Source organism: Topomyia yanbarensis, chromosome 3 (genome assembly GCF_030247195.1).
Source record: "Topomyia yanbarensis strain Yona2022 chromosome 3, ASM3024719v1, whole genome shotgun sequence".
Classification (NCBI taxonomy): domain Eukaryota; kingdom Metazoa; phylum Arthropoda; class Insecta; order Diptera; family Culicidae; genus Topomyia; species Topomyia yanbarensis.
In genome coordinates this window covers 3,484,842-3,556,930 of record NC_080672.1, presented here as the reverse complement: position 1 = coordinate 3,556,930, position 72,089 = coordinate 3,484,842, and the positions used below count along the sequence as shown (strand labels likewise).

At 39.0% G+C, this 72,089-nt stretch overlaps 3 protein-coding genes across 3 annotated transcripts; all 3 read right to left on the bottom strand.

The window, feature by feature from the left end:
- Positions 1-30,389: 30,389 nt before the first annotated feature.
- Positions 30,390-32,186, bottom strand: LOC131690012 (uncharacterized). The gene is made up of 5 exons (XM_058975452.1): positions 31,591-32,186; positions 31,202-31,531; positions 31,000-31,114; positions 30,803-30,927; positions 30,390-30,746 (listed from the first exon to the last, which is right to left on the bottom strand). Exons 1-5 carry the CDS (start codon positions 31,696-31,698, stop codon positions 30,420-30,422), a joined length of 1,005 nt encoding a protein of 334 aa, XP_058831435.1. The 5' UTR covers positions 31,699-32,186; the 3' UTR covers positions 30,390-30,419.
- An 8,968-nt stretch (positions 32,187-41,154) lies between these two features.
- On the bottom strand, positions 41,155-56,480 carry LOC131693120 (uncharacterized). The gene is made up of 4 exons (XM_058980682.1): positions 55,124-56,480; positions 41,791-41,933; positions 41,672-41,718; positions 41,155-41,221 (listed from the first exon to the last, which is right to left on the bottom strand). The coding sequence occupies exons 1-4, from the start codon at positions 56,478-56,480 to the stop codon at positions 41,155-41,157; spliced, it is 1,614 nt and encodes a 537-aa protein (XP_058836665.1).
- Positions 56,481-68,353: 11,873 nt separating this feature from the next.
- Positions 68,354-70,104, bottom strand: LOC131690011 (uncharacterized). Its single transcript, XM_058975450.1, has one exon. The coding sequence runs from the start codon at positions 70,076-70,078 to the stop codon at positions 68,492-68,494; it is 1,587 nt and encodes a 528-aa protein (XP_058831433.1). The 5' UTR covers positions 70,079-70,104; the 3' UTR covers positions 68,354-68,491.
- Between the last annotated feature and the right edge of the window lie 1,985 nt (positions 70,105-72,089).

Genomic DNA, 72,089 nt, shown 5'->3' with positions numbered 1-72,089 from the left:
CATGCCTGAAGGCCCACTTGCAAATAAATATCTTGGACGGCATTTGTAAAGAGGAACTAGTGTTCTTTCTTTTTTTCGTTAAAGAGGATTTAACGTTAGGCCGATTCGCCTTTTTATTCGAAATTAGAAAAATCTCTATTCCTATGTGCGGGGTTGGGAATCGAACCCAGGTGAGCTGCGTACAAGGCAATCGATTTACCAACTACGCTTTCTCCGTTCCTGAACTAGTGTTCTGATAACATTAACGGATCCATATTTTTGCAGGAATTTCCTCATAGTCTATTTGTCTATACCTAAACCGCTTGTATCTCCTAATCCTCGCCCTCCTGAGGCCACCGTTATGTATTACATCGGGAAGAGTTGTGCTCTTGCACTCCTTTTTTCTGTAGATGCTTAAAGATGTAAATCGATCAGGATATACCGAAAAAACTGACTCGCATCCCTGTACAGGCATACTCGCAGAATATTTAAGCGAATTGAAACTACTCGTTCATATCCTGCTATTTAGCGCTGCTAACTTACTGCTCGTTTCTCCATTTTCGCCGGATTTCCCATAAAATTAGTGTGATTGCTCTGCTGAAGGCATTCATTCCATGTACCCTTATCTCGACACCGATCAAATGGTGAACACTTTAGGACTGTGTTATAAGCAGGATATGCAGTTTCCCCAGCAAGTGAGGTTGCTGGCGACAAGTCTTGCATGAAAAACTACTGTATCTGTATGCCCGCACATAAAGTTGAGATCGACGGTGTGGTCATCGATTCGAGTTTCTCTTGCGTAGATCTACTGAAACACGACGTTGGCTATTTCAAGGACCACCCGCTTCAATGAGCGACGATTTTGATTTACAATCATACTGGACGGGATTATATTGTATGTCGCTTCACACTCTCTACGGGTGACCTTTGGAAGGGCTGCTTTGCGATTAATTACGTCTTCTTCGACAAGGATCGCCTGCCTGTTCGCCTGCCTGTTCGGCTGCTGGTACCACGCGTCATGCATTGCCTCATACCACTAAACACAAGCAAATGATCCTTTGTAACATTAAGGCTCGGAGTGACAATTGCGCAGAGAATCATGAGTATGACTCTTCGGCATACTGAAAAGAAGGTCTATAGTATGGAGAGTCCACATGATCAATTGCCAAGTCTCGCATACAAACAAGGCCCGAGAAAACTGAAGTGTTCCCTTACAAGACGCTCTAAGCACTCATTTGCGGAAACTGGTTTAGAAAGAGAGCGACCCTCATGTAGGGACATCTTTTCTTGCTCCTAAATACTACAATGCAGATTAGGAAGCTCTGACACAAAGCCGAAAGAGACTACTCCTGGTCTTAGCAATTTGACATCAATCATGGAGTTTCCAGCTCTTCCAGAAACACCAAAAGTCTAATATGACATTTCAACCAGAGCTTCAACTTAGTGCAAGACTGATGGGGACTAGGTACGGTACCGGAAACTTTGTAGTGTTTGTAGTATCGGCATCGAGGAAGCTTCAATTCTCACTTTACGGCATGGGGTTGTCTTCTCGATGATTATTGAACTAGCTTGCTCCACGATCTTTGCTACAGCTTTAAGGCCTACGTTACCGCCCATTGCAACATATCTGTCCACTTGTGTTTCTATAAACTGCGAAAACGAACGGGTGTTCAATAAAAATTAGAATGATTTTAATACCTTTCTGTAATTAAAGTAAAGAGCGTAATTTTTTTTTCTCTCCAAGAGAATTGCTCTCTCGACTCCCTAGAAATGAGTGGCATGTTTCTTTTCGCTCGGGTGCTGTCAGTTCAATCGAAGACGGTGTCGAAACAGCAAGCACTCCGCGAGCGTTTTGTACGGTTTTACGAAACGTATGGTCATCGTGGAAAAAAGTTTACGGTAGACCACTTTCGAGACGAAAACGTGCCCGTGAGTACGGTTTACCGGATCCTGGCATCCCTGAGCGTGGAGCGAAAGGTCGGCAGCGATTAAAGACAAGGAAGAAGAAGGAAGCGTTGAAAAAGCGACAACAAGGGCGGAACGATTTGGCGTAACGCCGGCCGAAAATATCGCTTTTTTGTTGGGTACATATTCCACTGCGACCAGTGTTTTGATTTATTGTGACAGGCCCCTTTTTGTTGTATGCCACATCAGGGTGGAAACTGCTCTAGCATAGCTCCTTTTTCTCGCCAACCAAAATCTACCTACATAAACATGTTGTCAGATGCCTCAGTGATAAAATAACGCAACGCGTCTATTCGAAAACTGAAACCTGAGTGTCAATTGGCTCATCCCCCACTATCCGCCGAAAACTTGTATCAACCCAACGCACACACAAGTGGAAAAATAAATTGATTTATCTCAACGCAAAAAACGCACGTCACGTGATATGGTATTGAACTCAATCCAAAAGAACATTGCAAATCAAAAGCACACACAGTCCACCTGTGTACGTATCAGTGTCACCACTGCCGAAACCCCATAATTGAGGTAAACGCTATGTATTTTCGACAGTTAACCTGTGTAAAACTTGCACCCGTTTCCCTGCTGTGTGCAGTCAATCGAGAGCTCCCCATCCCACTGTGCGAACCGAAACCCTGTATGTAAACGAATGATTGTACCGTACGGACGATATAACCATGACGTTGCTGGTTTAATATTCGAGCGACGAATGATTAAGCCGGACACACGGCACCTCTATTTGTAAACTGCCCAATATTTGATTGAGTCACTTAGGTGTGAGTATGTGCAAATGCCAACGTTCCTGAAAAGCTATAGCGTCTACCACTTATTGTACCGTCTGGACAATACAGTCAACATGTTGCTCGTTTGGCAAGTGAGCATCGACTGATACTAAATGACCACGTGAGACGTGTATGAATAACTTTTCGCATTTTCCCTGTCATTTTCGAAGGATTTTCTAAAAATACGTTTTAAATTTATAGTATTTCATTTTGCGCAATTGAATACAAAACATGTGCACATATTTCTGTTCATATAGTGCAAAAATGTGGCAATTTCTTTCATTCGCATTTAAAACTGGAAAAAAATGCACAGCAGAAATTTTTGAAACGAAACCCTAGTATTAACGCGCTAGAAGTATTCTACTTCAAAATTTGAGACCAAACCAGGAGTTTCCATCAATTCTAGGAACACAGAAAATCCCAACTGACGGAACATTTTAACCATAAATGTAACTTAGTGTAGGTTGGGTGGCTCTTGGTTGAGTATCGGAAGCTTTGTGATATTGATGATGTCCTCTCAGCACCAAATAAACAACTATTCTCACGGTACGGCATGAGGTTGTTTTCTCGATGATAATCAATCTAATTTACACCACGATCTTTGTACAACTTTAAGGAGGTGGTGCGCTCTATTGCCCATGACCACATTTCTGTACTATTAGTGTAGCTATGAAACAGTGAAAACGAGCGATAAAGTTAGCCATAATGTTCGCTATTACTTAAGATTGAAAAAAAATTAGTACAACTCAAACAGGTTTGTTATTTATTCTTCTATTCACTTTAGATTTGAGAACAACGCTATTTATTGTGAATATATTCGAATAGGATTGTAAGCTTGGTGTTTTCATTGGCTTTCTTTCTCAGTTCGACTTTCGAACTGTAATTTAGTGAGTGCCTGGAAATAGCACACCTATTCGGACTTCTTCGATAAAGCAAATTAAGATTTCTGTGCCCCTCTGCGATTGGCGCCCTTGGCGGGGCAAACCCAACCAGCCGCTCGCTACGACTTTCTACCAGAGCTAAAAATATTCAAATTCATTGAATGAAAATTGATGATATTCAGCCGCATTCGTTTTCAATATTCAGTGACGCAGCTGAAAACGTCAATCGAACAAACCGCCCATTCATCGATGAACATTTTCATTCGTCTCCGATTATTACACGAAGCGACCGTGCAGCAACGAATCAAACGCATCAAAGTAGGCCTTGGCACAATGTAAGCGATGATGATTGTTGTTTCATATGCTTTACCGGCATTTGAAAACATTTTCCAAGATAATTAGTGAAATGAATATTATTGTACGATATTCAACTGAATGAATAGCATGGATATTTGAATGAATACTTTTTCTATTCACCGCGAGTCACATCAGGTTCATTTTCAGCCGTCAAAAAAGAGCTTCGATTATTTTTAACTCTGCTTTTTACCATAGTACTATAAATGTCACCTGAAAACAAACAATAACAATAATCATTTTTCTGACGCTATTCCATAAGCTTGATTCCTAAACCGTTCTAAGCCTTGACTCCCACTGAACATTTCCGTTATATAGTCATAAAACACATATGCTCTGGAATAATTTCCATATCTAGTCCATCGCTACACAACCAAGCCTCAAATATATTATCGAGTACGTACCTCCTTACTGAACTCATTTTTAGCCTAGAGTTCCACCAAACTAATTCGATTTTCAAAGCTCAAAAAGAAAATCGCACCTGGAGCCGTCCTCGGCATACTGCGATTTTAGCACATTCTCACATCGTCAACCGAATTTACACCTCTCAGCCATTTCACCACCAAACGAAGCACCATCCTGCCGCAAGAGCGTGAGAACTTTGTCGCATCTGGGACTCATGAGTTATGAACAGGATGTGCACATTTAATAAATTATTCAAAGTAGAAACTGGTTAAACACGGCAGCAGCCGCTAAACGGGAACCATGATTGCTCAAGTTTATGTTCTCTGCTTTGATTAGATGTTGTAAATAGTTAATGAGACACACACACATTACCCCTCTTCTCTCTTCTTTTCAGATTCTGTTCCCATGTCATGAGAGCTGCTGATATAGTTATGAGGTAAGTACCTGTTTGTATAAACTGGAATATCTTCACTCCATTCAAGTGCTAGTTTTGAGGCTGCTAATTCGAAACATTTCAAAGAAAACGTGCTAACGAACTACCGACTATAGAGTCTAGTATCTGTGGAAATCATTAAAAGTGTCAGCTTATATGAAAAGAACAGATAAAGCCAGACTTTGAAAACAGCCAGTGGCCAAACAAACGAAAATATTCTCGCATATATGAATTTGCCCGACTGCAGAACTGGGAATGGATCTAAAAAGCAAAAGAGCATCAAGAAATCCATTCCATTTAAACTTTATGATCCTTTTATTTGAATTTCCTGCGTCGAGGGGCTTTCCTACCGTTTGCCAGTTGGTGCAAACGATAGCAGAAGGAAAATATTTTTCATTGGCTTTTTTGTTTCAATCCTGGAAAGGGTCGAGACTTTTCCTCCATACACGGACGAGTTGTTCAACTCCTTCGTGGCCGACTAGATGCAATATGGTCTATACACACTCGAGCGACAGAGGCAAAATTGTACATACAAAGTCGTACATGTGTGGCTTATGTTGTTCTTTATTGTCCTCCCTGTAGAGTTTAGAGAATTTGTCACCATCATACTTCCCATCGAGTAGACAATTAGAATGGGTTGGAATGGGTCGGTAGAAATGCGTTCAACTGGAATCGACCGACACAAAATGGTTTTCGGTGTGTAACGCTCATGTGGTGTGGTGTAGTGTCCTGACTGGAGGGCCCAAAGCGGAGGCACAAAACTTTAACTACAGCCCAATTTCCCACCTGCCTGCGCACCTCAAATGAATGCTAACCCAAAACCAGCATTCCACTTTTGCGGGTGCCTTCCTTTACTTCTTACCAGTGCAGTTCATACACATTAGCATAGCATCATAAAACTTTATTAAATATTTCAGTTGCTACTGTATGCTCATTTATGGTAATTTTGAACTGGCAGCAACAGAAGTGGAAGTAGAATCTACGACCGGTTGCTGTAAGAGACGCAGTGAAAGAATTTGTGAATCGATGCTAGCCACGCACATAACCTTTTGTTGGGTAAAAGTTGGGCAGATCAAACATGTGATTCACTCTCTAACTCTTTTGTTTGATTAAATTCATTTATCGATAGTAGGCTATAGATAAAACGAAGAAACGTAAAGAAGAGCGCGCTGTTGTTTAATACCACTGCACAGTGCATACAGATTACACTGACAACTAGAGCTGTAATCGATCATCATAAACTTGAACCAAACATTATGTGAATGTACACGCACCTTTCGTATCGATCGTAAAGTGCGACTTGAACTCTTTGGAATAAAACGTAAACCATTGCGTCTCGGTTGGACTTAAAAGTCTTGGCGCGCACATAAATCTTTTGATACCTACCGCCTACTTTGGTGACGATATATAGAGGTGGGTTATGCAAAACTGGACCGACAGCCAACTGCTACGTGAGATGCATCTAGAGCAAAACTGATACGACGCACGACGCGGAGCTGGCACGTTGCCCTAGTTATGCAACTGAATTGCTATGGGAATACAATTTTAATTCGATGCTGGTGATCGAGATCGATTTGGTATTGACTTATTGAGTATTGAGTAGCATTAATAGTCTAAGGAAGTGTATAAATGTGCATTATCTACCAACAGTACACGGAAAGTAATTGGTTAAAGGTTAATGAAGATCACTACACATTTTTGTTCTAATTTTACTAACACAATGCAAAGTTGGATTATTGAATTACAGAAAAAAAACAAAAATGATCTCCATTTTAATGAAATCGAAACCCGTTTAGGTAAGATTTTTGGTTCAAACTGAATAAAGAACCCTTCCCCAGTTTTTTCAATTTCAATTTTTCGAAAATAAATGGATGAAATTTTTAAAGAATATTTTTTTCGGCGACTCTTATCAAATTTGAATCTAGTGTGGTTTAAACAAATTAATGAATTACTTTCATATTGTGTGCCTTGTCTGACGAACAAATAAATACTGTTACTATAACTCTTGCCACGGTGATCTGACGAGAGGATTGAGTCGCAGACAGAAGCAAGAAGTGGTGCTCCGGCCACATACGGTGGCTATTGACTTCCGGTCTTTTTACCTAACACCGCCTTTATGTCAGGCATTCTGCTGATAGCATTCAAGAAGTTTGCACAGGCAAAATTATTCGTTTAGCATAACAACTCAAAATACGTGATTGTGTGCGACAATGGTGTAATCAAGATCCTCATATAGAGGGTGGGCGAAGCGTAGTTGGTAAATCGATTGCCTTATACGCAGTGCACCTGGGTTCGAGTCCCGACCGCGCACATAGGGTTAGAAATTTTTCATAAGAGATTTTTCATTCCGAAAAGGCTTAAAACCTCTATAATCGAAATAAAACAACAAAAAGATCCTCATATACAGGGTGATTCATCATGCGATTTTCTTTTAAAACTAGCAAAAATATGAACAAAATAAATTAAATTGTAAAATCATTATTATCACTGGTAAGAACATTATTTGCCATTCATTGCTTAAAAATAATTTCTTTTGAATGTTGACTATAGCAGCGCCTGAAATGATCCAATTTTTGATGATGCGTTCAAGATTCTCTAGTGGCATCTGGAAAATTACTTGAGTAATATTAGCACCCAATGCTTCCATCGTTGCAGGCTTATCCACATAAACTTTTCACTTCACATAACCCCATAGAAAAAAACCTTTTTGTGCCTTTCTCATTTCACCAAACTATGATTCCAAGACTGGTTATGTTCATCAAAATTGTGGAAATATCTATTATACTCTTAGTACACCTTGCACAGGCTCACCAGCCACGAACTTGATAAACTAAATGTCGACGCTGAAACATTTGAAACAAAAAGTAGCATTACCGTCAAACGGGGTAATTTCTAACAGCGGAGTAACTTCGACATGTTTCTTCTCAGATGGACAGACAACACTATTAATAATGATGACGATTTAGCGTTATAACTGTCAAATGATAGTATACGGTAACAGATAATAATGTACTGCCAGTAATTATTTTCTGTTACTCTAGTGCGACAAAGTAATTTTCTGTATTTCGAGATTTTTGAATAGAAAAGAAGCTAACATATCGTGCTTTGCTACACTTAAGAACATATCGTTTGTATCCATTACGTACAGATCAAGTATACAATAACTAAGCTGACCAACCGTACGGAATATGGGAGGACAGTACGGATTTTTGGTCGCGTGTCCGGAAAAAATACTTGTACGGATTTGTCCAGAATTTAGCATAGCAAAAACGACCGCACTCATCATGGGTGGCTGATACAGTGAAATCTTTTTATACAATAGTATAGTTCACTGCACACCTGGTCATGTCCTCACGATCGCCAAAGGGAAGGATATGTTAGTTGAATACCTACTTAAGAAGATGCGGGGAACCCACGCAAACTCCATAGGTATTACGGATGTTAGAATTAGTTAGTAGGGAAGGAAAACGGGAATACCATATATAGGTGTATTTTTGGGTTATTGAGACCATTTTATGGTGTCTTGATGGTTGTGAATTTTGGCACGGACCATGTTTAAGGTCTTTTCAAGGGGCTATGTGGTGTTTGAACCCATGAGTATGCAATGCAACAAGCACTGACAACGCTCGTGCTAGGTATCCTTCGTGCTCGAGCTGTAGGATTCGAAGAGCTAGCACAACGGATCAGCACGATGAACTAGCACGGTAAGCCTGCCCGATGAGATAGAACGGTGCAGTAGAGTAAACCATTAAACGAAAGAATAGGACATATATACGTTAGAAACTGTGCGACAAGTTTCTGCAAAAAACGATCGAACACAATATCATACAAACGCTCGAGCCCTTCGCGATGCGTTGCGTTGCGTTGCGTAAGCACGGTATACTTCGTAGATTGCAGACTGATGACTCTCATTTCCAGCCAGACTATTTGAGGAGCATTGTTTGGGAATAACAATTGATCCAGTCCAAGCAAGAATTTCGCCTGAGAGACACCATTGCGGGCCACGACCATCTTTACCGTAACTTGGGATGACAAAGGAAGTGTTGATGTGGTACTTACTTAACGGAAGGCCCCGACTCAGTGACACTCCCATAAGTACCACGGATTGGGTAGTGGGTGGGTTGTTAGTCAGGATTCGCTTCAAGCAAGCGATGCGACTGAGAATATATTTTCGTGCATGTTTGAAAAGTTTATTGACTGTAGGATACGTAAATCTTCTAGGCGTTTAAACTCTGGCTAATCGTTTATCGATATTGTTTCATCGAAAACAACTTGAACTCCGGACAGCAGGCTGTCGGGAGTGTTGTCGACAATGTAAAATGGACCGTAAACAATGAGTTTAAAAGTGGTATTGTGGAACATTCATAAATTATGTCACGCAAAGATTACCCAACACTAAGTAACTCTCTGTCATATTACCACATTATCGTTATATTTCGGAAAAAAAATAGTTGCATAACCAAGGTGGTTCTTTGTCAAAGATAGCACTACTGATGAATCACTTTATAAAAATTGGTGACAAGGGACGCGGACTAAAATAGCTGACCACCGCCCAAACGCTCGAGCCCTTCGCGATGGTACACAAAGACGAACATACAATCGCGACCATCTACGCACAACTACGACCAAGACTTCGCTAACACAAGAACGCCCCCAATTATTTAGTGACCCCTACAGAAATTCCAATCTGATTAACGCGGTTTGAGGTACACACCAGCAATGACCGCTCATTCCCACGCGATCGTAAAGCCCATACGTCCGCTGAACCGTACACTCGATATTACAATCAGAATCATGGCCTACTGCAATTGGACTTAAGTAGAAATGAGTAATTCTGAGGGGAAGCCCTTCCGCGCACTCAGCTATACAGCTCCAGTAGGACAACTCTCGAAAAAGAAAGAAAGAAAATAAAATTTATAATATCTATGAGAATCGTATTCTCTTATAAAATTATGTTTTTGTCTGCCAGTTAGTATAAAATTTAGAAACATGTTTAAAACAATTACAATAAAATCATTCTTGCCAATTACTTCTCCGCGATGCCACCACAATATGTTTCCATTCTCTTCAGACTTTCGTTTCCAAAAAATATAAGTTTTCAAAAAATGAGTTATTGGCAGCTTTAATTTTTGATAAAAATTTTAATTTTTTTGAAAAATTCACAACTTTTTATTCAGCTGTACAAAATAGAGATCTCAAGCCACATTTTTTTGAAAACGCTGCAAAACCTCTTAGGCCCTTTTAAAGTATTGCGCTTGAATCAAAATGCTTTGCTTTGCCGTGCAAAATGCTCAGAACCCATGCTGGTAAAACGTCTAATGTTTCATCTGTAGCGAAGATGGTCGTTCGCGATTTTAATTTTTTTTTTGATGAATCTTGGAGGAATTACTGTATTGTAGAATCTGCCAGGAAGTGCCAATTTGAACAACAATCTCTGTAATATTTTAATTCTTGCTGAAGTGATCGTTTAGTGTCAAGATGTGTGAATTTGAAAAACAAAAGAGGAACTCTGGTCAAAGAACGCGACTTCGAGTCTTTTCGTATTAGTTCAAGTTTTTGGAATATTTACATACAGGTTTCATAGCTTAGCCTTGCGAAAGTCATCTCTATCGGATGCCATCATATCAGACATTCAATAATAATAATAATTTTCGATAGATTGCGCCAGGCAATTAAAATCATTTTGCAGAACAATCTACAACAAGTCGCCGATCGTGACGCATTAGAATCAAATTCAATATCCTTGTGTTTATGGATGTTGGCAAACTCGAGATTCGACTGTATGATATGGCTCCTCGAACTTGTGATACCTTCTTTAAAAGTGTCTCTGTACAGAAAAGTGGAATCGTTAGAAAGGACACATGAAAAAAAAACTAATTATTCCTAAATATTTCAATGGTGATTACGCGGCAAGATTTCGTCCTTCCTACCCGGTCCGACAATACAAAACACGACAGTATAATTCTACAAACCACGCTTTGCAGTTATCAATGACAGATTCCTACCTCAACATTCTATGATGAAATGACTCATTATCATAAACCGTAGACAGCAACCGTTAAGAAAAAAAAACTAATCTCCGACAATCAATACCAATGCACAGTCTTCAATACCGTTGCCTGATCCCCAAATGTTTGCCAACTTTGTGACAGTTGTTCAGGCAATAACGGCAACCGCAAAAACTGTTGACAATAACTCCAAATCAAAAGCCCGTTAGGACGAAAATGACAAAGAGGACGAATCCACATTTGTAATGGCCAGAAGAAAGAAAGAAGACCCAACCGCGATCTCCATGTATTGTAGGTCAACCTGAGAGAAATTAATGCCCCCAAGAAGCAGTCCCGCTATCAAAAAGGATGCACCATAGTAAGTTTTTTACCAGCAAACCAGAGATTCTGTGCTTGCTACCCCTGCCTCACTTATGGTTTTTCGGGCTTGGGGTCTAAGTTGGCATTTACTGATAAGATGAATTCAAAACGCATTTGCCTTTTACTTTTAAGCCATCGATTTGCATACTGTCGTTAAAAGCATATTTGTCCTATGTTCTATATGATTTCCTATATACATAGGACAATTATGCGTAGAACGGAAATATAGAACTCTGCTAATACGAACAGCTGTTTTTGTGAACTTGAAGTATAGAATATATCCTCTTTATTCCAAGATTCAAATTTGCAAAACAAATCAGCATACGTTTCAGATCTTTGGGTTCCTCATTCAGATCCTAATCAAATTTCATAATTCCGGAATTGAATGATCGTGGATATTCAAATTCGAAACCTAACCATTTTGAATCCAATGTTCTAAACAACATAACAGTCTGTTATAATTTCGTAAGTTAATTTCGATCGGACTATCTAAATTTCAACAGAAACCCATATGATTTCTAAGAACCTTTCTACATGGCAAAAAATTTCAGTTCGTTGTGAACATGAAAAATGTTAAACAGAAGATTTTTTTCTGGATTTTTTAAAAGCATAATGCGAAGAACGAAACGAAGTCTCGGAATGGTCGAACTAGACTGTTGGTAAACTAAATTTAGTTTGGTTCCATAAATAATAATTGCAAATCAAATAACAAATTTACATGGAGGAAACCGATCAGGACACTAACACAGGAACTCTGACATATAATTTCTGTGCTCCATCAATTACATTGAATTCAGAAAATATTTCGATTATAAAGGTTTTAACATTAGGGTTGTTTGCTTCTTTTTTCGTGGTAGAAAAATCTTTTTTTAAAAAACTCAAACCCTGTGTGCAGGGTTGGGAATCGAACCAATCGATTTACCAACAATGCTATGCCAACCCCTAAAACCATTGTTAAAAATCTCGTTGCCTGTAGTAAAATATATTAAACAAGAGAAATACTAAACAGTCTAAGAAATCCACTTAAATGTTCTAAATTTTGAGATAAAATATGTACGCTTTTTTCCTAGCCCACAGTTAGTCAGCTTATTCATAACCAAATATTGGTTAGAGCCACTTCATACACTGTTGTTGACTCAATTTATTCAAACCAATGTAAACACAATTACTAACATTCGTAACTTGAGACGTTCTGAGTACGTTCATGGTAACAATACCAAACTTCACGATAAAAATGTTAAATTTGACGTGACAACAGCCCACGTGTAGCAGTATAAACAAATAAATCTACCTGTGCGTGGAGAGTAAAGCAATGCAATTCCATCGCCTACTGCATTCGGTACTGATCATGGTCAAAACCATGGCCCAAGCAGAATCATTCGCTTCGTGGAACTCATGCAACACGTATGTGGTAAAGTTCTACACAGTGTTGCAGTATATAGAGACGATGACACCATTGAAATAAAAGTACAAGACCTGGCAGTTTCTTAGCATTCATGTTACTTCACTTGTCACTCCAGCACTTTAATAAAATTGTCGATTGACCCTCTGAACCTTGAAATGAAAATTTATGGTTGGAGTGAATGCTGTATCTTTCTTAACCATCGTCTGATTGACAGTAGCTTGAAGGTACTAAATGCACAAGCAGGATAATCACAAAGAACCGCTAACATAGCCAGTTCGTTCCCATCATATTGTGTGCAAACTCAGTATTTACATCGAAGCCACAATATGCCAAGTGGCGTTCCCAGAAGCATTAAACCGGGATACTCGTCAAAAAAGGTTATTACAGGCAAACATCGCTTGCATCAATTTTGGGTGGTAAAATTTTACAAGCCAATAAAGTGGGAATCCGAGCAAATCGCCCGTGGTCACTCGATGCAAGATTATATCCTCCCACAAAGCAACAGTAAAGAAAGAAAAATGATGTTTGATAGATAAAAAAAGAACCCGAAAACCGTCTAAACATGGATCCCAACTTTTGCAAAAAAAAAAAAATAAAACATCCAGCTCTTCTGAACGAATGGCAGCTAGACTGTATGCAAATTTTTATCTCGAACCCATTTTTCCACGGCAGCATTGACCAACCACGAAAGGGTTGATACCTCTCGCCAAAGACGAGAGAAAAAAAACTGTGCTGTGTGTGGCAATGAAATTTTATCGACTGCGACTATATCGCCACGTCTGCACCGGTTACCGAACACAGGGACAATGGAAGAGGACCCTTCTCCGTTTGCCACAATGATGCCATTCTACTTTTTCATCCGATAGTGCTGAGCTCTAGCAATGGCCGGCCTGGCAGTAGTAGTTCAACCGAGACCAGGATAGGCCCCTGCAATCTCTTATCTGGAACTAATGGCCCAGGGTACCAATATTGCGGCAATTTGACTGGTGTGGCACTGTCATCCGCTCTACAACGCTTCAACAGGATAATTTCTGTCGTAATGGGCTAACAGGACGAGCAGAGCAACGGGGCGGTGGTCTTGGTGTGCGTGTACCTTGCGTACGGGACCGGATGGACGGACGACCGATAGCTTGCGGTCACGCAATGAATCTCTGTATAAATTGACTCTGTCGCCGTGAGATGGTCGGTGCGAGGAAGGTGAACCTAATTAACAAGTGCCGACTAAACTTTCAATGGTTGGTGTATAGTTCTATGGGGGACTAATAGTTTTCGAGTGGTTTGAAGATTGTATTACAGCTAATCTTCTCATTAGGCGAACAAAGTATTTACTTCATGTTTTTTTCATCTTATTTTTTTATCTCTTATTGCTAATCCAAAAAGACTAACCGCTTATCTATAAATACTCTGACATTTTGAAGGAAAACAATTTGTCTTGTAAACGTGGCCGCCGAGAAGGCGGGGGGAGGGGTGTTTCCCCCCGGGCCCGGAGTTTTGAAGGGGGCCCGGATTTTTAACAGAAACTAAAATTTTGACAAATACTTTTTCGACAAAAAATTATTTGAGAATATAACTAAAAATTCAATATCTTGTGTATGAGGTAACTAGAATAGCGAAAATTCAAAACTACCGCATATTTGATATCAACTATGTTTATACCAACCTAATTCTCGCATCGAAACAAGATAAGACTCGAGCGGGCATAGCGGAATTTGTACAATTAATGTCATGTACGCAACTCACCTGAGTTCGAATCCCAACTCCGCACACAGGAATAGAGATTTGTTATAGGAAAATTCCTAACCTGAATGAAGAAGCGAATGACCTTAAGGTTAAAATACCTATAATCGAAACAAAAATATGATCAGCCTTGTAAGGGTTAGACAACTAAATGGTTTGATTAGAAGTCATGAGGTTGTCTTCAAATTTCGCCAAATTGAAATCGATTTTTTTGATTTTTTGAATTTCCAATCTTCGAAAGCGCTGGATTAGCATCGAAAGTAATTATTGAAAGAAAAAACAACAGCGATCGCCAGTGGGATAACCATATGTTCTTTCTGGTATGTCACCGTACCCAGGGATAGCACAAGGGTTAGTGCATTGGGCCGGAGTCTCAAAGGTTGCGAGTTCGAGTCTCGCCTCTGGGGGGGAATTTTTTTCACATGATTGCTTAGCTTCACTCACCATTTCCGATCGGTTTTCCCCGTTGGATACCACCACCAGTCCTAAAATAAGGTATTGGCACTTAAGTCAAAAGTCCAAAAATTGAATTATTAGTCTATTTTGAAAGTACTTTTTCTGTTGACCATTTTCCTGTACGTTAACATTGAATTTTTTATTTTCCTAAAAAAACATTTGATTTATATTTTCTTGATACTATGCGAACTTTTTCTTAATTTTACATTTAGTTCGTTGTTTGACTTTCTTTCAAATTTCATTTATAGTGCTTTTTCTATTCTTTAAATAATATCCATTTTATTCATTTTTTTCTTGTTGATATCTTCATTGTTGTGTTTCTAAATTTATTCATTTATAGTTAATATCACAGACACAGTGTGATCCTGATGATAATTTCTTAATATACTTAAAAAATTAGATTGTAATCCGCAACGTGGAATGTGAAGGTCAAACTCAGACGATACTCTGCTGAAAGTCCGCTGCAAACCAATGATGGCACCGTTAACTCCATAGTTACTCCGGCGAAGAGGTAATCGGAGGAATATATTATTGCGAAGCGAACGAGAACGAACGTTCATATTTATCGCACTAAGAAGTTCGGGACAGTCGATTCGATCGTGCAAAATATCCGAAATCGTCATAGCACGGGACAAGTCCCGCAATGTGTCTAGTCCAATAAGCAAACCACGACTTTCGTAACTTGGCAGCTGGTGAGGGTTGTGCCAAGGCAATCGACGAAGGGCAAACCTTACAATTCTACGCTGTACTGTCTCAATTCGATGGACACCGTTGCGATAATGAGGATTCCACACAACTGAACAATATTCCAGTGTTGAACGAACGAGTGAGCAGTAAAGAGATTTCAAGCAGTAGATATCTGAAAAGTTCTTAGATATTCTCATAATGAACCCCAAGCAGCGTGATGCCTTTGCGACAATATAGCTGATCGTTCATCGTTGTTCATCGAGAAAAAACTCCAAGATCTTTGACACAATTAGTTCTATCAATCGTGGATTCTGCTAGACAGTATTCGAAACGAATTGGCGTTTTTTTCCTGGAGAATGTAATGACCGTGCATTTCTTGGGATTTAGGGTCATTCGGTTGATTTCGCACCATTCCGCAAAGGTTACCAGTTAGCGTTGAAGGAAAGCTGCATCACCAGTATTCCGGATTCTGTGGTATAACTTGAGGTCGTCAGCGAAACACAACCGTGGTCCTTCTAAACAAAAGTTGACGTCGTTGAAATACAGAAGAAAAATCAATGAACCGAGATGGCTGCCTTGCGGAATGTCAGATGATCTTGACTGCCAGATGACGAATACTGAGATATGATTGCATCCAGCGGAGAATATTAGTACCAAAGCCAAGTCTATCCAACTTTGCCACTGTAACAGCGTAATTAATCTTGTCAAATGCAGCTGAAAGGTCCGTGTAAATAACGTCAGTTTGAAGGCCGTCAGGCATGGCATTTGTCACATATGTTTTGAACGACAGAAGATTCGTAGATGTTTTTTTTTATTCATTTCGTTTATTTGATAGGCACAAATGCGTTAGCTTGGCGGTGCCAAATTCTTTTGTTTTTACATTTTGGATATCTTAAAACTAGGAGGTTACAATGTTGAAATATTTTTTTTAAAGAGAAAGATTTTACAGCTATCTTAAGACTAGAAATAAGATTCTATATACAAGAGAGGGGGCAAAAGATTTTTTTTATGAAAAATTTTAAAACAAGGAATTCAATAGTAATAGTTTTTTAGGAAATATTTACAGTTATCTTAAAACTAACAATATAGTTTGGTACACAAAAGGGGGAACAAATATTTATGAAAAATTTCACAGGTGTTTTAAAACTAGAGATTCAATTCTATTTACAAGATGGGGGACAATAGTTTTAACAAAGAGGTAAATTACAACTATCCTAAAACTAGGAATACGGAATACAAATTTAAACTTTTTTACCGTAGACTTATGCTTGGTCAAGATATTCAGAGGGGGGCTTATTTCCAAAATCGTTGGATTCGTAGATGTTGAATGTTTCGGCATAAATCCATGCTGAGTCTCTTGCAGTGGCTGAAGATGGATTCCAGCACAGTCATTTAAACAGCTTAGGAACTGCGCTTAGCGTTGTAATACCGCGGTAGTTGTCGACTTCCTTTCTATCGCCTTTTTTGTGAACTGGAAACATGAAGGAGGATTTCCAGAGTTCAGGAAATACTCCGGTTGTTGGCGACAGTTGAAACAGATGACAAAAAGGTTCAATTAGACCGGCAGAGCATTTTTTAAGAATAGTAGTTGGTATACCATCTGGGTCTGTCGAGGTTAAGGCATTCATTTTGTTAATCGTAAGTTGTACCATATTATTGTCGATATTGATAGAGCTCAAAGATTGGTATGATTGAGGTACATTGAGTGCCGCGCATGAAACCTGGGTCGGTGCAGGTTTCTCGTTGGAGAAAACACTAGCGAACTTTTCAGAGAATAGCTGGCAAATTTCCTGTGAACTAGAGCTCGTACGCCCTCCATAGCTCATCGTTGCAGGCAGGAATCAGAATCAGAATATATTGGCTCTCAACTCGGCGGTTTGCTACGCGGGGTGCTTAGATTGAAGGGCGCTCCTTTTGGGTACATAGCGATCGATAGCATAGCTCATAACATTGGAGAAGGTCTGGACTGTCGAGAATTTCGTTCCAGTGGATATTCGACAGGAAGTCAATAATGCTATGATAGTCGGCTCTTCTAAAGTTATACGTCAGCTGTCAGAAACATTGCAGTCATGCTTCACACGAAACCCTTCAAGCACTATATGCAGGGGAGGGTGGATAGTATAGTATACCATGTTGGCTTTTTTCTACTATTTTTTGTTTTCCATTTTGTCTGTTTGCTCCGTTTTTGTTCAATACTTCCAATTTTCTTAACTTTTTCGTCTTTTCATCATTTCAATGTTCCAGTTTTTCAAAATTTTCTGGTTCGTCCATTTTTTTGATTTCTCTATGGTTATTTTATTCTTGTCTTTTATATATACTCCTCTAGTTTTATGCATTCTTAATGTGTTATTTATATTTTCTATTGCTTTAAATATGTCTTGTTTTTAATGCTAAATAAATTTTATTACTCTGAATTTATCGAGTTTTTCATATTTATGCATTTTTATATAATCGTTTGTATTCTTTTTAGTAATTTTTTTTTTCATTTTCATTGATTCTAAAAAAATTTCCTACTTTCCTGTCGATTTTTAATTATTTTCATCATTTGTTCAATAAATGTTCGACATTTTTAATCTTCGCAATATGTTTTTCTAGTTTCATGTTTTTCTTTATCAATTTTTTATAGGTTTTGTTTTGGTTTTTCTCGATTATACATTTTTTGACAATTGACATTAATTTGTTTATTTGGTTGATTTTGTTGTTTTAGCTCTTTTGTACATTCTTTTAATATTTAGTTTTCCTATTGCTTTTTTTAATCTTTTGCCGTTGATCGCCGATTAGAAATTTTAAATTTTTGTAATAACTACATTTTTAATCACCAAGTCACCAAAACTGTCGAAGAGGTATTAAAAACTCCCAAAGTATAAAAAACTACGTTTTTTTCCTTCATTGGCACTACAATCAACTAGAGCAAAAAATGGTACGTAAACATAAAATTTCACATAAACATATACATAATATTTGTGAATTCCAATGGATTTCAAACATTGACTTTTTCGTACTCAGGCAATACACAGTGGTGGGGGCCCGCACGTTGGACCCCCGGGCACGTTGATTTTTAATGAATATTGCGAACTCTAACTCTGACTTGCGTATACAAAAAGAAAAGGCAAACGTGGTATTCAGTTAGAAGGGCTCTAATTCATAACTTTAAAACAAAAATAGTAACATATTAATCTAGCGTTTCTAGTTCAACATGAATGAGTTAATACCGAAGATAAAAACTAACTGAACCACCCGTAATAATTATAGAAAAGATCCCCAATCAATAAATGAATGAATCAAAGCTCATTTCGAAGATATTCAAAATAGATCTTCAATGGGTTTCGACTCAGCGCTCCAACGCAACCGAACATCGTTTGGCAAATAGCATATGATGCTGCCCATTGTTCAATTTTCGCAGAGATGTAAATATTGGTAATCAACAAATAGTCCGTTTAATTTGGTACACCGCAGAATTGTATCACCAACGGTAAAAGTGACAGCGCCAATAATTATTGGTAGCGTAAAATGATCATAGTAGGTGCTGCTCACCGTATGGCAAAGTCATTCTCGAAACGCTACCGAGCAGGCACGTAGCCAGAGGGGGGGCTAGGGGGCTAAAGCCCCTCCCGAAACTTTTCTGAAAAAATATTTTTTTTCGAAATTTCGAGTAATCCTAAACAATTTGTAATACACTTCCGTTTAGTGAATACTCAAGAACTGGTTCAAACATCTTAACGTGAAAATGTTGTAGAAGATATTATGTAGAAGACTTTGCGATAAAATTGATTGCTACAATCATAATCAACAGATTATTACTTATGCAGGTATTCAATAAAACTTAAGTGGTTTGCGAATCTAGTCATGAGAGCCTATGGTGTTTTCATGTTAGCAAGAATTGCGTACGTATATAGTAGTATAAGACAAAATGTTTAAGGGGAGGTTCTCATTCAAAATTTGCAAAAATTTGACTTTTTTCCATTTTTGGAAAGGTATTAGTGTCTAATATAGTGTGTTAAACGGCGCAACAAAAAATTTCCTACAGGCCATTGTTCGAAGCAGCGTACTGGCCGCCATGGAACGCTCTCGGCTCGATACGCGCTCATCAGGTAGAAGAGTAGTGTATAGGTCTCGAGACCGTATTTCACAGCTTGATCTGTAGAGGCATCGCAGACTAGACGTGAGTTCTCAAACAACCACAGAAAACGGTGAAAAACGAAAAATGTTGGTCAAAATTGTTAAAATAACATTTTAGTCGGCCATATTGGATACATGTTAAGGTTAGGCTCAAATTCTTGTTTTTAAACCACAAATTCTTCTTTTGGCGATTTTGGATGAAATACCACTTATTTTTAGGAGGGGTCCGCCATATTGGACTGGCCAATTTGAATTATGAAACACTGACTTCAGATTCGTGATCAGCGATGTCCAAAACACATAATTCTATGCAGTATTGACATTCTACCACGAATAATCGAAAGTGTGCTCAAAACTTTAAACGTGTTTATATCTCAAAACATCATTTTTCGGAACTGCGTACAATTTCATTTGAAAACGGTTCAATTTAAAGTCTTCATCTTTTGACCTCTGGAAAGAAAACTTTTTGAAATGGAGGAATGACCCATAAAATCTACAAATTCTTCGTATTCACCGTTTCTAGTCAATCCTTAAGTGGAAAGGGCTAAAAATAAATCTCATAGTTTGCGTTCGCACCATTACGTCTAATTTGAAGTTTTTTACCCATTCTTAGGTCATTCCTCCAATAAATTTAGTTTACTTTAGAGCGTTATAATAAGTTTGGTCACAGAGAACAGACATCCATGATCGAACAAAAATATTTAAAAAACGTGTGAAAACATTTGAATTAATATACGATGAACACTAGCACCGCCACACCAACCTATCCCAACTATCCGTCAAATCCATTCCGGAACCGGTTCGAAATCCTGAATGGATTCCGTATGGAATCTTGCTCAAAGAAAATAACCGATTCCGACTCTATCGGTTATTGCCTTTGAGCTGGAATTCATGCTGGAAGTCCGAACCGGTTCCGGATTAGTTTGACTGGGTAGAGGAATAAGCGCTGTCAATTCTGTCGAACTCAGCCACAAAAAAAAACATGACGACAGTATCGCACCTGGTTTGGGTATCCCAACTACCTTCGAAACCGTTAGAGATTTTACACAAGTTGAATGCTGAAGATGGACGTCTGTTCTATGTGGTTTGGTATTCTAGATCGACCCTGAAGCAGCAGGCTCTATGCAGTTTTGGTATTCCACGCGCACCTAACCTTAGACACAACGTCGCCACGGGCGCCATTTTGTTTTTTCGTCTTGAAAAAATTTGTGAATGAAGACGAAAATATAAGTGAATCCTAATACTATTTCCTTCTATAATTTTGAATCCTAAAACTATTTCCTTCTATTTATAATTTTTTATGGGCCCACAAAAAATCCAAATTTTGGTGACTTTTTGGTCAGTTGAATGAAAACCTCCTCTTAAAGTAAGCTACGTGATTCAGTCGTCTCTTTTGGTCGGATGCGAATCACATATAGATTTATTAGTCACGTCAATATGTATCAATTTTTGCTTCCATCATTCGCTCTTAGATAATTTTATCATGAGGAACCTAATGTGGCTATCAGTATCAACATTTTAGTCGCTTTACATTATTGTATATATATACACACATGCGAAATGTATTATGAAACAGCAGAGACGCCAAAACGTAATCAGTCTAAAACCAGCGCTGCTCATATACATGACCAACATAGTAGTCAAAAGCTGCGTCCGGTACCCTCGAATAAACTGCCAGCAGGATGCTAATATCACAGACGGCTTGTGATCCAGGAGTTGAAACAAGGAAGAAGATCTGAACAAAAACACCATCACATCATTAAAGATGCTAATAACAGCATCGAGAGTGATTTAAAGCCCATGTTTCTCCCAGATGAAAGATCTCCACGTAAAATAGCTTAACATTTTTTGTTTTAAGTTTTATGCACTATAAAAATATATGATAGATCCAAAGCTTCGTTAAGCTAGCGCTTTGAGCCGTGTTATGAGTGGATGAGTCAACGATACTTTTCAAAGATTTCACTTTGCGAAACATCGCTACTTGGCTTTAAAAATGTCCAAAATTACTATTAGGGGCTATGAGACATTAAAATTTGCAGGTTGGCGGTAGATTGTGTTCACTCAAAAAAAAGTAAACGTTATGCCTATTGATTTTACACATAGATTTTTGCAATTAACGGAGGCATATAGACACTATTTGCTGGTACATAGACCTAATGTGTGTATTTACAAGAAATATTAATCTTACATTCACATTTCATAACTATTAGACACATAAACCCCCATTCTATAACAATATGCACATTTAACTTATGTGTGTGCATACATAGTTTATACAGTTGACACACAGAAGGTATGTGTGCGCGTGATAACAATAGCATTTCTTCTTCATATGAATTTTAAGCGGTTTGAAGCAAATAGAGTTAACGTTTGGATTTTTTTCAGTGTTCTTTTATGCACTAACCGAATCAGAATCATCTGATTAAAATACTTTTAATAATTTGGTGTTTATACAATTTAGAAATAAACCGTTAATTTTTAATTGCGGTTGTGCACTGTTAGTATTGTAGTCTAGGGGCAGATCACTTGTGAAGCATTTTTAAAAATCAGCGAAATGAAATACAGTTCTTTCCATCATAATAGAAATTCATCATGTATTTTGCGTTACGTGCAATGTATTTTGCGTTGCGTGTAAAGCGTCAAAACCCTATAAAAATTAGTCCTATACTCAATAAAACGTCGAACAAAGTGGATCAGCGTAGAACGTTTGTTAAACAAATTTTTCTGCGAAGGAGTGTAAAGTTGATGCAAAAATGGGAATTAAATGCATTTTTGCTGATTTCATCCAAATTTGTTATACATCCCTAGAGTGATCTGCCCCTAGATTGGAGTAATAAAAAATTCATGAACGCGATCAAGATTTATCGAATATGTATCACGTGAGTTTACTGAGCAGATTAGTTACATTTATGATTTGGTATTTCCCACCCCCATTTTTTTTATATCGGCGAATGAATTGAGTTGGATAGTCTATCGGCCCAGACGATAATTCAAACATTTACTTGTTTTAATTCAAGCAAAATAAAAAAAATACAAGATTTATTCTCATAATGGGAATGTAAATAGTTCTGTTGCATCAGTTGTGAAAAGCAGAATTCAATGACAGTTTTACCACACCTGTAAATCGGCCGCAAGAAAAAAAAATCATTTTAATCTTTTGAAATTACTCTGAAATGCCTTTAGATAGGCCCGCTGAAATATTTTTGTTTACGAAGAAAACTGAAGTTATTTTTTTTCGCAAACTGTGTCATCGATCGCGATGTACATCGAACTGTATCTGCATTTACGAAGACGAACTTTTGTGATGACAGTTCGGTTTGTTGTCTCCTGCACCTCATCTTGGTTTGCAACTTGTTCGGTCATCTCAAATCGTAAACACTTTAAAAATTTCAAACTTTTAGCCCCTCCCGAAACAAAATCCTGGCTACGGGCCTGCTACCGAGCATCCCACGCTGCACCCTGAATTGAATTTCCAACGTTTCACGATTATCTTCCGTGAGTAGCCAACGTTTCTAAAAGGCATCACCATACCATATTAATTCAATATTTGAACACTGTATAAATATGTTATTATCCTGGCATATTTGGAATACATTGAACTTAATTTAGGATGACTGAAGCGACGCAACCACAACAACAACAACAACATCAACATCAACATCAACAACGCCAGGAACGTCGAGTTGTTGTTTGTTTTAGCCGTGGCACGGTTCGAGTTCTGATAACGAAACGGAGCATCATACACAAAGTTAAATTAGTGCACCAAATTGTTTCCCACCCATGTTGTCTAACTATCTAGCGTGGAGTAGCAGTTTTTGGTGCAGTTCAGAGCAGCACTGATTCGATAGGGACGCTGCGGTCCGGCATTGAGCAACACTCGGAGCCAAACGATGATTACCGGGATTGAGTATATAAAATAAATCAGCTTTGTGCTCGCAAGACCGGTGAAATGCGGCGGGTCCGAGCTCTTGGAATGAGGAATGGATTATAATATGGAGGTATTTGTTGGAATTCGAAGATGTATTATTTTTTAGCAGTTTTCCAAATTCGAGAAATGAATTAACAAAGTTTTACTCTTGAAAAGCATTATCTGCCACAGTTTGTTTCGTGCCACTGAATCGTACACTGCGTTTGAACTTGTATCTAGCTCAACAGATCGTGTGCTCTTCTCATACATATACAAATGAGGTCTAAATTTCGTTTAAAAAATCGTTCTGTTATTATATTGAAATACATTTTCAACTTAAAATTGAATGATTTACCAATCGCTTACGGTGGTCGCTTTGTCAGATGACTTATTAACCAATTCTCCGCGTGTGATGCCATATGGCATCACCAGACATAACGAGTACCGTAGTAGTTTGTAGTAAAGAATAAAACAAAGCAAAAATTAAGTTGTTTTTGAAGTAGACTACTTCTAAAGTTTTAATACCGGGGTCCCCTATCAAAAATTTCCGCACAAAACTTTACCAGTTTTTGAATGCGAATAACTTCCGTTATACTGAACAAAATCGCAATATTTTAGCACTATCTGATCGGAAACATGTGCACGTGTTTTGTATTAAATTTCGCAAATTGTACGACTACTATATTGCCCATAAAAACATAAGAGTCCCATGTACAAATGTACAAATAAGACTCCAGATTTGTTTAGAAAATATCGAAAAAATACCAAAACATGCACTATGCTATATTTCACCCTAAGGAGGAAAATTTGGTAAACACCAAAATTTCTCACTAGGGTGAAAATTTGTTGTTAAAACCAGTCTTTGCACTTGAGGGCACAAATCCTTATTTCTTACTCAGTTGCGTTTCGGCTTCGCCTCATCAGAAATCGACACTAACTTTTTGTCGGAATAGATTAGCGCCGGCTTGACGCAAATCCCTTAAAACTAAAACACACTTTGTGTTTCAATCGAACGACTGATCAAACGTGATGTCCCGTCGGAGCAGAAGTTCTGTTTATGCCGATGAGACACAGTGAAGCCGAAACTTGTCTTGGCTTAGCAGGCCTATGCGAAAGCACTATGCTATATTTCACCCTAAGGAGGAAAATTTGGTAAACACTAAAATTTCTCACTAGGGTGAAAATTTGTTGGTAAAACCGTGCGTCAAGCCGGCGCTAATCTATACCGACAAAAAGTTAGTGTCGGTTTCTAATGAGGCGAAGCCGAAACGCAACTGAGAAAAAAAACAAAACATGGTTGTTCCATCCATAAGACTCAACGAGAATGTAAATCTTTGGCAGCGTTTTTCTCGGCTTGCTGTTTTTCAATATAAGACTCTTATGCTTTTATGGGTAGTTTGAATAAGGCAAAAACGGATGTTCAAAAAATCATTCGAAAACGACGAGGAAAATGCGAAATTCGCAGACCTATTTCGGGCAAAGCCGCCAAAAGGGGGCATCTAACCCAAGTAACAATTTAAGTTTTATAGTACGCTACAAGTGCAATCTAAGTTTTATGAGTAACTACAAAACTATCATAAAACCTAAATTGTTACTAGGGAAGCGTTTCATTGCATACGAGAAGATTATTTATTCAGGTCCCGCGTATTCGTTTTACATCAATTGTTGCTCACATACCAATCGAGCAACATCTTGACTGTATTATCCGGACGGTACAATAAGCAGTGGGTGCTATGGATTTTCGGCAACATTGGCATTTAAGTGACTCAATCAAATAGTATAGGTAGTTTACAAATCTAGGGTTACCACGTTCACAGATTTTTCTGTAATGTCACAGATTTATTTCATAATTTTCCGTCACGGATTTTACGGATTTCCACAAATTTTTGGAAACATAAAAAAGAAAAAAAATTGTAACCGAAACACAGATTTCAATGTGACATCCCTGGTGCCGCAAGTACATTTCAATCATTCGTCGCTCGAATGCCAAACGAGCAACCACCATGACTATATGGTCCGGACGGTACAATCGTTCGTGTATATGCCTTCGCGTCGAATGGCAAGGTGTGGAACACTCCTCGATAAACTTTGCACACAGCAGGGAAACGAGTGTAAGTTTTACACGGTTTAACTGTGTGCGAATTGATGTCGCCTAATCCAAAATCCCATAGCGTCTACTCTAAGGGGTTTCACACAGTTGGACTGTGTGAGGATTGCACCCATTTCCTTGCAGGTTTTTCTGCAGCTTCCAGACAAAAACACAAACCTCTCATTCTGCCAGATTTTTAAATTATAGAAGTTGTTACACAAAAATTATCATTTTAAAAAAAGATATGACATATTTTGGAAATTTTTGATATATTTTCAAAAAATTTAAGAAAAATGAATTGATGCACGTTCTGTGAAGACTAAATTTTATGTCAAATTTCGATGCTTTTGAGGTCGCTTTCAAGTAACAGATTTTTACTTGAGCTGCCAGGTTTTCTTTGCAAAATGCTCTGTGAACACGAACGAGTATGGAAATCAGAGATGCCACATTGAAATCTGTGTTTCGGTAAAAAAAATCTTTCTACCATCTGTAATGATTAAAATAGGAAAAAAAATCTGTGAAAAATCACAACATTTCCAAAAATCTGTGACATTTTCATCAAAATGCTAAAAAATATCTGTCATATGTAAAAAAAGATTCTGTGATGAAAAATTACGAAAAAAAAATTTGAGAATATGGTAAACCTGATGGAAAAGCGATAGGTTCGGGTCGTGCACACTTGATGATTTGCAATATGGGTGGGTAGTGTGGGTTTGGATTGAGTTCAACACTGCGACGTGTGTGTGTGGCTTGTGAGTTTCATTGGGATGAATTAATTCAATACTTTTTTTTGTGAAATGGGCGATACTTACAAATGTAAATGGAGCTAGTTTTCTATATATGCGAAAGAAGGCTTCGAAACGCAACAAAATATTCTAAAAAATTTGATGATTCAATATTTCTTGTCCAAACTACAGTGTAAATACAAAGGTGGAAATGTTTTTTAGTTGTTAAAAGCCCTGTACGCTCCATACAAACAATCTGGGCGATACTTTGTTTTGCTACCAGCTCGAGGCCAAAACTTATTTTTTCGCATTTCGATGATTATTAAGCTATTTGCCGAATTTGCGATACTATCAATGATCCAATTTACAATCCAAAACAAAATTTCATGTTTTAAATACTTTGTAAAGCTTTGTGTTCCAATCACTGGATCATGCAACCTAGGATGCAAAAACACAATAGTTCTTAAATAATTACTAAAACTATATCCGTAAATATTCACTGTTGATTTTCTTAGAATGAGGCCACTACCAGTAACGCTCTTTTCACAAAAAAGTGTTAAATTTATTTTTCTGCTTGGGTGTGAGTTGGGTTAATACGGCTGAAATCCTCATGCCAACATGTTTTCGGCGGTTTGTGGGTGCGCAGGATGGCGAGCCTATTAACACACATGTTTCATATTTCGAATATGCGTGATTGTTTTGTTTATCACTGAGGCTTCTGACAACATGGTTCTGTAGGAGTTGCTGAAGCACGGGCAGACTGAACTGGATTTGCGCCTGCTGAAGGACAGATGCTGATTGAAGATTTTAGTGGGCATGGAGATTGCGTTTTGTTAGAGCAGTTTCAGTTTGTTTCAAAATGTCTAATCTATAGATATTCTTGGTTGTCAAACCAAAGGTGATGTCATCTGACCAAGATAAAGTCCTATTTTTTCATTGTTACTACAAGTTTGCAAGCATTAGTATTTTATATCAATCGGGTTCCTCAACGTGTATTCAGCGTAGTTTTTAATATAGAAGTGGAATTTAAACTGAAACTATCACATCCCCAGCACAGCTTTTTGATTTATTATTTCTAACAGTTTTTTTTTCGAACTATCTAACTGATATACGCTTCCGTTCTCTCTGTTGCTTGATTTCAAATACGTTTGGAACTGTTGTTTATTGCCAGGAGAGATTCACCTATTGAAATAATCGATTAGTTTACAAGTAAAGGCATAAATCATAGTGTTGTACCTGGTTTTTAAAATTATATCATATAGCAAATTGTAACATATGGGAGCAGGAGACTGGGCTATAACGTGACGTAGTGTGTTTTACTGAAGACTCTGTTGTCTCCAGTCGACAGTGTTGATAGATTGAGATTCATTCCATTGCCTATTCCTGATTTGATATTTTTTCGAATTTGAAAAATCAACTGGCTTACTTGGAGATTCCTTAAGTGAATTCTACTTCGTTGCGGTTATGTCTCTAACATTACCCACCGATCTTTTTGGTGTATAAAACATTACAATACGTTCAACTGTCATATCTTAAGCAAAAAACTGGTGAGAAACAAAGCTCATCTCTCATGAAGAATGGGTGACCATAGCCATCTTTATTAGCCAGCGAGAATCAAAACTTTAATATTAACCATTTATGATTATTTACGTTGCAAATGAGTCTAATTATAGATAGAATGTACATTACTGAAAATAAAATAATATCTAAACATGAAATTAGTGTCTAGCTGGCGGCAAAGATAGTCTGCTATGATACTGAGGAGACAAGCTCCGAAAAAGAAAATCCTACCTTATTATAGTTGGAAGAATTGAAAACAACTAAAATCAATACCCATGAAGAGGAGAAACGCGTGTTTGAAGATTGCTCCCTCGAGGATTCTCAAATAGGTTTGTAAGCCGTATTTTGGTTTGATACATTCTTTTTCAAATGGTTTATTTGACATGGCTGAACGCTTTAGCTAAAAGAAGTCGTGGGTCCTTCATATATTTACAATATGTAAAAAATAAAAATAACGAACTATTAATTAGAGCCTGTTAGATCTCGTGCGCGCAATTAGCCATTGCGAGCGCAGATCTTTTTTCACGGTGGGGAAATATTCGTTTCCTCACCAACTGCATCGTGAGGGCATTCATTTCTCTCTCGTTGTCATTCATATTCGTATCCTTATTTTGGTTACTGCCTTAATATTTGCGATCAGATGTTCTTCCTAGCTTTTTGCATTTGCGGGTCACGAGTGTGAACCCTTCATACGTGGTAGTATCTTCTTCTCTGGTGGTATTGGTTTCCCTAAACAGCAGCTACAAGTTTTGCAACCGTTTGTAATTCAGTTAATGATATTGAAGAGTGTGTAAAGGGTGTACGAAATCAAATTGCGTTACAAGAAAAAGTCCGTCAAAATTCTCTCATTCATGCGATCGTTTTCAACTTTCAGGGAATAAAACCGAGCATAATTTTTTACATGTTTGTTTTGTTCACCTCCATAGCCATATACAAATGCAGCTACAACACTCAACACTGCTCATAAGATCGTATTGGACTGACTTGTTTTTGTGTGGAAATTCATTTTCCCTCTTTTCTACCACCGATTTCACTGCCTTAGGATGCTTTCGGAGTGCCTGCTTCGTGATGGCCCAGTATTTCTCAATTGGTTGGAATTCCAGTGCGTTCAGGGTAATAAGACCCGTTGGTACGAAATTGACCTCCTTAGCCTTGTACTACTACAAAACAGCTTTCGAGTAAGTCGTGAGACCTGTGAGACCTCAGAAGTGGATGTAGATTAGACTGGTTCATTTTTTGACTTTTAGCTCCACCAGGCTCTACTGATTCCTTTTATGGCCCTTAGTAATTGTGCAAATTTAGGTACCGATCGGTTGTGTCTACGGACCCTCCAAAAATTTCAAAGTTTGTATGGAATTTAGTATGAAAAATCGGTTAAAATTGAAAATAAATTCTTAAAAAATCACCTCATCAATTAGTTCATGAGAACACTATATATTTCTAAAAGTATTCTTCTACTGAACACATTCGTGGAACATTGTAAGTTTATGAAAATTCGCTGAGAAAAGTTATTAACTAAAGAAGCAGCATGACTTCAAAACAAGAGGATTTTATTATTAATCATAGCAACCCTGTTTGAATAGCTCCATCATTATACAAGTGTAAACTAGGCTTACCACCCTTCTGGATAAAGACTCGACGCGTCAATCGTTTGTTTACACGCTCGTAAAAAGTTACTCAAAAATGAGTTTAATCCCACCCATTTCCAGATAAAGTGGAACAACCCTTAAATTGAGTAATTCCGGAGTTACTCAAATTTGAGTAAGCCAGCCTGAACCAAAAACTGAGTAATTATTACTCGGTTTTTGAGTACAATATTATCTACACTAAACCCAAAAGTGCTTCACTAGTACTCAGATTTTGAGTTCAACATTGCTCAAATTTTGAGTTCAGTACAAATTTAACAAAACCAAAAATTAAGTAATTATTACGCAGACTTTGAGTTGAACATTACTCAAATTTTGGGTTCAGTAGAACTTCAACAAAACCAAAAATTGATCGATTTTTACTCATATTATGAGCAGAAGCTTACCCAATTTTTGAGTAGACAACAAAGCCAGTTGTAATTCCTCAGTTTTTGGGTAGAATATTACCCAATTTATGAGTGCAATATTTCATTAAAACCCAGTAAAGTTCAGCCGGAAATGAGCCGGAATTCCAGCTGTTTCCAGTCAGTATTCCGGCTCCAGTGACACAACCGATTCTAGTTAGAATAGGTTGTGTCACTGGAGCCGGAATACTGACTGGAGCCAGCCGGAACTCCGGCTCATTTCTGACTGAACTTTACTGAGAAACATCCGGATTATGACTTGCAATTCTGAATGGTTTCTGTAAGAAGAAATGCAACAACCGATTCCTATTTAAATTGGTTCATGATCGATTGTTGCATTTGAACTGGAACTAAACCGGTTTACATCCAGTGAAGAAATTGGCCGTCAAAATTTTGTTTTGGATACAACACAATGCAGTCTTTCTTTTCTTATGGAATATTTTTACAACAATAATTAAAGAAACTTCTGTTTATTAAATTTTATGGTTTTTAGTAAGTATTGTATAAAAAAGTTGTCCTTTTATTTGTTGTCAATACGTGCGCGGGAAACTTCAATAAAAGTCTGGACGAGTCTATTCACAGTTGTCCTCTGACTGTGCGGAATTATATTATATATGGCACATGCCAGAAAGTCCCAAAACATTCTAAAATTAGGTGGCACCTCCACTCCGAGAACTGCGTGGCATTTGAATAAAATTTCCACTGCATGAATAGAATTGTTAGTCTCGAATATAACTTTTTTCTCACAAATGACGGCATAATTTCCTCTTTTCATCGGGCTTGCTACGCACACCATGTGTAGTTTGGAATCAGTTGCGGGGGATGCCACGTATGTATCTAAGCACTCCTAATGATGATATAAAATCATTACATCTAACCTTATGTATATTATATTGCATTTACCCCAATCCAACGAATTAAAATTGAAGCCGAATGTTCTTCGCCTACAGTTGGACAGCCTACCAGCGTTCTTTTTTGTCCGCGAATTGGCATATGAGAAATTATTCTCAAGCATCCTCGAATGTGATCTGTGAATAGTTTTACAAATTTAAAATTTTATGACAGACCTTTGGGCTAAATTAAAAAAAATTATATCTCACCATCTTCTACTCTAGAGAATCTGGACGGTGAATAAGATAGACACTGAGAGAAGACATCCTCGATTTTGAGACCTTCTGTTCTGTTAGGATACAATCTCTCAAACATTTGACGAATCTAGAAAAAGTGATATGATATAAATATTCATATGTTCCGTGAATACCATAAAGTGAAATAGTAAATAATAAAAAATAAACATGTTACCACCAATCCTTCATATGAACACAGGTGTGGAAACATATCCAAGATATCATTAACGGGTTTCTTTTCTTTTAATAACAGTTTGAGGACTGGAAAGCATCGGTCCATTTCATCACAAATATGTTCTGCTACTGATGCCGATGCAAGCATTACTCGGAGCAATTGAGCCCGCTCTACAAGTTCAGTTGAAACGGACTCTTCTACAGGCATAGTTCCTCGATTATATTTATGTTTTTCTGCAGGTAGCTGTTTGATGACATTCCGGATGCGATGAAATATCATGCCAGTATGAGCACCCTTTTCCTTGCCTCCGTTGCGCCAAAAGAAAAATGACTAGCATGAAAATAATTATAATTATATTAGAGAAATTAAATAAGCATAGAATAACAAACCTCATCAGGAGCAGTTGGTGTGACTCGCGTATTACTAAGTTGTGGAAATAATTTTACGATTTGAACAGCTGCCGCATGCTGTTGATCAACAGAAGGATACCTGCGCATTTAGAGATCATTGGTTCGTTACTCCGAAAAAGACCAAAAAGATTCCGTGAAAGATTAAGTTCTAAATTTCTTAAAAAAAATCTAAATGGTAAAAGTATGAACGGTATTTGATTCGTAATTCTTTGCATGCTGGGACACATCTATTATTTTCTGAAGAAAATCGGTCAGTTTATTACTGTTTTAAAAGTCTGTAAATGTCTGGACCAGGCATACGCAGAACTTTTTTTTAATCACCGATATCATACTTTTTGATCTGCCTCTCATTTCTTCTGCTGCAAATTTTGTGCATTGGACGTATTCGGTCTATCCACTCATTGAATATTTACTAGAAGTATATGCTAGAAAATGCATGAAAATAAATTACAGCAAAAGAGACGGGAATGAAAGTATGCTAATTCTGCATATTTTTGTTTCTCAGTGCAGCAAATCTGTCCACAGTCTGTAAATCTGGCATCGCTGTTGCTCGATTCAACGACATTGCGGCTTAGTTAGACCCTTTGGTCGATTTACGATTGAACTGTATATGTAAACAAATAAACACGCTCGCTATAAACAGAAATTGTATACCATTAAATTCTGTTGGTTTAAATGTTTAAGTTATTATAATTCGTCGTCGTCGGTCGTCTTTATAATTTTGTGCCGGAACATGACGAATTACGCTTTCTAAGTACCACCGTCAAAGACGCATGTACGTTCTTATGCCGAAGTTTATAAATCGAACCAGATTGAAGATGTGAAAAGAATGGTCAATATTGAAATCAGGATGCGAAGAACTGATAACTATGTGTTTTCCTCTAGCAGTTTGTACTGTGTTTCATACATTTCTTTATATTTATAATCGGAAGTGAAGTTGTTTGGCCGTGCTTCATTACTATGCATACTTCATAGTTTCATAGGCTCAATGAAGTAATAATGCATGATACTGATTGACTACGATGTTTTTTGAAATAGAAGCTTCACAACGAAAGGCATTGCTTTTCTCTGCTCATAGACAGTGTTAGATCACCTGCATATTTGCTCGAAGGACTACTAAGGGCCGATTTCTTCATTCTCGCTTAACGTCTTAACCAGGTTTAAACGTACTGGTGAACCCGGTTTAAAATTTAAGCGAGGATAAAGAAATTGGCAGTAAGCCCTATAAATATGTATAGGCATTGCGCATTTCGCCGCAAGGTTGCTCTAGCGGAGAGACTCGTGCGGTTCAATGTAAACAATTCATTCTATCACACTTTAAGGAGTGTTCATAGTTTGATGCACTAGTAGAGTAACAAATAAAACTTTCTACTTGCCTTTGACCGTCCATTATTTGAGTCTCCATTTGCTTGCATGCGACTCGTGTAAGATGATTTAAACCGTCCTTATCTGGTACGATCCCTTGATCCAAAATTGGATACAAAATTTTCATTCGGAGTTTTGCGTCATCTTCGAATGTCGAACGGTTAATCTGAAAACGTTAAATATGTATAGTACGACAAGCGCTTACAGTAATTATAGTAGAAAGTTTACCAAATTTTGAACATTAGTGGAAGTCTCATCAATTTTATCTTTGGTCGGATTAGCTTCAGAACTATAGTTTTTTATTATGTTAAGAATTGTTAGACGGGATCCTTTTTCGATTATCCCCATTTCAACTAGGTCGGCATCGTTGAGCAGAACTAGGTTCTGATCGTTTATTTTTTGGGCTGAAAAGAGCGAATAAGTATATATAAAGGTTTAAAGTGACATCTCAAGTTGTTTGCACTACCTTCTTGATTGTTGTTTATTTTATTATAAATTTATTTCCAAGTTTATTTCCCTACTAACTATCTACATATTTCAAACTTATATAGTAGTTTTCTTCTGAATCTCCGTATATACTCCATAAGTTGTATGTTTTTTTCGTTTGCAAGTTCTTGTGTGATATGCGAATAACTTGACTGTCAGTTTTGAGTTTGTAACTGTTGTATTGTAAACAATATTCGCATTCGAGATGCTGTATTAGGCAAACAATTTGATTATCCGATTGCAATATATCTATTATCAAACCATAGGACATTTCGTTGCATACTTGGTATTTCGCTATCAGTCCCGGCCGAAAGCTTGTGTTATTTATTTTCATATGGTTTATATATTTGATTGAATCTGGTAGATCCCGGATTAGGAGTAAATTACTTAGAGATTTTTTGTGTATGTGCTTTGACGAAACGATATCTACCGTACCAATTTCGTATGAATGGTCAAGAATAGTGGTTATCTGTGCTAGATTCAGGCGCTTAGCAAAGCTGTTTGTTAAATTGATGAAATTGTTGCATGTCTTCGCTTGGGATTTCGACTCCTTGAATTTCGCTTCGAAGCGTAAGCAACTATGATTAACAACTGGCCCATCCTGAAGAATTATGTAGGGATAATGAGAGATGTGATGGAATTTATTGGTAGGGTTGATGGCAGGGAAGCAGGATTTGAACAACTTGTAAAAACATTCGATTTCGTTTTCCAGATCGTTAATCTGATTCAATGTTAGCTTATTGGAGAAACTATAATAAGTTATTTTCATGAGAGCTTTAAGCAATGATGATAAATTTGAATTAAATCCGAGAATCTGGTTGAACATAAAAGGGAATGCTCGAAGGAGAAGCCAACATTGCGAAGCTGACTGAGGAATAGCATGTCCACGTGCTTTTAACTTCTCGCAAGTAAAATTAGCGGTAGGTTTATCAGCCGATTCAGTTATACCGTATTCGTAATGCTGTATAATTTGGTTGACTTGACTAATCGTTATCACTTTATGGATATTTACAGCTTCGTTCAAAACACATTTGATTACGACCATGACGACGCCTTCCAAAAGATCATGCATTGGATCAAACGTGTTATTTTCCGCTATGTTGAAATATTTAACTTCATTCAGTGCTGATTTTCGAATGATTCCGCATTGTGAAGGTGTTTTAGTTCCGCTTTGAAGAGCATTTAAATCACCTTGTATGCTTTCTTCAGTGCGATGAGGGAAGGTATCACCAATGTTTCCACAATGAAGTGCAGTACGCGTCGCATAGCACATTCTACAGAATAGACTTGATTGGGGCCCCATTAACTCGAAAATTTCATGAATTGCCAGCGTGTCCCCCAAAACATGCACTAGAACTGCCCTCATCGTAAACTTTTCACTCTCATATTGTACTACAACACCATCATCTGATTCAAGCTCACGCAAATCTTGAATCAGCGGTTTCATAACGTTATTGTAGCCATATTTTTTTACATCTCTTGAGCGAACTGTAAGCGTTAGATATATCCTGTTGGAGGATGAATTAATTGCGGGGTGGAGATTCTCAATTTTAACACTGAAATTGGTTTTTTTTTTTTGATTTGCGTGATCCCAAAGGGTTCAGATATTCGACATCGTCCAGATGAAGCGAGAGTCGTAATGCATCGGGAAACCGTGTCAGGAACGGGTGTGTTTTGAAACGTTGACCATCTTTGAAACCGCACAAGATATCGTCATTCACTGCTTCTTCTGCTATCATCTTGCGAGCTCCGGGATTCTTCATAACCAGTGCTAAAATGCTGGTTAGTGGAATATAGTGAGCAACGTCTTTCACTATTTGTACACTTTTTCTTTTGCCTAGTTTGGTAATCGCAGGGACAGTTTTAGTGATTCTAGTTCTTCCCAAGACTTCTTCCCTAGGGTTTGGCACAGCACAACCCGCAACTCCAGACAAATATGCTAGGTTGTCTTTTGGAGAAGCTACGTCTGCAAAAATTCCATCCAAAGATGCGTCGTTTATAAATTTCAAAGCGTCGGTATCGTTTAATGGGATCGACTTCGATTTCAAAAATTCTCTGAATAGATTCAACATGTAACACTCGTAATCTTCTATAAGATTCGAGGTAACCTGTAAGAACTTTTTGATTTTTGTCTCGGGAAGAGATACATCTTTTCGCAAATCTGTGGCGAATTTACTAATTTTCTTAGTAATTTCATCCAACGACGGCGCCGTTTTAAAGAATATGGTATTCGTTATTCTCAACAGATAATCATCATCTACGAGCATATTTTCCGGATGATTATTTTGAATTTGTTCAACAGCGTCATGGTCGTATGAAATATTTGTAGAATTTTCTGTAATTAGTGGATGAACACTCTCTATGTGCCGTTTCAAGCTCTTAAACCTCTGGTACAGTGAACCACATTCTGAACAAAGGAAAGGTTGAGCGGCTGCTTTGCTGGTGTTCAAATTGTGTACCAACCGGAAGTGTTCCTTCAATTCATCCACGTGTCCAGGAATCATCTTCCCACAATTTGGCACATGGCATGAGAAACCTGAAACCTTACACTTTTTTCCAGTATATATATATATATATATATATATATATATATATATATATATATATATATATATATATATATATATATATATATATATATATATATATATATATATATATATATATATATATATATATATATATATATATATATATATATATATATATATATATATATATATATATATATATATATATATATATATATATATATATATATATATATATATATATATATATATATATATATATATATATATATATATATATATATATATATATATATATATATATATATATATATATATATAATATAACGTGAATATTACCTCGCAACTTCATTGCAGTTTCAGCATCCACCTCTTCCGAAATCTTCTGCATGCTGGTTGTTCAAATCCACTCTTTCAATTAAAATGTATTTTACACACTACAACTCTAGCTTCAACTATTATAAATATTTGAACAAATTTTTATTTGTGAAAAAGTGATGAGCGATAACTAAACGAGCGTGTACCTACTAATGGAAAATGGCGGATGACGCTTGGAATTTTTAACTTGGCGAGAAACGGCTTTTCCGTTTGGTAACTCCAAAACGGTTTCTTGTGTAATACCCAAAAATAGAGTCAGAGTTACTCAGAGATATTATACATGACAACTCAATTTTTGACGTTTACGAACATCATTTAAAACTGAGTTAAAAGTACTCAGAATCTGAGTAACTTTTTACGAGCGTGTACCATTTATCTGTCAGTGTCATTCCAATCGAGCACGAGACCTGTCAATGGCCCTCGTTCCAGAAGGATTCGAAGCGATTTTCTTCGGATTGCGGGCTTTTGACAGGTCTCGTGCTCGATTGGAATGACACTGACAGATAAAAAATAAGAATAAGATAGAGTTGGCGAGTCTTTATCCAGAGGGATTCAGCGTCTTTACAACCCACCACTCCTATATGGAAGATGTAGCTATTCAAACAGGGTTGCTATGATTAATAATAAAATCCACCTGTTTTGAAGCATGACTTGCCTCTTTAGTAATAACTTTTCTCAGCGAATTTTCACAAACTTGCAATGTTCCACGAATGTGTTCAGTAGAAAAATACCTTTAAAAATGTGTAGTGTTCTCATAAATTGGTTGATGAGGTGATTTTTTAAGAATTTATTTTCAATTTTAACCGATTTTTCATACTAATCTCCATACAAACTTTGAAATTTTTGGTGGGTCCGTAGATACAACCGATCGGTACCAAAATTTGCACAATTACTAAGGGCCATGAAAGGAATCATGGTGGAGCTAAAAGTCAAAAATTGAACCAGTCTAATGTAGATGCTTGTGGAGGCATTCTTTCAAATATTGACCATTGAGGTTGTCACGAACGGGATATTCCGCTTTCCACACGAGCAAATTGCCTGCCAAATTATGCATTTTTGATTAACTTAGACATCTTTTGCTTTTTAATATCACCAAAGACGTCAAACTTATGACGAGCAGTGAGGATGGAAAGGAACCCAGGAAGCTGTCGGAAATCTGCTTTCACATAAGTCTCATCATCCGTAACGGGACAATGCGGTTTCGTCAACAGTTGAATGTAGAACTCCCGCGCACCGTATTCTGCCGATCATAGCGATTCGACGCTTTTTGGACCTTGTACACCAAATTCTTTTTTTGCACGGGGGATGCGTTCCGTGCAAAAAAAAACCGTGTAAAAAATCCGTGTTATTTCGAGAAACCGTGTAAAAAAAATCTGAATTTTTTTATTAACAGCTATTTGGTTATCGTATTTAACAATGAATACTGTTGGACATTTTAAATGCACAAGGGCTTTCAATGTGCCCAGTACCAGTTTTTTAATTTTTCGAAGAGGTTTTTTTTAGAAAAATTTAAGTTTTTTATTCGTTAAAAGAAGTTATTGTCCGTTGAAAAGCAATAGTTAAAATGGTAAAATGCTTCAACTATTTAGAGATTGTTAACTTTTTGTAGATTACACTTTAGCGATTTTAAATTTTTTTAAATGAACTAGTATAGCAAATGCGATACAAAGTAATGTACACACGAAATTTTGAAGCAAAAAAAAACATTTTTTTGGGACCTTTGCCACAACAAAATTAGCTACGTTGTCATTTTCAGCCGATTTTCGGTTTTGTAACATTTTTTGAACGAAGAAAACTAGACCTTTCGAACAGTATGCGGTCATATACAGTTTGGTAAGAAACATTGTTCGATTCTGGGACAACAATATCAAAATTGTCATGTTTTGCGATTTTTTCATGTAAATGGTTATTTTCTCATTAAAAGAATTTTCATGAAAAGTAAAAAAAAAATCATTTTGATACAAAGACTCTCTTGCGCAATTGAAAGGGCAGAAATTGTCAATTTTCAACGGCCTATTGATTGGCTTTTACTTAATTAATAAGAGGCAGCAATTGCCATTTTGCAATGTTGACAGACCCCTTCTTTGCAACTAAAATTTCCAAAACTGCACTTTGATGAAAAATTCTTTCCTGAAAAGCTGAAAATTCGCTATTTTACATTTAGCGAATCTAGTTTTTTTAACGACTGCAACCTGTGCCTGGGTGGATATCGGTCCGTCCCGCGCGGCAAACTTTGCAAAATCGTACGAAATGGCGACTATCTGCCAATTAAGCACCGATCTTTAGGAGGACGATAAAGTTTTGTGCATGTATGTCTCAAAAAGTGCGATGTCCTCTAATTTGTCTAATTCTGAAAAATTTTCTCCTGTCAGTGCGTTTGAGTCGCCTATATCTATACTAAACCAATTTAGAATTAGAACCGCCTTTTGTCTTGTTCCTGTTCTTTTCTTTCGTCTCCTAGGTCTGAAGCGGATCAATCTATTAATAAATATGATAAAAGATGCCAGCAGTATCGGTCCTTATTCGCAAATACTTTATTCACTACAACTGTGCTATATGTCTTCTCAATCTTATAACAGAATTTGAAAATCTCTGTTCTAAATAGTCGATATTGGTAGTTATTATGATGTACCAATAAGCTAGAGTAGTGACAATATTTTTCAGTTCCACAGATACAATCTCCCTTTATTGGATACTTAGGAGTTATTCGCATCTGCTCTCGGAGACCACCAATCCTCCAAACACATTTCAACCCCTGAGCATTCAACTCGAGCATATCACACCGAGGAAGCGATTTGTTATTTCCAAGAACCAAAGCTCGAGTGAAACAATCAACATTCTCGTAGGTGCCAGTCCTGCACATCTTCTTGGAACCACTAACATATCCAAGCTCGATAGCTAGCAGAAGTCACATATATCTCCACTCAAGCGAAGTGATCAATTCGCTTTTAAGTAGGACCACTCATCTACAAACCAGTCATGAACACATCCGTACCAACGAGAATGGATCATACCAGACGAATGCCACAGGTCCAGCACCAACTTGTCCCATCTCAGTAAAAAAAAGACTTGTGCCTGTTCCTAACTCTTTGAAAGCTCTATTTAATCAGAGATCACTAATTGGTTGATAAAAAGAAACATCAGTCCTTATCTACTCAGACCAAACAATACGTATTGCGTATCCCTGCATATTAAAATCTCCGCTATCAGTTTCTAGCTTATCAAACTGAACAAGCAAAATTAATATACTTTGTGTAGTGGCACTACCCGGGGGAACTTGGCCATATACCAATTGCTCCATTGCCAATGCGATGTGATATATGAACCGGAATATTATTTGATGATATCTAAAAAGCATACAATCCTATAAAAACCATTGCCGAATATTATTGATTTTCAACTACCATAACTTGAATTTTGAATAACAACTCATTTCCTAAAATTGAAAAATACGCGATTTTTACACATTGGCGGATCATCCCCATTTGCATTGCAAATATCCAATGCCATTTATTTTCAGCTGCTGTTACTAAATGCCTATTATAAATATTTTTTTGCACGGTTTCTCGAAATAACACGGATTTTTTTGCACGTTTTTTTTCACGGGATGATCAAATCATTAAACTGGTATATCGAAATAGGTATTTTATACATAAAAATCGTGTTATTTGGCAAAACCGTGCAAAAAAAGTCGTGCAAAAAAATCCGTGCAAAAAAAGTGCGTGCAAAAACAGAATCCGGTGTACTTGTGTAGTCCTACACATTTCATAGCATTTTACAGAAAAGTATTACATAAATGCAGTTTTATCGCCATGTCTCTTGCTAAACTATTGGGAGTCCTATTCAAAGCTGCGACTACCCGCTTGTCATTCCAAACACTATACGTAGATACTTTCTGGCCACTTTTATTCGCTATCCTCATCAGCATTTCGACAAAGTATTAATTTTCCCAAGAGTTCTCTGTTCAATGGTGTTATCACATTGTATTTTATACAGCTGGGTAAGGTAAGAGGGGTTGAGTCGATCCACCCGCATTCTCACCACAAAACACCATCAGCACTGCGTGTCTGACATGCTCGAACTGGATAAATGTGACTTCCGAAAACTGAAGTTGCATACTCACCTTCAACAAAGATTCTACGTCCTGCATTCTCGTCTTGTGCGAAAAAACTGAAAGTCAATGGCCACCCGATTTGACCGATGAATCACGGTTTGTTAATGAGACTCAGTCATCTTAATAGATCACAACGCAAGAATAAAGGTTACGGTATTATTTGTTCTTCAAACAATACATAGAAGATAAAGTAACTGTTTTTTCGTTCGTCTTGCACTGGCTTGGTCAGAAACACACTGAGTATCGTAACCGATATCTTTGGTGGTTGGAAACAGACTCTATTAAAAGCCGTTGTTCGACCAATGAATAGAACTGTTGAACAACGATAAGTACAACCATTGCATAACCTTTCTCATTTCTGTATTGCCAAAAATCCCGTGGGGGGACCTGCGTTCGTGCAAAAATGGTTTCCCCTGATAAAGATTCCCATCACGATGTAATGTATGTCGAAATAAAGTCGACTTCTAGGCTGAAATTATACCCAAACTCCTCAATTTGGCTCTTCGTGATCTTCTTCCTCGCCTAAGACCGCCTTAGAATTTATTGGAGATTTCAAGAGTCCAGACGCAACAAAATTCGACCGTGATTGCAAAATCTAATATAAGCATAGGTGATGGTAAAAGCAAGCAAATTATATAGCTACAGACCTTTCACGAAGGAGTATACAGTCTACGTACCAGCAATCCTAGTCGAGATCGATGGTGTCGATTCCGATTCCAGTTCGAGTTGACCGGATCTGCTGAAACACAGGGTTGTTTTAATTATGCTTTAACCAGCAGCCATACTGTGTCCTTGTGATCTCCCGGCATGCCTCGCGAACAAACAGCGTGAGGTGGACCTGAAACAACCAAGACACCAGCAACTTTCCTGTTCTATACCCAATTTCGAAACTTATATCCCACTGTGGAGTAGATGAAAGCGACCTAACTTGCCCGCTTAATGGCCTCATCGACCGTGAACGTCGAATCCATGGATATCATTGACATAATGCCTACGATTGCCTCCATGGCATCAGAAAACTGTTCAGTGGACTCTTGCTCGTTTCGGTTATTGTGCGGAACATGGTGAGCTGGTTAAGCGGAAAGTGGCAACATGTATCACCGAAGGGTCCGAGTAAGATCTTTTGGAGGGATCTGGTAGATTCCGGAAATATCGCCTTTAATCAATTCAAAGCTTTTGAACTTACCTTGAACGGATGTCACAGCGTCCCATAATAAGGGGAACCACTACTGGCTTTTTGGGGTTGAGCACAACATTTAGGGGAAAATACCACACATTACCTGGGCTCTACTGTCATCAACTCACGTTCTGTCGCATCTCTAGATTCGTTGGCAGGTTTCGCTCCAGACTCTGCATTCGCTTAACTGCCATCGAGAAGTTGTCTGACAGATGCGGATTGTCATTCTTCCGAAACAATCTCGCTTCGAAGCACTCGTGGCTCTGCAGTTCTGGGTAGATTCAGGTAACACCGTCACAGCCAGACCAGACTCCGATTAGCTCAAGCAATGATGTCATCGTAGTGAAGTATGAACGTGAATTCGCTGTCCCGGCTAACCCATAAGTCATTGATGCGTTATACGCGTGTGAGAGATCATTCAAAGATGGTAGAAAATAATGAGACATTGGTCGATGCTTCACGTCAGCAAGTTCGACGAACACCACGCAATGAAAGTATCCAGAATGCGCTGAAGTTCCAAGCAGTCCAACATGTTTTGAATTACCTTGAATAATTTTGTACTGTCAGCATAAAATAAAAAGGCAGCTAGGAGGTAGTAACAAAACAACATCATTAATGAAGATTTAAAACAGAAGCGCTTCGAAATTGCTGCCTTATGGAACCCCAGACAGATTCGAAAAGGGTTCCGAGATGGAGTATACAAGCAAGGTTGAGTTCAAAGTAGATGGCATCAATTTGAGTATCGTCATTCATGTTTCGCAAACGATGTGATTTTAATAGCACTAGATTTGTTGCGACTGATCGTTTCGGGAAGAGAAGAATGCATCAATTTTTGTTCGCAATCCACGTACGTTCTGGTAGTAAATACTAAGTTTAGTTGTAGAAGTGGCCCTTCCAGTTAATTCGAGTGACCACCAAACTGAAATCCTCTGCAAATAACACCATAAGTATCCGCCTTCGCGCAGTCCCTTCCATAGTCGAAATCGGACCATGCTCCACTGAGAAGCGACGGTGAACCGGTAATCCACCTATCCAGAACACGATACGTGATAATGCATCAGGAATACCATGTGTATCGATAAGATCCAGGTCCACTCATCGTGCAGCAGTATTTCGGAATCTCGAGCGTTATCCTGCTCTTAAATTACGTGCTTTCACGAGCGAGCTCGTTAGAATTTACCCCAGACGATCCCCGTGATCTGACCAGAAGCTAGGAACATTTTCAAAGATAGACCATTTGCCAGCCAGTAACAGATTGAAACGAAATATATTTCACTTTGCCAAGCATCATGTGCAGAGATCTGCCTATTTAATACTCTCGGTGAATTCAACATTGTTTTGACTCCACCGCTGTATACGAAGACAACCAGGCACTTAAAGGGCCGACAAAAAATGCTCACAATTTTGTTCTGCACATTCATTGACGATTTTCTGCTTTTCATAGGTCTTTAAATTGTTCTATTTCTTGAGACGTTGGACCACTCCGAAGCTCGTTCACCCGTATCGACATTGATTTATTCTTCCTTATTAGAGATGCCACTTTCTATAGTCCAGTTTCAAGCTGAAAGATCCGAATTTTCTGCCTATTGCTATCAGTTCATCCAAAGAATAATGTTCCCCAAACTTGTTTATGATGAATTCTACATTCGCGTAATGAATTCCAAAATTCTACGCAAGATTTCACATAGTTACACACATTTCAATGCAAAACCGCGACCTTTTCGAAACGAAGAAAGTAAACCGTACAAAAAAGTAAACAAACGAAAAATGATAGTTGAACGCACAGCATGCTGTGATCAGTATGTACATTGAAACCATCGCAAAGGCGTGCGTACAAGGCAAACGCAGCGTGCACGCTAGACTGGTTCAATTTTTGACTTTTAGCTCCACCAAGCTCTACTGATTCCTTTTATGGCCCTTAGTAATTGTGCAAATTTTGGTACCAATCGGTTGCGTCTACGGACCCTCCAAAAATTTTAAAGTTTATATGGAAATTAGTATGTAAAATCGGTTAAAATTGAAAATAAATTCTTAAAAAATCACCTCATCAATCAATTCATGAGAACACAAGGTATTCTTCAACTGAACACATTTATGGAACATTTTAAATTTGTGAAAATTCGCTGAGAAAAGTTATTAACTAAAGAAGCAGCATGACTTCAAAACAAGTGGATTTTTTTATTAATCATAGCAACCCTGTTTGAATAGCTGCATCTGCCATACGAGAGCGGTTGGTGGTAAGCCAAGTTTACACTTGTATAAACAGAATATTTTGATTTTGTGAACTTATGTTCCCATATCTTTGAAAACAGGCACGAGTCAACCTTTGGTTTTATGAATAATGTTCATAAAGTTGTGAACCAGTTCGCTTACTGAGAATCGAATTAGAGATAACTTGGCGGAAACCATGACTGAAGTTCACAAAACAAAAACAAATATTTCCACTAATGAAAACGTTATGCGGGCGTTACTAAAGGGAAATTGAACATAATTATAAAAGCCATAACTTTTGTTCATGGTCCTGTTTTCGAAATGTAAAAACGTGATTGTTCCACAATTCATGGCACTTTATTCAGGATTTTGGGAACAATTTTTTTCCGTGCGTAAATTAATCTGATGCCAGACACCAACAACACTGGTCACGTTGAATGAGTACAATGTGTTCATCGTGAGGCGTTGTATCGCAGCGGTCATTGACATCAAAACGTGTAAAATTCACCCTCCCGTGAGGGAAGTGAAATGCTTGTTTAAGCATGAAAATTTGAAAATACAAGTTATGATGTTAATCTCATTCAGTTTCAACATGTTCGAAATATGGTACAGGAGCAGTTCAAAGCTCTTATTTCGCTAGATCAGTTTATCTACAGAAACAACATGGTATGATTCGTGGAATTTGAATTGGAACCGAAAATAACTGAATGAATGCACTGCACCGAACGAATAAAGTGCAAGGCAAACAACTGAAACGTTCCCTTCAGCCTGGCGTGCATGAATTGAATTTCATTCTCCTTTCAAGTTCACCAGGGGATGTCCATATTTCTGAGCTTCGATGGACAACCGTGCTTGGGAACTCCCAAGAAAAAAAACACCTGCTATAACCAATAAAAATATCAGACTTCAACGCCCAAAGCTAAAATACGGACAATTGTACAATCGGCAACGACAGCTCAACCACAATCTAATATTGAAACATTAACGACTACATCCGGCATTTTTATAGCAATAAACCTCATCCTCAAACAATATACAAATAGTAGATAGGAATGTTTCACCTACGGTATATCTTGTCCAAATTTCAAAAATACGTCTAGTAGAAACGCCATCCGTTGGTAGATTTCAAGGCAGTGTACGATTCAGTGAAACGAAACGAACTGAGCAGATAACGCTTTAGCAAGGCTTTCCAAGAAAGCTGATCAAAGATGGATAAAAATTTTGCGGCAAAATAACCAGAAAGATATCTCATCGATTGAACCTAAGCGTTGATTTCAGTTTTAGCGAGGATAAGATACAAAATTGTACGGAGCAAGAAAACATGTAAACAATCAATAAAAAGTGTTATCAGTAACATCAACAGTTCGGTTTGGGTGTTGAATTGCGTCCTACTGATCAGGAGTTGTTTTTCGGCGAGCTAAAATCATCATTTTACTATCACTGTGCTTTTATTATAATTCAAGAATCGGAGTTTTGTTTGAACTATTTAAAATCAACCAACTCACTAAGCCCAAGAATGAAAAATTACTGTTGCATCAACCGGTTTATAAACAAAACAAATTAAAATCGACGAAGGAGTCTGTTACGCATTGAGGTTTAATAATTCACTTGAGGTCACGTTTAAAGCTTGTAGCGTACTATAAAATATTATTTGTTACTTAAATTATGCGCCTAATTTCCGATTACACTAATTATTCAATTAAACAAATTATATAAATCAAATGTGTTGGGTGGTAGCTGCGGCTGTGTGTGATCTCGCTTTACAGCCAGGGTACGATCACCATCGCTAGTGCTATAATCACATGTTCTTTCTGGGACGTAATCATATCCAAGGGATATCACAAGGGTTAGTGCATTGGCCCGGAGTCTCGAAGGCTGCGGGTTCGAATCTCGCCTCCGGGGGAATTTTTTCACATAATTGCTTTCGCTTCACTCACCATTTCGATCGGTTTTCCCAGTTGGATACCACCAAAAAGACTTAATTTCCGATTACTGAAGTAATTTCATTTTGAAGAAAAACATCTCTTTAAGTGCGATCAATTCATTGTTGAATATGCAGCCTAGGATCGATTTTACAAAAAATCAGTATGAAACTCTGAAAAAATTAAAGTTGAGGCCCTTCAAGCTTATCCCAACAGTCCTTCTTTGTCCCACCAAACCGGGAAAATCGATTGAACTGCACGCTAACGAGAGTTTTTTGTTATTCATTTTCTGCACAGACCGACCGGCAATGGTCCACAGAATCAAAAACAATCAAATTTTAATGAGAGCACGTCTGCTGTCTGCGATCACAAGTGAGTGTCAGAAGCGTGACCGTGCAGGAACCATAACTGAATCGGAATCGGAAACAGAATTGACTATTTATATGGTGGAAAAGCTGGCAAACGATTGGTGCTGGAAATAAAATTCTTTCTATTATCACGTTGCTTTTCCCTGTGATTTTGATACTTCATATCTCTTAGGGGCAAGGATAGGAATCATGTGTCATCGGTTGTGTTGATTGACGAAATTATTCAAACGGGCAGGCATGTGATTGTATATTCGTGAAAGTGAAGTACAGAATTATTTGTTTAATAAGCTATTCAGTGATTAAATTAAAATTCAAAGAGTGAGAACCACTTTAATTAACCCCGTTGAAGGAAGACTAACTTGGATCAAGTTCTGTGAATTTGATTCCCACAATGGAATTTCAAATATAGAACTTATGAGTAGCAAACACTACTCCATTAGCAAGCCACTACATCCAAAAGTGGCACATAACGTGGTTTAGCTAATTGCCACTGTGAACATCACATTGGAAGAGCCTTCGACGTTAACGGTACACGGAGTGCTGCGTCTGCTCACTACACTTCAAAAACAAGCATTATGCTCCGACAGAATTAGACTAAACAATCATTCAACACGGCCTCTATTCTCCAGATATGACGTAAGAAATTGCGTTTTTTTGGAAAGTTCAATACGGCATTACTTTTACTCAATGAAAACCGAACGGACCTGAAATTGGCCCTTTTGACACTGTTTGACTTTTATCTGGCAAACCGCCCGATACATTTATCGGTGGCAGAAAAAAAAACCATCACAAGCTATACTAAAAGTCTATTCAACCAAATCAGAGCACCTCGAAGCGTAACTAGAAAAAAAAAACCATCACAGAACATTGCCTGCCTATTGTTTTTTCACAACATTTTAACGGCAGAGTGACAGCTCAAATAAAAATATTTCGTTTTCCTGTCAGTTTTATGGCTTATCGTTTTCATTTTTACTCGTACGACTCTCTCACTACCAGCCAGGTTTTAAATGGGAGGGGGTGGGCTGGTTTGGATCAGGGTCGCTGCACATCGGCACCGTCCTGTCCTAACTATTCATATGGGGAGATTGGGCCGCATGCATATACTGTGTTATTCTTTCATATTTTCCGATTTGGCTGGCGGCTTTTCGTCCCTGCAGGAATTGGGTTATTTTACTAGCGTGAACCGGGAACACAGGAAGGAGCTGTTTTGGATTTAATTCAAACGATTTATTTTCTGCTTCCTTGTTTCAAACCATGTTATTGTGGCCGTGTGTATAGATGTACTGTGCCCGAGTGAGCCATTTGTGTTTCGCCCTTTTTTCGGCTGCAAAACATGTGCAATGTGCATATAATGGTAGACATGTTTGAATACGATGCAGGCGGGGGTGTTTTTTATATCAGTTCTTTGTTTGTGGATTCGCTGCTTGATATTTGACATTGGCAGGAGGGGGTGGTGCTTGGTTTGAGTTGAACTGCGAAACGTTGAATTTTGGAATATAATCTAGTTTTCCAATTTAATAGAATAATAAGGCTATCAGGTTGCCATAATAGTTGGCTATGACAACCACATATCCAAAATAAATTAAAGTTCTTATATTACATGCGAAGCGATAAAAGAAATTCTCATCGGAGTAGGCGGTTTGTTAGCAACAAATTTTCACTTTAGTTTGGAACCATTCTTTGCTTGTCCTCTGTTGAGTGTTTTAGGTCAAATGGTGCAGTTATAATTGAGACGTTCCGTTTTCCAATTTTTACGCTCGATTGAACATTCTACTGTTTGTGCACAATTAATCGATTGCAGAACCACACATCGTCCAGTTCCAAATCAGTGGAAAACAGAACATTGTCAATCCCTGAGTGGATTACGGACACAGGTATAGCCAGTTTTCAGTGTGCCAGCTTACGGTTTGCTTCGATGCTCCTCTCGCTTGCACTCCACCGGGTTCTCGCCCACGGTGGGACCATCATATCGGTGCCGTTGAACGGCAGGATCTCTGATCATTAATCACGTCACCACATAGAGAAGCATAAATAACAACAACACTTATGAACATACACGTCCTACTTTCCGCAGAGAGCGAGAGAGATATGGGACTGTTCCAAAGTGGTGGCCGGCACGCGGAGCTTGTCCGCAAAAAAAGGGTGGCACATTGGCACAAGGGGTCACTGGACTGACAACAATAGGCCCTGGCTCTGCTGAGTGAGGTGCAATGATTCTTTGTCACCTAACTTTTCCCGTTTCGGTAGCAACGCGTGACGACAAGGAAAGGACTCCATCTGTGTGGCCGTGGGACGTTCAGTTTGCCGTCGTTGGATTCGTGGCCGACAGGGTACAAGTGAATGTCATTAATATTGGTGGGATTTGGTTAGCTGAAGGTTGGACGAAGGTAAACCACATTGTTGAAGTGTCACTTTAAGCAGAGGGATAGCTTGTTGTGAATAAAATACTACCCCGGTTGGGGAGTTTCATTATTTTAATTGTATTTTACTGTGGGAAGTTCTGACGAGTTTCAAGTACTTTTGGGTGTGTAATTTATTTTCAATTGAATTCTCTCATCGAATTGGATGATGCTGTATTTTGATGCTTTTGGTCTGAGGTATGGTGATGCCATGTATCCACCAGTTGAGCTCTTTCCGTTTTTTGTGCAATTAAAGTCATGGCCTGTCTAGATATGTCAAATATGCCATAAAATAAAGCAGTAGGAAAGGCGCCGCATTATTTCATTATTTACGCGACCTACAAACGATGGAATACGTATAAATTAGCATCAGTATCTTTGCTTTGTTCCAAAGAATCAATATAATTACAAAAAATGATCTCAGGATAATGAAACACTTCTGTTTGAGCGCAACAAAAATTTCCAATTGAATGTCCCAATTATCGTACTACCGTTTGAGTCAACGTGTTAACCAAAAATGGCTGCTCTAACCAACGGGTTCAAATGGGTAGAGTGATAATAGAAACAAGGCGAAAATAGGCTTTTTACCCTAACTGCTATACGATCGGAGCGCATCGGTGTGAATATGTTTACAATGTGCATATTTCCTGTGCGTCTGTGGTATATCCTTTGATGTTCATCTGTTAGCGATGACCGCTAGATTTAAATGGTCGAAGTAGGCTGACATCGTAATTTTCGGCCATAACCCAGATAATACGGGGTTATCGTGAAGGATCTCGACCAGGCAAACAAGATTGCTTGCTGCAAACGTTTTGCGCAAGATTATTGTAGTTACATACCTGCTAAGACCGTGGAGATCGACGGGGTCATCTCCGAACCAGGTCTGAAATGCGAAGGCCGTGGTTGGCTGCTTCAAGGACCCTTCACTGCAACAGGTGAAGATTTTGGAATTCAAACAATTGTGTTTAGCGAAAACAGCGGATAATCAAAGTACAACATATTCACTATCAGACTCGATGCTGCTGTCCTTCGCCAGATCTTTTCTGCCTAATTATGACCTCCTGGACAAACTTTGCCTACATGTTCGCCTGTTTGTACTGCGGGACATGAACTGCAATACTTGCAAGCAGTTAGACTATACAGCCACCTATAGTGGCGACAAAAACGGTGCGGAAAATATGGGGGAGAAGATTAGGATGATTTGTTCGGTAAAGAGACTGAAAAGTTTCTTTGCTGCGGGGGAAACCCGCATGATCTCCCGTCATGTCTTACGTACAAGCTGCGCCGGGATACACTTAAGCGCTCCCTTAGGGAACGCTCGAACTATGTATTATGTAGAAATTCTAAAGAATGCCTCGCCACCTGTATTCAGAAAACTCCTTTGTTCTTTTTACTCGCGTTGAGCAATAATCCACAAGAGGGAACATCTTTTGCTAAACCGGTGGAGTCCAGTAAACGAAAAAAATTTTCCTCCCTTAGACTACCTCGTAAAGGTCCCAAAGTGTCCTCCTCTGTGAGTGCGCCAACTACATCTAACAACAACATATGGAAGTGGTGCCTTAAAGCTGAAGCTTGTTAGTTCTAGACGTTGGAATTTTAATTCTAAGAAGAAGTATCTAGCTCTTGCAGGGACATCAAAAGCCCCAAGTGCTCCTTTGTTCAAACAGATTCTCAATCCAATACTAGGCTAATGAATTTTTCTGCATTGTGTACTTAATTTTCACAATTTTCAATGTTAGATTTATCGCTTTTTTCGATATCACTACAGTTAGATTGCATATGAAAGATTGCGACTATTTGCCTATCGTGATTTCAATTGCTAACGGTTTGAGACCATCGAACATTTATTGGTAAAGTTACGCGACCGCAATATCCGATAACATCGAATCCATTCAAGAACCACCTCCGGAGGAAGAGCTAGTTTGATTGATAGTTTGACATGCACAGACTAAACCAGTACCTGGCGCGAACACCTCCCACTTCATGGTGGGATAAAGAGTGCTCAGCACTGTACGCGAAAAAGCCCACCGCAGATGACAAATTGCCCGCTAGATATCGACGCAAATGATATGTTTAATGAAAGTCAAAAAACGCAGTTATTGGCGCCGGTCCTTCAACGGGTTATCGAGAGAAACATCCATGGACACTCTTTGGGACATGAACCGAAAAAGTATCAACATGAACGTGAAACAGCTTTCGCAAAGAAGATCTGTCCGGACTTCTGTTCCGGTACAGAAAACATACCACGCCGCGGCTCTTCACGATACCGCAAACGAAACACCGTTTTCGATGGTGAAGTTCTCACTTGCTCTCTTATCATTCAACAATATGCCCCGGGGTTAGACAGAATCAAATTCAAATTGTTGAAGAATCTGCCTGACACAGCAGCGCTTCACAGAGGAGTAACTGGGGTCGAATCCTGGTCAAAACTATTTATTGCGGCTATCCCTGTTATTATGCCTTAATATGAACTAGAAATAGAAAATAACTGGTTTTTGGGACTATTTGGCCTCTATCCACTTACCAGTGCAGGAGTCAATTTTCTAGATCCTTCCGAATACTAGTATGTTCGAGGTGATCTTTGTGAAAACATTTGTTTTTCCGCTGCACCATGGGCCACAAATCGATTTTTTTGGTCAAAAATCCAGAACTTATAAACCGTTAGTGCTAGACTTTCAGTGTCTTTTGAACAAATTATCTACAATAAGTACCCTTCATTTTGGAGAAAACAAAATTAGGGTGGCTCTCTCAATTTTTGAAATAAAAAAAAATTATCTCCTGAATAGAGAAAGATAGGAGAATACAACCTTCTAAAGAAATATAGAGAAATCAATTCTGAGCAACTTTGTTGAAAATGTCGAAACACTATCGTCAACGGTTTTTATTTTACAGCGATTTCCCTTGTTTCGTTCAGGGTGACTCTTAAAGAATCAGTTTTTTTAACATAAAATCTTTGCCGATGATTTCTCGTGAATGTCGACTTCGGACATCCGTTAGCTCTTACAAATGCGCACATTTCTTCCTCCGATACCAAATCATTAACTGTTACAGAAACAGAGTTATTGACGATTCGACAATTTCTAAGGTAAATAAATTCGACATTTTCTAAGGTAAATAACTCCGAAGGTGGCAAAAAGTGGCAATCAATGTTTTGACCATCTGGTAGTATTTTAAAAACTCCACAAAATAAGGGTCACATGGTTTGTCTCCTAGCGACTCTTCACGTGAAATGGTTTCTTCTAAACTCCCTCTGTTATAGAGGATGTAGGCGGTATTTATCTAAATTAAAATATAAATTAATCATAGTCGCCGTTCTTTTATACACACATATTCGGATCTCCGATTCAAATCAAATTTGATAATACTCATTAGAGATGTGTCTCGTTCAAACCAAAGTTTTTGCAAATCGTTTCCGTACTTTGTGAAAATGATGAGAATTCTTGTCAGATATTTTATACTTGTTTCGTGGAGACAAATTGTACATAAAACATGTGATTTTCGGACTACGGTTTACAAAATGAATGTTTGGAGTGTTTGGCATACGTTTTATTCAAATGGCAAATAAGGAATTATTATCAACATATTACAATATTTTGAAAGCTCAGGTTAACGATATAGGATGCACCCATTGTTTAGCATTAATTATTTGGTTGTCTTTTATTAATCATATATTCTCTTTTGTTTCAGCTGTCTGCTATTTCTCCTAATAGTTTCTCAAAATGCTAATTCTTGCCATGGCTTTAACCCAAGCTGAGGAAATTAACAATAAAAAATTTCACGCAAAAAAAAACTTTACTAATTTTCTGATTATAAATTGCTCATATGCAGAAGTTATACCAGGTGCCAAAAAGTGGGTACTTTTTTGTTTCTAATACTGGGTACTTCACATCCGTTTCGATGAGGCTATGCCAATAAGTATATTGAGACTAATAATAAGTGACTAATAATGGGATCTTTATGAATTACTTCAAGCGAGATGACCTACACAATAAAAATCGTTTCGCAAACTGCACATTATTGGCTCAGAAAAAACGAATTTTGGTATTTATATGCAATTCGTTGTAAGTGTTCTACAAGAAATAATGGATAAAACGTATCGAGGTTGACGTACAAGCTCTTCGCCCATTATGTGAGTTATTTCACTTTTATTCAAATTTCTACGCATTAATGGGTACTTTATTTTAGCAGTGTAGAAATTGTCAAAACGTAGAAAAAATATTGCTACTGAAAAAATCAATATCTCGTTTATAAAATTGGTAATAAGTTGGTCTCTAAAGAAAAAAATGGTACTTATCAGAAGAAAATTTCAAAATTTTTGGGAAATTCACTTCAAAACTATTTTGCTGAAAAAATATTTTTTTAAGAGTCACCACGCCAAACCAAATAAAGGAAATCGTCGTAAAATAAAAGCCACTGACAATAGTTTAGGAATTGTCAATAAAATTACCTAAACATGATTACTTTTTAATTTTCAGAAGGGCTTTATGCTTCTATTTTTATTGTTCAGAAGAAATTATTTTTATTTCAAACATGTTCAGACAACCTTATTTTTTACACCGAAATAAAATTGTGAAGAAATTCATTTGAAGACACTGAATGTCTAGTACTTACGGGATATAAGAACTGGATCTTCAACAAAAATCGACTTTTGACCCTTGGACAGAGGTAGTTTATATGCAACCATTTCACGTAAAGAGTCACTAGGAGACAAACGACGTACCCCTTATTTTGTAGCGTTTTTAAAGTACTATCAGATGGCCATAGCATTGATTGTCACATTTTGCCACCTTCGGAGTTATTTACCTTAGAAAATGTCGAATTTTGAGCAGAAAATCGTCAATAACTCTGTTTCTGTAAAAGTTAATGAGTTGGTCTCAGAAGAAAAAATGTGCGCATTTATAAGAGCTAACTGTTGTTAGAAGTCGACATTCACGAGAAATCATCGTCAAAGATTTTATATTAAAAAAAACTGATTCTTTAAGAGTCACCCTAAACGAAACAATGGAAATCGCTGTAAAATAAAAACCGTTGAATATAAAGTTTCGACATTTTCAACAAAGTTACTTAGAATTGATTTCTCTATATTTCTTTAAAAGGTTGTATTCTCCTATCTTTTTCCATTCAGGAGATTTTCTTTTATTTCTAAAATTGAGACGGCCACCCTAATTTTGTTTTCCCCAAAATGAAGGGCACTTATTGTAGAGAATTTATTCCAAAGACACTGAAAGTCTAGCACTACCGGTTTATAAGTTTTGGATTTTCGACCAAAAAATCGATTTGTGGCCCATGGTGGATTGAAGCGAATTACCTGCTGCCAGATACACAATTTGGCTTCCGTAAAGGGACGAACGCCTACCTTGCGTTGCTTTCGGCCGAAACTCAAATGGCCTATGCAAGTATAGAACAGATGGCATCAGTTTTCTTGGATATTAAAGTGGGCTTTTGACTCAGTTTCCATCAATTTTCTTTCAGAGAAGCTGAATCAGCTTGGTCTTTTACCAATTTTAAATAACTTTCTCTTGTCTGAAAAACACATGCATTTTGCGCGTGGTAATGGACATGTCTAAGCCCCCTGTGAAAGTCGCCATTTACCAACCCGGAGAGTCACTCAGCGCGAGGCCTATACGACTTACCTCTCAAACTATTTGCACTCGACTGACTGTGGCTTGTGTGCATGCGACTATTCTGGTATTTGCGCAGTATCTGTTCGTCGTGGTTGGTACCCCTGCATGACGTGTTGCTTAACCCATCGTTTGCGACCGATTTCTGTGTAGTACATACGGAAAGTGCAATGAGTAACACTGTAACGCTACCTCACACCCCCTACTTTACAATTTTACAAACGACGTAGACGATTTTCTTGTCAATTCATGCACGCTAAGGCAACTTGCAGACGACGGGGTGGTCTCGGTTACCAAAGCTGTCGATTTGCAAGATACAATAAAGGTAATTTGTCTCCTTGTGTTCTTCAGTTCGGTACCTTTTTTTGTGTTTATTAAAGACACTTTACATCAATTTTTTGATGCATTCGTGTCTGAAAAAAAAGAAATGAATACAATATTGTACTTACAATTCATGTTTAGATTTTTGTATATAACTGCGTATTTTTGAGAAAATTTAGTATTTTTGTTTCTACATTACCATCATTCCTTAAGGATGCTCTTAAACTCGTCGTTTCAACACCACATTTTCTTCTTTCATCCTTGTACTTTCTGCATTCGAGAACTATGTGGCGCACATCTGCAGTAACACCACAACTTTCACATATAGGGGGCGAAGATTTTGTTAGAAGAAACTCGTGCGTCAGTCTAATGTGACCTATACGCAGTCGAGTTAAAACTCGCTGGTCAGCCATATTATTTCGATCTTTCCATCTTTCTACGTCGTTTTTCACTTCCCTCAGTTTCACATCTCTAAGCGATGCCCATCTATTTTCCCAATGGAGTTTAATCCTCGATTTCATGTTTCTTGTTGCATCTGCTGTCGGAATGGGGATATCCAATGGAGCACTATTTCTTCCTCCAGTAGCAAGCCTATCCGCTTCTTCATTTCCGTGTATACCTGCATGACCGGGGATCCAGCAGAATATGACCGGTTTGTATCGCACAAGGTACTCGATCTCTTGAATCCACGGGTGCTTAGATGATCCAGCTTCAATTGCCAACAAACAGCTGGCCGAGTCTGATAAGATAAGAGACCCATTTGGCGGTATTGGGTTGGCTACTGCTGTCTTTAGCGCGAAAGCCTCCGCAGAGAAGACACTGCATTGCGATGGGAGGCCCACAGACTTCTGCCAGCCTTCACTGAAAACGCTTGCTCCTACCGTGTCACAACTTTTTGATCCATCCGTATAAATTACTTGGTAGTGAGGAAACTGCTCCATCAATAGTTGCTGGACCACGGGACGTACTATGTTTGGGGGATCACCAGCTTTTACTCGTTTTTTTACATTCCACGTTACATGGGGTTTAGGCTCAAACCACTTTCGGCTGGTTAGGTTCAAGCGAACATTGATCTTCGGAAGCCGCATCCCTATTTCCTCCTCAAGTCGCTGTGAGACCCGCTGAACCAGTGGGAGACTTTCATTTTCGTGACTCTTCTCCAGCAGTCGAATAGCAAGACGTGTGATTGACTGAAGGAAGACTAGTTCGAAAGGTAAAACTCCGACTTCGGCCATGATAGACGCAATCGGACTGGTAACAAATGCTCCTGAGGCGAATCGAACCATGCGATTGTACAGTGGGGCTAGCACTTGTACTACAGTTTCCCCTCCTCTACTTATAAGCCCCACCCCGTAGATGAGTCGTGATGTAATGATTGCTGAACCGATTCGTAGCAACGAGGTACGTTCGCCTCGGGGTAATCTACCTCCGATAATTTTCAGGATCCGCAGTCTCGATTCGCAGGATTCCTTAACCTGTTTGCAGTGGGCTTTAAAATTCAGTGTACGGTCGAGGACCACACCTAGAATTTTTAATTTCGTTGTCTTCGGGATTGCTTGGCGGTCGATGCAAATGTTTCCAGTTGGCTCACGACGAAGATTAGGGCTACGATAGAAGATAGTGGACTTAGCAGCGGAGATGCAGAATCCAACACTTGTTGCCCATTTGTTCACGGCCTTAACCGCTTTTTGTAGTTTTCGATATAACGGCTGTCCTTTCGCTCCTCGCACTATGAGAAGGATATCGTCTGCATAAACTAGAATTTTCACGTTATTTGATACTACTCGAAAAACTGGTTGGATCGCTACTAGGAACAGCGTAACCGATAGTACTGATCCTTGGGGTACACCATTCTCCAACTCAAACAGACGAGAGACATACCCTCCGGCGTAGACTTGGAAGGTTCGTTTCGACATAAAGCTGTTCAGCATGTTGAACATTCGGCCTCGGATCTGCCATCTCTTCAGTGTTCGCATTATACCATACCTCCATGTAGTATCTTACGCCTTCGATAGGTCGAGTGATGCTATCCAACAATGTTCGTCTTTATTCGGCAGCGTCCTCTCGAGCTCCGCTAGGTATGATTCGGTACCGCAACCAGGTCTAAATGCATGTTGACGTTTATCCAGCCGTCCGTTTAATTCTAGTTCGGTAGAAAGCCGTCGATTTAGCATCCGCTCGAATATTTTCGCCACGCAGCTTATTAACGTGATAGGTCGGAGAGCAGCGGGTCCGGAGTCAACAGAATTCTGCTTCGGGATTGGGATAATCAAACCTGATCGCCAGTTAGCTGGGAACACACCACTGTGCCAGAGTCGATTCAACAATTCCAGGAAAGCGGTTTTCACGGAAAACGGTAAATGTCGAAGCATTGGATATCCCACCGAATCTGTTCCTGTAGATGCGCTGTGACCTCTGTCGAGTGCCCACAAAAGCTCGTCCATCGTGAAATCGATATTATATTTCTCCCTAGTATCCGGATCGGTACCGAACCGTTTTCGTTCGGTCTTGGTCTTCGTCTTTTGAAACAATGGTGTATAATTAGAGGTCGCCGATCGATTGCTATAATGTTTACCAAGTTCTTCCAATGCATCTTCAATGTTTTCGGTACATCCTGTTGCCCGTTCTATACTAGCCGTACTTTGGTGTCGTTTACCTCGAAGGACGTTTACCGTTCGTCACATTTCCGTAGCTGAACTATTTGGGGAAATTCGCCAAACAAAGTCTTCCCATGACTGCTTCTTTGAATTTTTAATTACCTTCTTCGCGTATGAACGGGCTTCCTGGAAACATTTAAGAGCATGTGCTCTCCCTGTCTCGTCTGTCTGCATTCGTTTGAGGGCTCTAAGTGCTTTTCTCCGTCGTTTTACGGCAGTTTCTACTTCCGTGCACCACCACGGTACTGCCTTCGGGCCAGTCTTGCCACTAGAGCGGGGTATACTTGCGGTCGCGGCTGCTATCAATCGATCGGTGAAAGTGTCTACATCTATCACGTCTCCTGGCCGGATGGTTTCAGCAGTCATTCGCTCGTATTTCGTCCAATCAGCACGATTGTATAGCCACCTCTTTCTTTTTTCTGTCGTCTGAGACCACCCGGGAATAGAGAGTACTATTGGAAAGTGGTCGCTGTTGTGTGAATCATTGAGTGTCCTCCAAATAAATTTTGCTGCAATGGACTCTGAGCACATCGTTAGATCAATCGCTGAAGTTTTCCCAGTTCCCGGGTCGATACGAGTAGGTGATCCATTGTTCAAAATAACGAGTTTATTTTGCAACGATTTATCGGCAATGTATCGTCCGAGCCCGTTACATGTGCTCGATCCCCAGGCAAGGTGGTGTGCATTAAAATCACCTAGTAGCAGAACGGAGCTCGGGAGTTTTTCTACGAGTTCGTCTAATGGTAGTTGATTCTGTTGGAAGTTAGGTGGCACATAGATCGATACAATCGTCATAGGCTGTGGAGATTGTATTCGTACAGCGATTGCTTGAACACTGGTCTCGATCTCCAGTCGCTCAAACGACATCCCTTCTCTGATGGCAAGTCCAACACCTTGTTGCCAATGGCATCTGTTGCCGGTTTGGAGTAACAATGTATCATTGCATCCGATGAAATCAACTGATGTCACCCGGCGATCAACTTTCGTTTCTTGTAATGCTATTACGTTCGGTTCGAGGGTAGCGATAAGCTGCTTTAGTTCGTTGAGGTTTCCTCGAAGGCCACGGATGTTCCATTGTAATGCGAAGCACCTATTATTTTCGGTTACAATTGTCGATGAGGATTCATGAGATGCGGATTGCCGTGAGATTGTTCGATCGACCGGATTCCAGGAGGAGTTAGTAAGTGTAAGACACTCTTGACTGATCCCACTCCCTTCCCCCTGGATAGTCATTCCGTGGTTAGGGAAGGAGGAGGTTACTTCACGCTCTCCCTCCCCTCGTCGATTGTGTGTGTGGTGGCGATGCGTTGTGTAACTGGAGGTTTGTTGGCATGGGTTTTGTGTGGAGCGTACGGAGAGTGTTTTGCTGGTTGTTTCTGTGGTGGATGTGGTGTGGGTGGTAGGTGGGATGTAAGAATCAGAATCGGCCGCAGAGGGGGATTCTCCATCAACAGGTTGGGGTAGGACGTCCTGGATGGATCCTCCCACCTGCTGCGCTCTCACTCGTAAGAGTGGAGGAGGTACTTCACTTTCCCTCACTCCAAACCGATTGTTATTGGTTTTCGGTACAGTAGTCCGGTTGGTATAGCTGGTCATTGGTCCTTCATAGAAGTTGAGATTATCGAACAGGTTAGTTTGATGGTGTTACATCGATCTCTAGAACTTCATCTGTATCAACATCCTCCTGATCAGAATACTCTTGATCATTCGTTGTTGTTTTTTTGGGGGACGGACTTCGTCTATCTGGAGAGATTTCGGGTTTCGTATTTCCTATTGCTCTTTGTCGCTTTGATTTCTTAGAAGGTTCTTCACGTTTCTCCGTTATTGCTGGCGATCTGTTCCTGAGCTGCATTTGTAATCCTGTAACTTGTGTCGTGCTCCGCGTTTCTTTAGTTGGTTGGCTTCTTGTTTGGCTCTGTTCATGTTGTGCTCTCGACTTTTGGATATACGTCGCCATTTTTTCTATTTGCTCATCTTTTTTCTTCATCGCAACCAGGAGTTGAGTAATCTGTGCGTCTTTTTCTTGCATCTTTTTCTCCAGTGCTTCCAGTTTCAGTCTGTCGGCGCTTTGCTGGGCTGCGATTGTTGCGTAACTTTCTCTCTCCCCGCCAGCTCGTTTTCTCGCTTCCGGATAGGTTAAGTTATGATCCACTTTGAGACGGATTACATCCATTTCCTTTTTGTAGATGGGACACTGTCGGCTGTTTGGACTATGATTGCCGTCGCAGTTTATACAATGGGCTGTTGCTCCACATTCTTCGGCTTCATGTTCACCAGAGCAGTTGAAGCACCGCTGTGGTCCAGGGCAACGTAGACGAGGGTGACCGAATTTAAAACATCCGTAGCACAGTAGCGGATTTGGGTAATAAGGGCGCGTGGTTGTACGTAGAAGACCGATTTTAACGTGGCTAGGGTAGGTGCATTTGTTAAACGTTAGGATTAAGGCTGATGTGTTGACTCGGCTTCCATTTTCCATTCGAGTAATTCGTTTGACGAGGGTCACGCCTTGCTCAGCCAGCTCTAACAAGATGTCTTTTTCCTCCATGTGGATTAAATCGAAGCAGGAGATGACGCAACGACTGACGTTAAGGTTGGGATGTGACTGAACAGTAACTTCTGTGCCATCGATAAGGGATGACATACGCAGTAGTTTATCGACCTGCGCGGGATTACGTTCTCTTAGTGTATACCGTGTGCCCTGCGCCTCTGTAACTGCACCTTCAATTTGTCCTCCGACGACATGTTCAACGGATTTGCCAATGACGAATGGATTTTTGGGAAGTGGTGCATCATTTTTCCCTACAAGTTGCAGGAAAGTGAGTTCTCCGAAGTTATTTGTTGGATCCATATAACGTGGTAATCTCCTACCTACGTACCCTCCAGGGTCACCACTGCTAGCAGCGGCCATCGTCACCGGAGAGAACCACCACCACTACCACTCAACCACTTCGTTGGAAACTAATAATGAAGTGGCACCGGTCACCCAGTACCTACCCCAAACAGATAGTGAAATAAAATTTCCTACCTTGTTCCTTCAACGACACCTGCTGCAAATGAAAACCACCGACAGATTCTGCTAACACAATAAATCACCACTATCTTCTTATCCGGCTCGGTTGGTAGGATACTTTTGCCCTGCGGGATGGATTTATCACTTCTTCGTACACTCGCACTGTTCAACGATTGGGTGCCAACACTTCAAAGATGCTTTCAAAATCTTTTAACGCACGCGGGCGTTTTGACACGGTACCACTTTGGCCCACAGTGGTAGTCTAACAACACTAGCCTGCAGCTGCGCTACCGAACGAAGCACTCTGGCTGGGAGCGATGGCGCGCGATTGTTTACTATCACACCTTAGTTTTTTCACTGTTTTTATGCACTTTTTGGTCGATTTCCACTAATCTTCTACGAGTGATAACTTCTACGTCACTTGCTGGTACCGTTTAAATACTTACACGGTAGATCACCCGCGTAAAAACGCGAATAAAGACTAAAATATATGAGGTCGTGAGACACTGTTCCGCAGTGGGCTGAACTCGAATGTTCAGTTCGGTATCGAGTTCTCCGTGGAGAAAACTGAGCTGGTCGTATTTTCTAGGAAGAGTGAGCCTGCGCAGCTCCAGCTTCTTTTAATGGGTGTAGTCATCAATCAGGTCCTCACATTTAAATATCTCGGGGTAAAGGTATGTGGAGATGTCTCATTAGGTATGTAAAACAGAAATGCCAACAAAAGACCAATTTTTTCCGGACAATAACTGGAACATGGTTGGGGACCCACACAGGAGACCCACAGATCACTACCTCATCATTTCGGACAAAGAAAGCCTCGGCTCTATAGAGGTACTTCGTGCGACGAAGCCCTAAAAGTAATTCCTGTGTTTTTGGACAAGATACAGAGATCCTTGCGTATACTTTTTGAAAACTCTCACCAGTTTTCCTTTGCTTGGGTCTTTTCTTATTGTTTTATCCCGGGTAATGAAAAGGCCGGCTCTTCGGCAAAGACGGGCGCATTAGAGCGTGGCAACTACGAGAGACCAATTTGCTTCAATGATTTTTTTCAGTATCTATCGTCAGAGGAAACTCAACAGCTGGCAAACCTTGCGAAGCAATGGGGAACTTGGACGATGGCTACATTCTATTATCCCGAAAGTACCAACGTACCCTTTATTCAGGGGGATGGTTGTGTCGCAAATGTGAATCCACAAACGTTGGATGCACATTTGCAACGTGTTAGGTTTGCAACAAGTAGTCTGTACGCCTGTGACGAGGGCTATCACGACATCGAGCACATTGTCTGGGTGTGCACCGGATATTGTGACGCCAGGTCTCAGTTAAAGGGTTCCCTTCGGACCCAAGGTAAATCACCCAACATTCCAGTTCGAGATATCATGGAAAGTCGCCATCTTTGCTATATTGCTTCTTTGCTTCTATTTATCGTTCTCAGAAGACCCCTGCATTGCCTTTGTGGAACCGACCTGTACCAGAGTGCCATCATGTTACCGCTTTTGCCCTCATCACTACGCCGGCATTGTCCGTATTTAAAGGGGCGACCTGATAGTGATAGACCACGTGTGGAAGACCCTCCGCGGGTCCGAAGAGTACCACTTGTCGACCCGTTTCATGACGTCAAGGCAACCCGAGTTTGTAATCAAGGGGGGCACTAAAATCTTTGTTCTGCTTCATAAAATAATTGAGGTTAAGTCATAAAAAAAGGATAGGAGTATCATTCCCAGGTAAACACAAAATTATTGTTCGAAAGTCGAACTGAAAAAGAAGCAAAAAGGCGTATTACAGAGACTCTACCAAAGGCACCATACGACTACGCTACGGTCCTGTTAATCCAGAATGAACAACAAACACAACAAAGATTTCAAATTTCAACAAAAATAATTAGCGAAAAATATTGCAAATTTTTCCGCTCATAGAAACATAGGAAATGTGGTCATGTGCAGTACAGCAGGCCACCTTATTAAAGCTGTAGATTGTAGAGTGAGCTAGATTAATTATTATCGAAAAAATAATTCCATACCGTGCCGCGAAAATTGAAGTCTTCTCGATGTCGGCAGGAGTTCCGCAATATCACAAAATTGCCTGTTCCCAACCTAGATCCAATCATGCACTACGTTGATTCTCTGGTTGAAATATCTCATGAGATTTTCGGTGTTTCTACTAGCGTTGGAAACTCCTTGTGTTTGCTCCGGATCAAATGGCAGAGCTTCCTCAGTCTTTTAAGAGAGAAAAAAGTAACAGCCTCTCAAGAGAGAAAAAAAATATTGCTACAAAGACCCATTTGCTTGTAGTTAGTACAATACTGCATGCATGACGCGCGGTACTAACAACCGATCATACAGACGATCCCTGTCGAAGAAGAAGCAAAGCAGTCTCGCCAATTGCACCCCGATACTAGTTTGAAGGGACACACCATTTTGTCCCGTCCGGTGCGATTGGCATTCAAAATCTTCACTCACTGAAGCAAGGGATCTTTGAAACTTCCTTCAGTAGATTCACGCATACCAAGTTCAAATCGATAACTACACCATCGATCTAAACTTTGTGAGCGGGTATGTAAACGTGTTAGTTCCATATAAGAGTCTTGTTTGTTTTAGATGAAATTTCACAATTCTGAGCTTATCTAAATGAACTTTCGGCATATCTGGCACAGCTGAATATTTCTGCATCTTGCGGAATATTTGAATAGTTAGCGGAATATCTTTGATCCGAAAGAAGATCGGATACGGTCGAACCCAGTTCAATGTGTTTGCTTTGAAATGGAAACTTGGAGTCTTCGATGACGAAACTTGTTCGACATCCATTTTAAGATCATTTGGGTCATTTCAGGAGAGTTCATTTATGCACGCGCCTAGAGCCAGACGCAAAGTTAAAACTGTAGCAATCATGGGGGATATAATTTGAAAGACAAGTCTGAATAAAGAAACAATGTAATCTATCTTCACTCGATATATCCAACTTATTTTATATTAGAAAATATAACTTCTCGAAATACGGTAGAGTGCCAATATGTATGGTCATCCTAAATTTTTAAACCGGACACACCTCAAAAGCATTGCATTTCGAAAAAAAAAATTCCCCATGCAAAATTTGAACGCAATCGAAAACAATGTCATGAAGCGTCGAGATCTGAAATGATAATGATGAACAAAATGCATTTATGATGCAAGGAAAAATATTGAATTGAGATGGAACTTGAGTTTGGAAATGCAGTTTTTTGTTGTTGATTTTTGTATGCTCAATGTTTCAGAAATTTGTGAAATGTCGAAATCTGGTGTCAATTCGAAAAAAAAAACAATTTTCTTCATTTTTATTTGAAAATCTCAGTTTAAAAACTAAAAATATCGGAATCAATTTTTTTACAAGAAGATACAAGATCCAACTGTTTCATGCATTTCTAAGACATTTGACATAGAGCTAAAATTTTGTAATGAAACTTTTTTCGAGGTGCTCATGCTGTTGACGTGCGTTCGGTTATTAAATTTTATGTTCATGTTATGTTTATGTTGTTTGTGGCTGAATTGAATTGAACGACAGTCAAACATTAATGAAGCAGGGGATAGGTGTGCAATTTACATGTACACAAATTATTGAAAAAGAAAGCAAAAGTAAACGCCAATCGGGCGCAAAACTGAGACTCCGCCAAGGGCGTCAAAAGACCACGCTACGACTATGATTGCAGGTTGACGTAAAGTCGAGAAGATTTGTGCTTAAAGACCATCGGGATAATCCATGATCATCGGTGGAAATGTAATTTCTTGTGCGAGAAAGTACCGCAGTGCACACAACTATTCATGGCCGGAGGAACACTTTTGACCCGAGTGGGTAGTAATGCCAAAAATAATGTCGATAAATCTCCTTTTCGTAACTAATTATATCCATCTAATATAACCGGCTCCTGGATAGTCTACTTCCGGGCCAAAGATAAGCCATTTAATATCATTGATATATCGCATGATCTAATTAAACAACACTCGACTGTATACGAAGAAATATATTATCTACGTACCCGCCCGGGAAGTAGAGATTGATGGTGTAATGAGGGGCTTTAAGTATAGTGAAAATTCTGGTATGCAAGTAATTGTGTTAGGCAAAAATCGAGGAGTATAAGAAAACAATTTATTTTTCATCAGCCTCATTTCGTGCCTTTCGAAGGATCTGTCCTTCCAAACTTTGTTCTTTTGAACCGGGCTTGTCTACCTGTTTGTCTTTTTGTGCCGCGGGGCATGAACTGTGGTCGTTGCAATCAATGAGCCATAGAATTGTAGAAACAAGGCATGGTGTGGAAAATACGGAGAAAATCATAAAAAGTTCTCCTTCTGAAGAGAGACTCCTAATGAACTGTCGACATATCCCGCATAAAAAATAATGCGCCTATAAATTTTTGAAAGGGCAGAATCATTTCCTCTCCTAAGCTTCCTCGTAAAGGCTTGAGAGTGTCTCTTGATGGATGCTTTTACAAAACCGAAATAAGTGGGTCCTTGTTTCGGGAAGTCCCCGTGGGACATCCAAAACTCCAAGTGTCTTTAGATTTCAATCCTATTATTGTCCTAGAATGTAGATCGTCCTTAATTTTAAAATTATTCGCCAGGATCGAGAAAAGACTATGAAGAAGCGTTTTTGGGATCAAACCGTGCTATTATTTCAATCGGATTAGCCTTTGAAAAAAAGAAGATCGAATTAGCCTTTGCTCGATACCAGGTATGGAAGTTGTCCGTTGTCAAATCCGTATCAAAGGCAAAGGCTTATTGGCATTGTTCCAACATACCAATATACATCACACCCCAGCAGGTTCTAGAAGACTTCAACTCCTACGGTATGCTGTTGGGTTGTCTTTACGATGATAACCGATCTATCTTACTGAATGATATTCGCAACAATTTCAATATGATCCTCTAGAATACGGTGGAAAGGACACGAATGCCTACTCCACTAGCGCGGTCAAGTACGTTAGATTTATCGTTATATTCAACCTCGCTACAATTAGTGTGCCTATTGATTGAAAGAGCTGTGCGTCCGCTACATCCGAAACAATTGAATCAAAACAAGAAATTCATCCGGTGGAAGCGCACAAGGTTTTGATTCTCTACGCTGCGGTAAAAGATCAGATGAAACGAGTACCCTGCGCAAACAACCGTGGACGGTCTCCCACTTCATGGTGGGCAAAGAGTGCTCAGAATTGTATGTGAAAGTCCTATAAGGGCTTTTTCAATTTGATTTTTTCCGTATATACGCGACGTTAGAAACGCAAATGAAAAACTTGATGAAAGCTGAAAAACTCGGTTATTGGCACCGGTTCGTCGACGGATAACGTGAGAAACAATATTTCATCTATGGTGGCAGTTCTATGTTGTGTACTTGATTTAAACTTTGATCGGAATACACGGAACCATGAGTGCTTTTTCGGCCGCAACAGATCCACATTCAAACGTTAGACGTACGCGATGAAATGATAATACTGTGTCATGGTTGTTCTTTAATCAAATTTATCTGACAGCAAAAATGCGCACCCTAAGCATTTGAGTGCGAATATCACCGTAACGTTCGTCAGATGATAAGAGCTATGAATAGCTTCTATGCTAAATATTATGACAGTATTGGTGAGGGCAATCATAAAAGAGGCTGTGCTGCAAACAGTTTTCCCCACATATTTACTTATCAACGATCATGCCCACATCGTTAATGTTTCAAGGAGGCTCTCCGTTCGCACTCCTTGTTTTTCGTAGGCAAAATACGGGAGTTCATGAGTGCTATATCTGAAAAATCGTACCAGATTACCAGATACAAACATTCGTTTGAGTTTTTTCGCATTACTCCATTCTGGGTAATGAGAAAGGAGACATTTAGATTAGAATAGCAATGAGAAGGCGGACACTTAGGCATTAGAAGGCGGTATTTATGAAAGATTGCATAGCCTCAACGATTTTTACAGTATTTCTTTTCAGAGGACGCTCAAAAATTTGCTAATTTTGTGGGACAAGGAAGTTTAGGAATCCCAAAGACATCAACAAACCTTAGTTAAAAAGGATGGATGAAGATCGTGACTTCCTTCGGGTGATATCTCGAGGCATGTCCAATCATTATATATTGAAGGCGAATTGAGGTCGTGGAGAGCGGTCTCTGCGCTTGTGGTAACGTTTATCGCGACATCAAACATGTTGTCTGGTCGTGCACCTAGCGTCCCAGCGCCAGATGTCCGTTAAACGAATCCAATTCGGTCCCGTTCCAGTTCGAGATGTGCTGTCTATCCTCGATCTCTCCTATATGTCTATCTTCTTCTCTTTCGGGTGATATGCTAACAGCTACCTGGAAAACTGATCCCAAGAGTTCCCAGCGGATCCAAGGATACAAGTCGGCGATCCGGTTCATGATGTCCTGACAGTGATCTTCCGTTTGCTAAAAAGTTGCGAATTTAATTTCCTTTTAGCCTGTCATCGTTGTCCGCCCTCTCCTCACTTTCCCTGATACGGTCTCTGCTACTGATGTTGGAATCAATCGTGTGTCGTTTGCCTTCCTTATAAAATGCCTACTAATGTTTCTCCTTGTTTCAATTTGTAATCAAATAATTGTTCTTCTTAAAAAATTATAAGCTACTGGGTAGTACTTTAAATCTGCATCCTTTAATCTGAATAAATTTGCAATATTATTTTTTGTGTATCGATCTGAACTCCTTGTGTTAAGATTTAGATTAGAGTGACAGGAAAAAAAAATGACCCCTATCGGCCCACCCCTGATTCGATTCCTAGTCCCACCAGGAGTACTTGCACCAAATTTGAAGCAAATCGGACAAGTCTAGCTACCGGACCAACGTGCCTGAAGTTTGTATAGGATTTTTCGACAATTTACATGGAGAAAACCCACTAACTCGCATTTTTACCGCTAGGTGGCACTGTATGTATCGCATTATCACTGTAAGTGAAAATAAGAAAGATAATTTAATTGTCTACAATTTTGCCGAAGACTGCTAGTGAATTCGGCTTTGTTAAAAGAAGTTATTAAGCTTTTAGTGAAGTGATGTCTGAGTCAGTTTTGCATAGGGCCTAGCAGTGCATGGTTGTGTATCAGTACTCGATTTGCGCGAACTAAACATTTTTGTGAAATAACCGTCAGATTTAACTCTATGATATATTCAGAAGAATTGTAGTAAATAATACGAGCCATATTTTGGTTACAACGTTTCAGTTCCACATTTCACCACGTAGAGGGCGCCAACACTAACTTTTCAACGGAAAGAGATAGAAATTAGGTGTCTTCCACAAAGTTGTAGAACAGGCATTTTCCAATAATTCTTTCGAACATCTTGATAGTCTATCTCTCTTCTATGAAAAGTTATTATTGGCGCCCTCTATGCGGTCATAGTTGGAACTAAAATTTTCCAACCAAAACATAATTCGTATTATGTCTTATAATTCTTCTGAACATACTATTGGGCTAAACCTATCGATTATTTCACAAAAATGCATAGTTTGTGGGAATCGATTACAGCTACACAACCATGCACTGCTAGGCCCCATGCAAAACTGACTCAGACATCACTTCGTTAAAAGTTTAATAACTTCTTTAACCAAGGCGGAATCACTAGCAGTCTTTGGCAAAGTTTTAGACAATTAAATTATCTTTCTTATTTTCACTTACAGTGATAATACGATACATGCACTGCCATCTAGCGGCAAAAATGCGAGTTAGAGGGTTTTCTCCATGTAAATTGTCGAAAAATCCCACACAAACTTCAGGCACGTTGGTCCGATAGCTAGACTTGTCCGATTTGCTTCAAATTTGGTGCAAGTACTCCTGGTGGGACTAGGAATCGAATCAGGGGTGGGCCGACTACGTTTTAAAAAATTCATTGTTTTCCTGGGCAGTCTAATGTCAAAATGCACCCTTAGTAGAAATATAAAAAATAATTTCAAATTTCAAGCAAACCCAAATTATTATGCCATATTTTCAAGAAATTTAAATTGTAAAGCAAAGAAATTAGTCGAAAATTTCAGACGCATGAATTTTATGCGCGGTTAATCTCAGGTTATGTTCCAAACTTTCGAGTGGGTAATTCCCCCCTCTACAATTTTCGAGTGGGTAGTACTACCCATACTACCCACGTGTTCCGCCGGCCCTGCAAATATTTCAAAATCACTGAAAATATGCCCTGCTCTATTCATTGAAAATATTGTACAGACTCGGCTTAGTGCAAAGTCCATCTTAGTCTTTATTTCAATTTTTATATTTACAATAGAAAGCAAAAAATATTTACCGATTTAACTATTCCAATTAGAAGTATTAGCAGAATAAAACTTTGCTAGTTTTCAAGTCAACTCCCAGCCTATTTGCCGAACCCAATCGATAGCTTGCCCCACCACTTCATCGGTGTTACGACTTGAGTAATGTTCAAGCATTGATTAACCGCCGCATCCAGATAGGAAATTTGAGCCTGCGCCTGGCTTAGTGTGTTCATCATACAGAAGTTATACCGCTGAGCGCTGTACGAAATCTCGTTCCCCAGTAGAACCTGATAGTTAGCCATCTGCTGTGCGTACACTCGCCTATTACTGATGAATCTCCTCGCATTATCCAGACAAACGGAGGCCTGATACTTGGTCAACGCCGGAGAACTTCTCGACACCAAACCAGCGCACCGTTCTACCGCCTGCAGTCCACTGTTCAGGTCAATCAGAGCCAATTGAATTATGTAGTTGAGATTTATGGCCACCGCGGACAAATCAGACGCCGTGTCCCACACGCAGGAGTACGATTGGCTGTAAACCATCCGGGGAATACGGTCGAAGTCGTAGTTGTGTTGAGAGTAGCAAGTGTCCGCTCGTGGGATACGTTGCGTCATCGCTAAAGATAATCCGCGTGATGCTTCGTTCAACAATCGCTCGGTCTCGTTCAGTACGATGTAGGGTAAACTTTGATTAACTGTTAACTGCGCAATTTGCTGCAAAACGGCATTTGCGTCGTTGGAAATGTTCATGGCGAATGCTTGAATTGCGGGAATCGTTTGATTGGCAGCTACCCTCAAAACTTCCGATTCCATCAGGAACAGGTTGGACAGAGTCACGGAAAGTCTTCCACTTCGCTGGGTGACCTGCGAGCTTAGCGATGAGAGACTGCTGCGGAACCGACTGATTACATTTGATTCCAAGTAAGGAGATATACGTGCCAAGCTTGAGTTCAAATACTGGCGTTGCTGACTGACTACGGCCGACAAGCGAATGAGAAAATTGTCCACCGTCTGAACTCGACTTACCACCGATCGTATCTGCGGGACGGCTGCATCTCCTATTCTGATGTACTCCCTGAGGGCAGCGTTCAATTCTTTTATGGCTTCGTTCGGTAACCGAGCTTTAATTTCATCTCGAGATAACGATTTTTGGCTTTGAATTCCCTCGACAGCAGTTTTTATGGTATATAACGGAGCTACAAAACTTTCAACATTATCCACTAAACTGTTCAGAGCTTCGTTGAAATAATTCGTTGAATTTTCTCCTAGAATTTGTCTTGTTTCATTGACCAACTGCACGTGAACCTCGTGCAAGGCTACAGCGTAATCGATGTCATCCTCAATTCCTCTAACAATTCGAGAGATATTCCCCGAAGAAACCTTGGAAGCACTCGACAGAGCCTGAAAAATTGGGCTTCCCACTACGACTAAACTGTCCATTACGAAACGGAAATTATCCGCAGCACTGCTCAGCTCAGGAGTTTGGATGCTGTACAAACTCTGGACGATCGATTGAAACTGATTCAGGATGTATTGAATCCGGTCCACATTGGAGACGATGTTTCCTGAGGTATCCAAACTTCCGGTAGATACTCCAAGCATCGACACCGGAAGTGCCAGATCTGGCTTTGCCTCCAATAGAGCTGGTAGAACCAGAAAAACGACCAACGGTATTGCCTTCCACATTTTCAGATGACTTACAATTCTTGGTGCCGAATATCAACTGATCGATGAGCTTTTTCCGAACTGTATTTATATTAAAAACTTTCAACACCTGTTCCAAAACAAACTCAACGAAGATAAATGTTATTAAAATAAGTACATAGTTGCAATGGATTCATAATTAATCGTCTTATTTGCCTATTGAACTATGCAAATGAGACACCTTCGAAGAAATATTCTCTCAAACAAACTAAAGAAAGACTGGCGAATTACTTTCACGCTACTGAATATCTGGAACGCTCTGTTCTTAACCCATAAATCCTAGAAGATCTGTCAAATCATTTCAGCTCGATTTGTCACAGTTCTCGCTAAAAGCGAAAGACAGGCCAAAGCTTTAAATAAGCCTATAAATTAGGCGCTGAGTTTTTTGATTGATTAATAGTAGAAAATATCTTCATCGCTCATCGCTCCTATTCTAACTCCGTCCATCCGGTTGTATCTAAGCATCAACAAGCGCTTGACAGGGAAAATTTGTTACCACGGCTCACTTTCTTTTCTCGGCAACTTTTTCCACACTTTCCAGCATCCATCGCGTCATCTTTTTCATCAGCACACTTCGTTTTAAATTTATATTCCACGGCCACCCTATTCTTCTCCACTTGCATCCCAGGCAGTGTAGCGACAGAGAGAAAAAAATATCCCATCCCTGGTGGAGGTGCAAAAAAAAACAGCAAGCGAAAGCGATGAAGGGCCAACTATAAAGTAAGAAGATGCGCGCCCGCTGGAATGACAGGAAACTTTTTAATCCGGCTTCATAAATAACGCTTGCTGTGCTGAAGTGGAGAGTCATGTCTTTCTTGACTCTCGTCTGCGTAGCACAGCGCAGTTTCGCGAGATCGTGACTAGTAGGCGCGGAAAATGAGTTGGATTTTGTCATGCCGTTGTCGCGACGGGACGAAATCCTTCAAAGTTAGTTAGTTCGGAAGGGGTTTTTCTCCCCGGGAACAGACTGCGGGGAATACTGATCAATGCCGAGTCATTCCCCGGAAGCGATGGCACGATTCTGATTACTTGGAGATGAATTTAAGGTCGAACAAAGTGGGTCTTGCGAAGTCATTATTGTTTGCATTTCAGCGTTGATTTTGTCAACTTTTCTAATTTCCTCTAAAACTTTGCTGATCATTAATATCGGTGATTCCGTCGTTTGCGGGTAGCCTGGTGATTTTCGCCATAGTGTAAAAAATTGAGTTTATAATGTTACAAGCCCTTTCGTCTGAAACAGTATGTTCAGCGAATATTTTCGCATGGTATATTTTATTTAAAAACGAAACCATGAACGGTTACCGAACATACATAAATACAACAATATAATTTATGTTTGAAATAAATAAGTAAATAATAAATAAATAAAAGAAATTCTTGATAAATTTGAAAATTATCTGTAAAAAAACTTTCTTACTGACAATTTCAAAAAATGGTAATTAAATTGGTAATTAAAAGTTCAAAAGTGCACGGAAAAAAATCCGTTCATAAATTCATGAACAAAAAATTGCGATTTCGTGAACTGAGCGATTTATGAAAATCGTGGGCCAAGTTCCTGAAATTATGAATAATAATCCTCGTATTCATGAAACTATGAGTATTTTAAAAAAAACTAGCTCGCGCAAAAAAGGAAAAAGGCGTTAAATTACAATTTTTGGTTGGGTTACTGTGGTTGTTCCCTGGGCATGTATAGTTTTTGTTATGATTCTTGTTCATACTTTGGGGATACACTGGTTTGTAGTATATCAACTAAAACGATGGTCATGATTTCAGGAGCTTAGTCGCAAATTTTCGTAATTTGTCATCACGTTACTGTGATATGTAGATCAACGACTGGTTGTTATGTTGGAGATTTTGAAGTCGGCTGTCTCAGTCTTTTGAAAAATCAAAACAAGGGTTTCTTATTACCCGACGTTTCGGCCTTTTGGTGATGGCCTTTCTCCTTTTCTTTTTCTTTTTTTTTTTTTTGAGATACAAAAGATCTCATACAAAA

What these genes read in the sequence shown, in the direction of transcription:
- LOC131690012 (XM_058975452.1), bottom strand. Translation starts at nt 31,698, where the DNA reads ATGCGCAGGTATCCTTCTGTTGATCAACAGCATGCGGCAGCTGTTCAA. An exon ending in ATTCTCTAGAGTAGAAGATG is followed by an intron (nt 30,928 to 30,999) that starts GTGAGATATAAT and finishes AACTATTCACAG; the next exon opens with ATCACATTCGAGGATGCTTG. An exon ending in TTTTAATTCGTTGGATTGGG is followed by an intron (nt 30,747 to 30,802) that starts GTAAATGCAATA and finishes TATCATCATTAG; the next exon opens with GAGTGCTTAGATACATACGT.
- LOC131693120 (XM_058980682.1), bottom strand. Translation starts at nt 56,480, where the DNA reads ATGCGAACACTGAAGAGATGGCAGATCCGAGGCCGAATGTTCAACATG. An exon ending in ATCTAGAGATGCGACAGAAC is followed by an intron (nt 41,719 to 41,790) that starts GTGAGTTGATGA and finishes AACCCCAAAAAG; the next exon opens with CCAGTAGTGGTTCCCCTTAT. An exon ending in CGCTGTGACATCCGTTCAAG is followed by an intron (nt 41,222 to 41,671) that starts GTAAGTTCAAAA and finishes GTGTTTCAGCAG; the next exon opens with ATCCGGTCAACTCGAACTGG.
- LOC131690011 (XM_058975450.1), bottom strand. Translation starts at nt 70,078, where the DNA reads ATGTGGAAGGCAATACCGTTGGTCGTTTTTCTGGTTCTACCAGCTCTA.